The 64,335-nt window shown below is 37.5% G+C and overlaps 2 protein-coding genes across 3 annotated transcripts in view; one reads left to right on the plus strand and one right to left on the minus strand.

Annotated features, from left to right (window-relative positions):
• Positions 1-7,954: 7,954 nt before the first annotated feature.
• Positions 7,955-60,041, plus strand: NCOR1 (nuclear receptor corepressor 1). Of its 2 annotated transcripts, none has more exons than XM_010175813.2 (47): positions 7,955-8,138; positions 10,478-10,620; positions 12,775-12,970; positions 14,715-14,897; positions 16,752-16,865; positions 18,518-18,574; positions 19,029-19,081; positions 20,428-20,494; positions 21,478-21,650; positions 22,159-22,249; positions 22,783-22,961; positions 23,431-23,485; positions 24,286-24,387; positions 30,459-30,589; positions 31,088-31,305; positions 32,827-32,889; positions 33,545-33,684; positions 34,426-34,552; positions 35,434-35,989; positions 37,695-37,824; positions 38,123-38,318; positions 41,609-41,769; positions 42,150-42,270; positions 42,369-42,470; positions 42,980-43,077; positions 43,859-44,027; positions 44,596-44,736; positions 46,135-46,218; positions 46,724-46,980; positions 47,377-47,737; positions 48,272-48,496; positions 49,218-49,427; positions 50,097-50,246; positions 50,789-50,820; positions 50,875-50,962; positions 51,410-51,575; positions 51,846-51,982; positions 52,797-52,925; positions 53,502-53,659; positions 53,907-54,130; positions 54,562-54,694; positions 55,156-55,160; positions 55,326-55,468; positions 56,708-56,761; positions 57,893-58,114; positions 58,728-58,907; positions 59,138-60,041. In XM_010175813.2, the coding sequence occupies exons 1-47, from the start codon at positions 8,031-8,033 to the stop codon at positions 59,323-59,325; spliced, it is 7,020 nt and encodes a 2,339-aa protein (XP_010174115.1). In that variant the 5' UTR covers positions 7,955-8,030; the 3' UTR covers positions 59,326-60,041. The 2 variants fall into 2 exon arrangements, with proteins under 2 accessions (XP_010174115.1, XP_010174113.1); XM_010175811.2 differs by having other exon boundaries at positions 35,482-35,989; positions 51,846-52,342.
• A 3,262-nt stretch (positions 60,042-63,303) lies between these two features.
• Positions 63,304-64,335, minus strand: part of TTC19 (tetratricopeptide repeat domain 19) — a gene marked incomplete at its 5' end in the record, with an annotated part of 3,038 nt that continues 2,006 nt past the window's right edge. Inside the window, 2 exons of the mRNA XM_010175814.1 lie at positions 63,304-63,437; positions 63,907-64,073. Coding sequence (XP_010174116.1) covers positions 63,304-63,437; positions 63,907-64,073 — 301 coding nt within the window. The remainder of the gene's footprint in view (positions 63,438-63,906; positions 64,074-64,335) is intronic.

A 64,335-nucleotide genomic window follows, 5' to 3' on the forward strand; every position in this document is an offset into this window, starting at 1 on the left:
TAAAATAGAATTTCCTGGAGAAGAGTATCTTGTCAGCTGAATTCGATCGACCCCATTTTGGTAGAGCACAAATTCTATTTGTATTTGTAGTTACCTAGCAGGAGAGAGAGAAAACTGTTATTTAAAGATGAAGTATAACAATCTGATCCTGAGATTTGGCAGCAGTTTGGTTGTAAATTGCATATGCAACTATGCAACCAATATTAACCTTTTGGAACGGCAAAAAAAAAGAAAAGAGTACTCCATTTTAATACCTATTTAATATTTAATGTTCCAAAAGCTATTACTTAAGTACTTCAAGCAGTTGGTAGTCTCTTAATGGAAAATCTTTTTCTATTAAAGTTTGAAGTATAAAATCCTGGTTTAATTTTTAGCTATCTTGATGCAGATGGAAAATTCGTGCTAGTATAGAGTAAATGTGACATCTTGAATTGACTGCTGTAATGCTTCTTGACTTCTATCACTTCTGTAATTGGCTAAATTAAAGTATACCATGCTTCCATGTCATGTAGAATATGAGTCAGACACTGTATAGCATAATTGTGAGTTAATGCTTTGGGCATTCAGAAATAAGACAATATTGTATGCTAGTGGAAATTTCAGGGTGTGAGAAAGGTCAGATTCAGATGTTTGAGCTTTTCTTAGCATCTTTTTTCAAATAACCCCATTGCTGTATTTATGACTTGATTCATATGACATTAATAATTCATGGAGAGAATGTTGCAAGTAAAACACAGCCTTATAGATGTTAATTTTTTTTACTGTGTTTCTAGCAGGGATAGAAATAGCAATTTTTACGTCAATAACCTTCTGAGTAGAGGGAGTGCAACTACGTGAGATTAAAGTTCTCAGGAATGTATGGTGTATTTAAAATGTCTGTCACAGAAGAAGAAAAGGCATTTGCACATGGGGAATTGTCATGGAAAAATCAGCACTTAGTTGTTCTCAATTTGGAGAAAATATGTTCATTGTTTCTATTCATTCTAATAGCATAATGCCCATATGCTTTCACTATGAGGTTCTGAGTATTCTGCAACATAAAACTGAGTGGAAAAGGATTAAAGAAGCTGTGGAAGGGGTCTCGAGCTTTGAGGATGATGTCTGTGTTCTGCAGAAACGGGAAGCACAATATTCTGCAGCGTGTTGAAATAACTGGTACTTAAGATGTCTCATTTCAGCCTTGACCTATTCACATTTTTTGCTGGTAGCATATGAAGAATCTTTTGTCTTCTGGGGGGTATGCCTAACAGATTTTCATACTTAGAAGCACACCTGTAAGCTGGGTTATTGGAGCTGGAATACGCTTCCTTCCATTCTCGTTTAATTTAACAAAATTATCTTGAATCTGCTCAGGCATCAACTTTCTAGTAGGTTCTTGAATGGAAACCCTGTATCTTTTAGGATTGTCCTGTCTAATGATCCTGTAGGTAATTTTCTCACTTGCCATCCTATTCCGCAGCACTTTGCAGAACTTGAAGGTTTAACATCGATCAGCTTGAACCCAAACTTCTTTTCTTTATCACTGAATTTTTTCATTGTTGTTTTTCTGAGTGACTGTCATATGACTATGCTGATAATTGGACATTAAGGCAGTGGCTGAAGGACTAATAACTTCTTTTGAAGGGTCTAGTGCTTTTTTAGTTAAAACTTCTAGACTGCCAAGTCAGTCCTAGCTTGTAAGAGTACCGTTAATGTTCTGAACGTTGGAGTTTTAGATGGTAAGTGGTACTTAGCCTTTTACTGTGTCTGTTAGTCTGAATAAGTAACTTTTTATATGGAGGTTGGACCCATTAAGCTATTTTTAGAAATCTATCAGAAATGTACATGTTAGTTGTGTATGGAATATCCTCAGGATCCCAATTTATTGTTTTGACTTGAGTGTTTGAACAGACTTATGATTATCTGACAAAATAAAAATATTACTAGGAAGATTTGTTTTGCAAATCTAGTGATATGCTTGGAGGGTTTTACACACGTGAATCTCAACTTGTATTTTTGTGTTATTCTATGTGATTTGGAGCATTGTGTCTTGAAGACACTGGTCTGTAATTTATGAAATCTAGTTATTGTGGTTTAATAGGTTGGTCCTTAAATATGGTCTGGTTTGGGTTGTTTTTTTTTTTTTTTGCATGAGATTGTTTCATTACTTTTTTATACATTGGATTCACAGAAAGAATTATTCACAAGTATTGTTATCATGCTTTGGATAAAGCCTTTCTAACCAATACTGGAACAGTCTCTTCACTCTTCATTTTCTCACCAGAGTAAACCTTGAATAAATATCCCAGAATTAATGTTGTGATTCATTGCAGATCCCCTGCGTAAGGCAGAGCCTTCCTTGTTCTACCACAGGTTACTTACATCAGAGCTTCATTTACTAAGGCTGCTGATTTAAAAACAAAGTCCCCCAACTCGGTTTAAGCCTTATATGACTGTAATCTAATTCTTTGCACTCTTTATATCACACTTAGTTTGCTTAAAAACAAGATGAGGCAAATTCCCAAAAGGATGTTAAATTTAATTAGCAAATGTTGGTTAAGTACTTAAAGATGGCATGAAAATTACACTAAATACAAAAAATGTTAGCTTGTTTCATGTATGTGAAGAAAAATTGAGTCTCCCCATGGGACTGGTCTTTTATCTGCGAAGGTGAATGTAGGAGTAGGAGGCAGGGAATCCCCAGCACCCGGGCTGTGGCTCCACAAACAGCGAGGAGGTGACCCCGCTCTCCTTCTGGCCTCTTGACCCCTTCCCTTCTGCTGCTGTAAACATTTGTGTGGCCATGTGTTGAATGGTTTTGGGGAACTGGCCTGCTAAAAATAGTCAGTTTTTAACCTGCTGTTTTTCCTGAGTGAAGAGCTGCTTTTCTCAGGCAGTGCTAGCTTTTGCCTGCTTCAAGTGCTGCAAGACTCGAGTCTTATTTCTGATTCAGTCATTGACTATTTCCTGGGTAGTCTTTGATAGATTTCTTAACCTTTCAGTGACTCATTTTCCCATGTGTATACCGAGGATAGTGTGTACTTCTGCTTCTTTCTGAAGCATTTTGAGATCTGGAGATCAAGAGAGATTGTTCAAATTAGTATTGCCTCACAGACCCAAATCTGAAATTACGCTATGACTGTCGCTATTACAATATCCGGTTCTAAATTATTTGTAATTTACTCAAAATCCTCTGCATATGACAAATGTAAGTGTGAACAGTAGCTTTTAAGGGGAAGTCTGAATCGGATCTGGTCAGTAGTTTGAGCTGGCCAAAGAGAAAAATGTCATCATACCTTTAGAAATAAACATTGTTAAATCATTTCCTCCTCTGAGAAGCTCAAATTAACACAGGGCTGAGTATCTCTTCACAGTTCCTGAAACTGTTACTCTTGTCACTGCTTTTTCTCAGCTATGGATCTTCAGATTTAACAGTTTCTTTTTTGATTCTTTGCTCCTACTTCTGTAATTTTTTTTATTTTAATATTATCCATTTGACACTACTGGGTTTCCCCATCCCTTATATATTTTACCATAGAATCTGGGAATGTCAGGGAAGTGGGACACTGTAGCAGGATGAATTGGGTTCTGAAGGACAAAACAAGAAATGTTTCTTTCTGCCCCTTCTAATTGTCGGTATTCAGCGAGGCAGACAAGTTGCCAGCCTGAGTGGCAGCTGTATGGAAGTATTGGAGACCTAACTTTATCTTTGTGAGATGTTTAAGGCAGAATTCCAAAGTCTGTAACAGTTCTTGTAAATGTTTATATGAGAAGCCTCTGAAATTTGCAAAATAACATGAAAAGGTATGAAAATACTTGTCTGCAGAATTGAATCGTGTTGTCATAGACTGAGCAGAGTTGGAAGCAGTTTTCTTATATCGCAATTTGTCAAGGGTGCTGAAAATGAAGATGAGCAGCCTCTGTTCTGGCAGAGAAGAGGGAACCAGGGGAAGGATTGGAGAGGCAGAGAGAGTTAACAGCGAGGAGCTTTGCAGGAGGGTTCTGATTGGATTTGAGTGGAGCAAGATGAAGTTTGTCGTGACTAACGGAAGGATGCAGCAGTGAGGAAAGCCCGGATGAGATTGTTTACAGTCTGCACACACAGTTACCATTTTATGCAGAAAGACTGCTGTATTTAAACATAATCTCAATGTATGGAACTTGGAGAGGTTACAGCATGAAGCTGGCATTGCCCTCACTGACCAAGAAATAGATTGATGAGGAATAATCTGTGTTCACTGGATAAATGTGAGCAGATGCTGAAGAGAGGCAGATGTTTTCAGGTCATAAGGTTGCCTGCAGAGAGATAAGAGTTGAAGTCAAGTTGTTACATCCACAATTGCAGAATTAAGGTAGTAAGACAGGGAGAAATGAACAGAGTATTGGTGGTAATTCTATAGACAAATATTGGCAAAAACCCCTCCTTCCCCCACCCCCAGTGTGGCAGAGAGTAGAAACAAGCCCACGCTGTAGGAGATAAGGTGGGGTCCGCAGGGCATGTAGAGAGGTCACGTTAGGAGAGCGGGCAGGTACATATAGATGTCTGTAACAAGCAAAGGAGGCTCAGAGGGAGGGAATATTGTACTTCAGTGTCATTTTACATGTTGTTGTACTACAGCATTGATTTTTTCTTGAAAGAAATGTGATCCTACGCAGAATCCCCATCCTTTAGTTCCCTCCCCGCCTCGTAATTGCCAATATGTAACCATGTATTTTTCTCTACTGTTACCGCCCTTATCTCTTCCTGCTGTTGTGTCAGTTCCCTCAGGGAGGAAGGAGAATGCACCCCCACCATTGATAACTTCATTTGTTTCTTTTCATCCTCACCTCACTTCCCATCTCTCTTATTGACTACAATTATAACCTCTGATGTTGTTTCTTTTACCTTCCTCTGTTGGCAGCTTTTCTTTATTTTGCTTTTTAAAAATTTTTATTGTGGTACTACAAGGATGATTATATTTGCAGTTCTCAGTAGGAAGGTTGTTAGACTGAATGTTTTCATAGGTATTATGTAAAACTTGTAGGTTGTGTGATATGGGATTTGAGTTAACATTGTTGGATGGATGAAGGATGCTCAGGCTTGTGCGCTGTGACCCCCTCCTGCCCCTCATCTTGCCACGTCTAGTGCAGAATCTGGACAGACAGTCAGGACCTCTCGTTGCTGTTGGTTGTGAAAGATTCTTATATCAATGAAGATTTCGAGACCGACAGTCTAATGCAAACCTAACAATCTGTAAACTAAAGTTCTTGTGAATGGAGAAATAGCCTTTGTGGCATCGTACACAGTGAGCATGGATTGAACTTTCAGCACCTGGGTTAATGATCAGCTCGTGGGTTTGACTGAATATTGAGAAAGTAAGGAGAGGATGTAACTTGACAGAGAGAAACTAGAGAGGACCTTGAATCGTGCAGTAATGGGCCTGTATTCGGATGGGATTTTTCAAACGATTGCTCCCTGATCTCCTCTGCATCCCCAGATTCTTCAGATCTTCCTGACTGTGGTCAGTGTGCCAGGGAAGAGAGTAGTAACAGGAAGAGTATTTATTGGTACTTTCCCAGAATCCGGGGTGCATTTCTGTCCCCCTGTGCCTCAGAAAGGGTGTCACAGAACTAGAGAAGGTTTGGAAGTGGTTGATAAGGAACAGTCAAGTAGACTAGGATTCCTCAGCATGAAAAAGATATGGCTGAAGCAGTATTATGGAAGTCTGAAGAATCTCCTTTGCTAACAGGGGAAAAAAAAGAATAGGAAATAGAAGTTTGGAATCGCTGAGCTGAAAGGAGTGTCTCTGGGAGCTGCTGGAAGGCTGAGAGTTTGTTGGGAAGGTACTGGTGTGTGCTCCCTAAATGACTGCTACTGGCCATTGTCAGCCACAGCATATTGGGCTAAAGGAGCTTTAGTCAGATCCAGTGTCACCATCTTTATTCCTTACTAAAGTTTTTAAAATGTAGCAGACATACATATATATAAAATCCAGGTCAGCATCTTCCACGTGTTTATGAAGACTGCATATGAAGCTGGTGAGGTAGCACAAGTTGGGGCATCAGCAATTCATCCAACTAAGATTTGTACTTTTGTAACCTTAAATTGTTTGAGCATCCTTATACCATGGAGCCAGTGGTTCCTGTAATAACAAATGTTCACCAGCCTGTGATAGGAGTAATTGTCACATTAGTAAATGTTTGATTGAGCTGATGGTGAACCAAATGCCATAGTTTTACATGGGCTTCAACAAAGCTGAGAAAGAAAAATAAGGGGTTTTTTATGTAGCTTGGGTTTAGGAATACATTTGAGTACTGTAGCTTGAGAATCACGATGTATATTACTAAAATTATTTGCTTTCTGCCACTGTTTCTTGAATAAATGGAGTACATATGACTCAGACCTGTTAGACTATCACATTGTTGGTGAAGATGTTCTCTAATGAATGGAGTATGAATGATGAAGCATAATAAATGTTAATGGCGAATAATTCTGTGTTAGAACTTGTCACTTGGATGTGAATTATAGGTACTATAATAGATATATAGTTACTATAGAGCACACAACTAGTGATCCATAGCATTGCTTCCACAGTGAAACTGTAGTGATTTTCATATCTGAAAATCAGGTTTAAGAGGTAAAGTTTAATTTGCCTCATTATTCTGGTAGTCCAACATGTAAAGCTTTCTTTATTTCATGGAGAGGTGGGGTAAAAAACCCCAACCAGAACAGGAACGATAAAATATGTCAGAGAAACTTCAAGTTCTACTTGTCTAGCTTGCTGTGTCTGATCCTTTCCTGAGCTGATTTTTGTCTATTGACTATTAATGGCAAATGTAGTTCATAAGTGTAACTTTACATGTGATGTTTGTGGAAGGCTGCAGGTTAATAGGCTCTGAAATGAAGCCATCTAGGCAGCGATCAACAGTTATTTTCATTGAAGGTCTGATGTGTCTGCTAGGCTTTGGACCAGAAGTTGAGAATTTGCTACAGGTCTGATACGTAGGCTCCAAGGATTACATCTTCTGAGCTATTAGAGAGAAATACCTGATGTTAAAAAATAGGTATGTCCTGCTCTTTTGGTTAGAGCCATAATTTACCTGCTCAAAGCACTGATGGGCACAGTGTTCGATCAATCTCTTCTGATCTTCAGCAACTGGAGCTATACACAGCTTCATGGATGCTTGGACTTTGTTAGTGAACTTGTCTGGATTTTTTCAGCATTTAAAATCTTCCCCAACTCAGTATGCATTTCAGAGTTCACTGTTAATCTGTAGCTGGAGAATACAATAGAGGCAAAGTAGTCATCAAATGTCAACTAAGCAGGATTGTTTTAAGGCTTCATAGTATATTCATTTTCTGGCATTCCATATGAGACAAACTATGCTGTCAATTGAAACGGTGCTGCTGTTTTTTGTTGTTTTTTTGTTGGTTTTTTTCCCTTTGTGACTGCCTGTTTTTGTAACTACTTTTGTCAAGCTGCTGTTAGGTGGTAATAGTATTTTAGGGTCTGACTAATACACTGTGGTTTAATGAACTGTAGGTGGCATCGAGTAAAGCAGTCACTAAGACTACCTGAATCTGAAAGTAAGAAACAATTCATAGAATCCAAAACCTCTGTAGAAGAAATGAAAGTTAACTTCACATTGTGCTGAAGAAACTTACTGTAAATAAAGAGTTCGTCTATAGACTATTTTAACCTCTTTAAGATCTAAGTGACCTGCTTTTCTTCTAAAATCCCCCTAATTCAACTGCTAACTGGTAAAATGATGTATTCCAACAATATAATCCTCAAATCTTTGTGTAGACAATGCTGACATATCTCATTTTGAGCCCATTTAAGACCCGTTAACATATTTCAGACTAGAGTAACCTATTAAATAAAAACATCAGGAAAAAGCTTTTACTGGTAATGGTTGTTTTGCTTAGGTGACTATGGCTGTAATGTATTGTGAGTACATCTGGTACTTCAGTGCTTATCAGTGATCTTTTTTCCTTTAGGCGGTTTCCTAGAAACATGATTGCTTGCTGGTCTTGATCTCACAGCTTTGTGAAGACTTCTTCTCTGATAATGTCAAGTTCAGGCTACCCTCCTAACCAAGGAGCATTCAGCACAGAACAGAGTCGTTATCCTACTCACTCTGTCCAGTACACCTTCCCCAGCACCCGACACCAGCAGGTAAGGAAACATGAGGGTTACAAATTTAGCAAGAGGATAATTTGGGTGTTTGTTGTGCCAAGTGGGATTCCCACCCCCCCCAACCACTGTAATACAAGTATTTGACATTTGAAAACAGTGCAGTTGCAGACCAATATGTCGAGTTAAAACTGACTGGGGAAATCTGTATAACAATGTTGTTTGTGCCTGTGGAGTCTGGCTCTTGCCTTAAAGCTGATGGATCTACTTATTCAAGTGTTTTGTGTCTTTGAATGAGGGTCTGACTCTGGTATAACTTCTGGGAAGTATAATCTGTAGCCATGTACTGCTCCTTGGTTCCTTCTGAAGTATCATCTTGAAAGGATATAATTATCTGTTGAATTATACCTTCCTGCAATGCTGTAACTGAAATTATTAAAACCCCTTTTATGGTTTTTTTTAAACATGCAGACTACCATGTACTGCAATTTTGGCTTTTTAAAGTTTTTACTTTTTTGTTTTTCTTTTTTTTTTACCCTGTCTTTCTTTTTACTTAGACTAGTATTGAAAAATGTTCTATAAAACTGTGAAGGTATCCTAAATAAAATGATAGAGCTTGTCAGTATTTCCTATTATTTAACAATAAATCTACTCAAACTGGCAAAACACTTCTTTAGATATTCACCTGTCTTAAAGACTGAACACTGAGAATCTACTTTTTTTAATGTTGAAAAATCAAATATAAAGGAATACGTGAAGAGGCAAAGGAAGTGTTTTGCCTGCTGAGGAGAACATCTGCCTGTGTTGCTTAGGTAAATAGTTGTGGGGTGGTTTGATTTGTTTTCCCCTCTTGTTTTTTTTTTCTGAGGGAAAAAAAAAAGAAAAACCTGCATTTTGCTACTTCAGGATTACAAAAGTATCTGATTTTTTACTTGTTTTTTTGACAGAAGAATAAGTTTTATAATTCTGTATCTTTATCATGGGGAATTAATGTAACTTACAATGGTTTTATCATTGGAGTTTGAATAAATTGACTAGGGATTGTGTTAATAAACTTTTGTTGTAGAGTTTTGCTTTAATTTATTAATGTTTAGTCATCATACTAAATTTGGCCAACGAAGTGTGTCTGGGTCTGTACGTGTTGATAGCAGTAATTTTCCAGGAATATGCAAATAACCTGTCTACAGTTAGTATAGGTTTAATATGAATGCAGTGTTCTGGGGTAACAAATCCTTTGAGAGTCTGGGCTCTTGGGGCATTTGTGGGTACTAAATTTTTATGGGGAATTAATCTCCTATTAGGCCCAGGAGCATAAGACATGAACCCATAGTCATCTTTCCTCCTTCTGTGTAAGCATTGTTGGGCTAGATTATCTATAAACTAAAAGTAATTGTTGACAAAATCTGTGTGCAAGGTGGAGAACGTGAATCTGAAATGTAAAAACTTGTGTTACACTCTGATTTTTTTTCTGAAGCAGCTGTACCAGTGCTTTCAGGTAGCTGTGTTCTGCTAGCCAGAGTTGGGGTAATGGATTTCTGAGAATCTCCTACTTGGCCATTTCTGCCAACCATTTATTCTGCCATCCCGTGCTCTGTATGGCGTGGGAGGCTGTGGAGGACTAGCTGTTGGCTTGAGAAAAAGCTCAGGTTTCCCTTGTTTTAATGAAATTCTCCTCCTGCTATGGATACTTTAGATGTTTTGTTCTACTTACATGTTTGCAAAAGGAAATTCAAGAATTTGAGCTTTTTGGCTTGCTCCATATTTATTTTTAGATAATTTGTAAATGCTAAATCTTACGGGTAACGACCTATTACGTGTCTCGTAGAGCGTCTCTTTGGTTAATACCAGCTGCATATAACTTTTAAAAGCAAGTGATTGAAGACCCATGTATACAAATGAATTGTCTTGTACCTCACTGTGATTATAAATTATATCAATCAGAAGATGCACCTTGTCTGACTCTTAGTCCTGATTCGTAATGTCTGGTATCAAAATGTCTTGAGGTGATAACAGAAGGTATTGCCTCGGGGTTGCTGAAGTATATTCTCAGTTTACCACTTTGGAGTTGGATGTGCAAAATAGATAAGATTTTTTGTTTGGTTGGGTTTTTTTAAAGGATATTCTGCTGCTGCGGACTCATTTGTGTTTTGTTAGAAGTTGTTAATAAGCTAGGTGGAATTCTTAGCAGAAATATTTAGTCTCTTTAAAGTTGACTTAAAACTTATAACTGCCATTTACAAACTTTAATTTATGAGCTGGAATAAGGCTTTGGTCTTGGTCTGTATTTAATAACTTTGGAATGATCATTCCATGACACCAAACACTCTTGTTCCTGCCTTCTATACCTGTTCTTGTTCACATCAGAAGTGTATTTCATTTAGGAATTTGCAGTTCCCGATTATCGTTCGTCTCACCTGGAAGTCAGTCAGGCAACCCAGCTCTTGCAACAGCAGCAGCAGCAACAGCAGCAGCAGCTTCGGCGCAGGCCTTCCTTGCTTTCTGAATTCCACCCAGGCTCTGACAGGTGAGGATGCTCGTTTTGAAGTATGTGAACAGGAATCTTCTATGAGTCTGTGCTTTCTATAGAGTTAGTTTTAACTTTTGAATAGAAAAAATGAGTTTCACAGTTTTTGCCTAAGAGCTTTATTAATCGGTGCTCTGTCGTTGTAACAGTGTCAGTCTCCTGCGTTTGCGTGTTGTAGCTGTCGTGTAATTCCTCACTCCCTTTGGCTTAACTAATATATTTGTTTCACAGACAGGAAGCAGTAGTCTGCTTCGCTTTTCCCCATACCTCTCCTAACAACGCTGTCAGTAAACTTCTGAGAATCCAAACACATATTGCAAATTTTAGTGCTCTTTAGGCTAAAAGTGTGTAAAGCTTGTAACTCTGGATAATTTAGTCCTGCTGAGTAGAAGCAACAAGTGCAAGAATTGTTGAGGTGTGAGTGTTACCTCTGATATTTCTTAGCTTAGGCTTGGTTATTCAACAGGCAGTATCTGTGTGGCTGGGCGACAGAGCTAGTTGGGTATTTGTCATAATTTTAAAACACTGAAATGTGTCACAAAATGGACTTATAGTCACAGAGGACTAAATCACAGTGTATGCTACTTCTGGCAAGATGCTTGACAGCTTCATATAATTTGTTCTGAGTACCCTTTTATCAGTCTCCTATAGCATTCCTGTCTCTGTAAGTAGATGCAACTGGTCTGGGTCCAGTGGGTTAACCGAGGGCGAGTATAGTGGACAACTACGGTGACTCGTATGTTGTAATTTAGTTAGAGTGGTAATATCTTACTTCTCAGTAAAATAAGTTACTTCACGGTGGATATTGATGAATGTTCAAATCTACCTTAATATTACTGTAAGGCTGATAGGTTCAGGAAAGTTTTCAGACTGCATTAAGCATTCATTTGACTGTATTCTTGAAGAATATTGGATATACTTTAAAAAACAAATTTAGAAATTAAAAACCCACTGCTGGTCAGAATAAGATTAACTGGGTTATAGTAAATTAGCAAGAATATGCTTCTGTTTAGGGGAGGGGTTACTACATGATTTATGCACCTCAGTTCTTCAGCATATTAGGTGTACAATTGTAAGCAAGTTTTATTGGTTGTCACAAACTTTTTTCCTTCCCCCCCCACCAGACTCTTAGTAAGAGCAACTTTATATGCTGGATTACTGCTAGCAATTTATTTTGCTTGGAGCTGAGCTATCTGGTTCTGAACAGTACCAGTGATGAATGTTACGTAAATACTGATCTAGCTTAAAATCTCATTAGAATATTCCCCAAAATAACTTGATGGTAGTGAAATCTGGGGCTTGCGTGTTGCCTTCATCTTATGTCACCAAAATGTTAGTAAGGCTTTGTTTTAGTGCTGAGTTCTCAAAACTTCAGTTTATAGCAGGAGTAAATTCCCCCCTCACACTGTAAATCTGTTAAAGCTTATTCAGTAGTTCTGGCAAAATACAGGAAACTGCTGTCATCTCCTCAATGCCACTTCATAGGAAGACGTTGAAGCAGATGAGGTTCTTTTGTGGACATCATGTGCATTGTACTGTAAAGAAGCTAGTGATACTGTTCTTCTGCATTTTTCTGAGAAGGAGGAGTTTTTAATGACTCGTGAATTGAATCAATGACTGCTTCTGTCAGATAGTAACGTTTTAGTAGAGATCAAGTTCCAAATAGACTCATGGCTCATCTCAAACATTCTGTGTATATTTAAAATTATTTGACTGCAAAAATGAAATAATGGAGCTGTTGTGGCCATCTGTGTTCAGTGGAATATATAGTACTATATTTATCTCATGGATTTTTTTGTTTGTTTGTAATTTGAATCAGAACTTTGATTTGAACAATATCATTGTAGCAGTGGTAAGTTCCTTTAAGGGTTTGCAATGATAGGCATACATTTAAACAATGTCTTTTAAGATTCAAGTTAATATTCTCTTTTTCAATGGATTTTAACTGTTGTATTTTTGAAGGTCATACTTAAAAAGGTCATAGGTTGTTGTTTTTTTGAAGGTCGTACTCTCTCACACGTTTGTCTGCCTTACTGTTTAGAAGGAGCTTCACTAAATTGCATTCCTATATATTTGAAAAGGGTTAAGGAACACCCAGTAGTTTCCTTGTCTGGAAAATGTGTATTTTAATAGTTTATCTCTTCTATATATTAGGCCTCAGGAAAGGAGAACTGGATATGAACAGCAATTTCATCCAGGTCCATCTCAGACAGATCATGATTCACTGGAATCTAAGCGACCACGTCTTGAACAAGTCTCTGATTCCCATTTTCAGCGTGTCAGTGCAGCTACTGTCTTGCCTTTAGTACATCCTCTGCAGGAAGGTCTGAGATCTGCAGATATTAAGAAGGTAAAGACATTTTCTATTATGATGCTGAAGGTGTAACTTCCTATGTTGTGGTGAGTTGTTTTTTTTTATTGTTAGGTAATTTATTTGTTTAGGTTCATTCTTTAATCTCAGCAATTTAATTACACCTTATCACATACTGTGGTCATGACTCAGTGTTACTTTTTTATAAGAAGATAAATCTGCTTCAAACATAGTAAAGAGACTGGAGTTCTGAGTTGCCGCTACACTCTGAAGTCATTAAAACCTTGGTTGCAAAAAGTATAGTGCATGAAGTATTTCAACTTTTCAATTGAAAGCTGCTGGCAAATGCACGCGAGTCTGTTTTTTTCTGTAATGAATATTTGTACTGAATGGTCAAATTATTCCCCTCCGCCCCCTCTCCTTTTTAAGCATTTGAAATGAATCTGCTTATTTGCATAACACTAATTATACTTGTCACTGTCTCATTTTGGATAAATCTAGGGCAATCTGGTTTGGTGTGGATGTTTTCTATTGTAGATACTGCATATTGGTTAGAGCAATTTGTATAGAGCAGGCACATGTCTCTTAAATGAGTATTGAATACCTTCTCTCACGCGTGCACACGAGCACACAGACACACACCAGAAAGGTGGTGGGTGTATAATGGGTGTGACAGATTCTGAAGGTGAGCACTCAAGTTTCTAAACTCAGATCATTTAAAGAAAAATTTCACTACATGGTTCAAAAGCTAATAGGCACCAGATTTTTTAGAAGTTGGTTACTTGCCTTCTCTCTACTATTCCTTTTATCATGTGAATAAACTGACAATGAAGTAAAGTAAAATGATGATAGCATGTGATCTCTTCATTACTTGCTGTGTTGTGTGGCAAAGATAAGATCAAAAGAGATTGGAGAAAGTGAGCTAAGGCATGCAATGTTAACATGCTTGCATGGAACTGAATTTTTATCTAGATGCTACATGTAGAAATCTACTGTCTCAATTTAGAAATACAGCCTAGTATTATCTTGAGGAGAAGTGGCATTCAGACACATCATCTTCCAGTCAGATTGACTCGAATGCGTGATGGATAACTGAACTAGCATTTGCCAGCTAGATAGTCATGGGGCATGATGGTCTGGGGACATAAACAAAGACAAGGTACAACAGTGCTGATGTTAGAACATAAAGCATGTTGAAATAAGTTACTTGAAAACAAACAAACAAAAAAGGACAAAATTATCAAAACCAAATGAATAGACCTGTCCTCTCAAGTCATAATTTCTCTTAAGTCACATTATGTTCAAGAGAACTTAACATCTATAACCACAACTAACTCCAGATGTACTTTATCAGGCTGATCATGGGTATCTTCAAGAATATTCTCATCAACATATGTGCAGAGTGTTGAGGATTGGCTCGCAAGTAACCCTTCCTTTAAACGTAAAAGATACTGTTTACATTTATGAAGATACATTTTTTTTTTTTTTTAGAAGGGAGATGTTTTGATCTTACTTTGGTTTCAAGGTAAATATTGAAATGTGCTGTTATTTTTAAAGGTGGACTTTAAATTACAGTATCATAAATTAATTAGCAGTTAATTCTAATATATTTAGAGCATTAATAAACTGAAATATTTAACTTGGCTCCTCACCAGAAATACAGATAACTCTTTAATTCATGCAAGCTAGTTTGGCTACTGAACACTCATTCACATGTTATCAATATGACTGATTTATCTCAATCTCCCCCCCCCGCCCCCCCCACCTTCTCTCCCCATGACAGGACCCGGCTTTTGGAGGAAAGCATGAGGGACCATCTTCTCCAATTTCTGGTCAGCCTTGTGGGGAGGACCAAAATGCTTCACCTTCAAAGCTGTCAAAGGAAGAATTGATACAGAGCATGGACCGCGTAGATCGCGAAATTGCGAAAGTTGAACAGCAAATCCTTAAACTGAAGAAAAAGCAAGTAAGCATAGCAGACACTACTCTTGTTATCTGCCAGTGAAAAAGGTGTGGAAACACTTCATTTATTGTTGTTGGTGGTGAATTTTTTGGTTACATGAACCAAATGAATACAATTTTGCTAGAACATTTAAATAGATGTAGTTTTAAACGTTTCTTAAAGTAGGAGAAGGCTTCATAGGAACACTAACAGTAGATGGCTTTATATTTTAAACTTTTGTTAGATGACTAGTGAAACAAAGGCACTGTGACTGTAATTTCAGCTTTAAAGATGACTGCTGAGTGAGGGGAGGCTATCATCTTTCTTCTTTCACAGTCTGTGCAAGGGGAGAATCCTTTGCATGCATCTCCAAAACCAGAGCTTGTACAAAAGTCCCCGGATCATCTGCTTTCACAAGGGCAAGAGATCCAAACATCTGGAGCTAAGGTCAGCCTTGGGGGAAAGTATAGTAGGAGGAGTGTGAGTAAACAGAGAGAGCAGAGAAATAAAGGAGGAAATATCACTTTTTTTAGTACAGTCCTGGCTGTGCTTCGCATCAGAGAAGTGCACTTCAGCCACTGGAAGCAAAGGAAATGTTTGCTGGCAGTAGTTGTGTTCTCAGTAGCTGATGTGGCCAACTAAACCCACTCTTCAATGCAGGCATCTGTTATTCCTTTTATGACTTCTACAGATCCAGATAGAAGCAGTGCCAGCTTTGGGGGTTTTTTTAATGGGAACTCTGTAGGAAATGAGAGTTATACTGTAGGGTTTGTTAACTTCTAGGTCCAGGATAATAAATGGACAGCTCTCTAGAGTGATATGTTTTTATGGTCTGGAATAATTTAACTATGTCTGAATTTCAAGGACCTATAAAGTGACCTTCAGCAGAAAAACAGAAAAGGATGTCACTAAGTACCTGGCTGTGTGTTAAAGATGTTTATCTTTTTGTTTGTTAGTTCACTTTTCCACCAAATCAGCAAATAACTGTGTGCATATCATCTATGAAGGTTCATTTGTGCACATTTATAATACGATTTGACTTTAAAAAAAAATGACAAAGTTGCTGTTGCCTGCAATAATTGAGCCTGTTTATTATGCAATTCTGCAAAAATTTTAGATTTTGAATTCTTACACGGCAATGCAGGACATTGTAGCCAGTGTTGTAAGACACTGTGGATCCTTAGTGTCAGAAGTTCTTTGTAGTACGTTTGTGGCAGGCATGGATGAAAGATATTTACAGTTAAAAAATGAAGATGCCACGGATTTGGATTTATTAGATGTGAAAGCAAATCCCAGCAGTGTAGTAGCTCAGAAAATATTACGGGGTTTTTTGCTTGTTTGGTGTTGTAACGATCTTGGAACTTCAATATTTGTGGAGTGGTTTATTTCTGCTGTGAAGTACATTTAGAATGGTGTTCTCTGTAGATTGTTAGAAGGACTTTTGTACCTTTTTTAAAAAAAAATCAGTAGTAATAATGACACTTGAATATTTACAATGTAGAAAGGCAGCTCTGTGGATTACTTCCTCTGTGAGAAGGCAGATTTGGTGTAACTGTTCTCCCAAGTTAGTATTTTTGTTTAAAGTTAAATAGTGATAAATTACAATGTGACAGTGGCTTTAAACATCAAGCTGAAACAAGTCTGATTCAATGCAGGTAAGTCTTGTAAACAGGTAATTTGGTTTACCAATAGCACAAAAAATAGTCTTGTTATTGTCCCTTTTGGCTTTAAAACCATTTCATTCATTCTCTGTCAGTTAAGAGGAGAAATAACAGGCAGTGCTAACTGTTGATCAAATGCATATTTTATCTCTGGTGACTAATTACTGGTAAGGGTAACATGGTTCGGATGGCTGATTTTCTTTCTTTCGTCTCTTAGCAACAACTTGAAGAAGAAGCTGCTAAGCCTCCAGAACCAGAGAGGCCTGTCTCCCCTCCTCCAGTGGAACAGAAACACCGCAGTATTGTCCAAATTATTTACGATGAAAATCGGGTAAGCGTGCTTTTCAGTCGACTGAGTGTAGCTGTGAATCTGACCCCATGTACTAAAATTAATTTTGTCTTCATTTACTTCCATGGGGCAATTTTTGTTTCTCCTGTTTTATTGATTTACCCACCCCTGTTTTAATATTCATTTACTTCTTTAAATGAAAGACACTTACATGACATTTTTATTCTTGATCACAGAATCCTTCTTCTATCTTGTAAGCAGTGCAGGGAAAAATCTCAGCCCTAGACCCTTGTGTTGAGATGGATAGATAAGGTCTATATAGACACACACACACACACATATATATATATAGATGTTTGTGTGTAGATAGATAGAAAAAAATGTTTCAGAAATTTATCTTGAATTCTCTTTTCCTCACGTAAATACTGACAAGCTTGGCTGAAGACCCAACATTTAAATTAACTGAAGGTGGAAAAACTGCATATGTTGTAAGATTCTATGCCTTCTTTTTCAACTCTGACTTCTGGCACTTAAAATTTGGATAAAGGAACAGATACAAAGTAGTATATAGGTGAATTGTGAGCTTGTGTTGCATAAGTGGTGAGAGAAGTACAGGAGCTTAGTAATATCACCAGCAGTAGCAAAATGTTTCCTGCCTTTTTTTTTTTCCTGGTAGTTTGAGATTAGGGAGTTGGATATCTGGTGATTTTGAAAGTATTATGATCTTTTGTGAGAATGGTATATGTTTGTTTAGTTTCCCAATTTTATTTTGTAGTTTAGAGGAACAACTAGCTTCTATTACAATAGACTATTTCTGAAAATTTGAGATGGTAAAAAACTGAACACAATACCAGATTTTGTACAATAGAACTGTGTCCCAAGTGTTTTAAGCAGCCTGTTCTCCCCTTCTCCTAGTTGTCTGTGAAATTTGATGAATTTACTTCATACAGGACATTAGGGCAATTATTATGTTATAAAAACTGTTGTAACCAGTGTACAAAGATATCTTCTGGTTACAAGCCAGTTTTACTGTTTTATATCTCTTTCACACTATAATGTAATTAAAAATTAATAAAATTATACAATCACCATACAAGACTTGCTCAAGCTCAGTTGCGTGTTGGGGAGTAAGCAAAACTATGTGAATTTGAAGACATCTTAGCAGGCTGCTCTGCAGCTCTCTGGTAACTCTGGTTACAGGTGGGTTTTACAACAGAATTTTGAACTTGCTCTTGCATTCCCTGTGTTCTGTAAGTGCCAGGAGATGGGGAAACCCATTTTTATGTTGCCTGAGATGGAGTAACACGTATCAATGTATAGTCACCTCTTAGCTACTTCTGTCTGTGTAGCTCTTCATATAGTATTCTGTATACAAGAGAAATTACCAAGCTTTCTTCCTCTTAATAATTATTTACCATATTATTTATTAAATGCATGTTCTTTTTGAACTGCAGAGGTCAGGTTCTGCTTTTATGCTCTATCAGCTTCCACCCATTGAGGTGAGGATAGTAACTGCACAATTCAGGTAGAGGTTTCTTGATGTGCTGAGTCAACATTGCAGAAGTAGGTTAAGAAGGATATAGTGTGATCACACAGGGGTTTAGCAGCCAGCGTAAGTGAAAGAGTCCAGACACACTTTTGACACTGACTTCAGATTATTTACTTAGACTATATAAAAAAAACCTTATTTGCAGAAAAAAGCAGAAGAAGCTCACAAGATTTTTGAAGGTCTTGGTCCAAAAGTTGAACTGGTAAGTTGTAGTTTTTTGGGTTTTAGTTTTTGTTATATTTTGTTCTGTTTTCTGTGTTCATGTCTGTAATTCTGTTGTGATAAACAGATGTAGTTCTGTGTTTAGGTATAAAAGAAGTGTGTGCTTAAATACACTGGTGAATTTGATCTTGAATGAACTGATTGGCCACATAAGTGTAATTTTTTTAAAATAGATTTGCATCTATTTGAGAGAACAGTTTGAAATATGAAAAAAATTAAATGCTGTTAATTACATAAGTAGTTACAATGATCTAATTTTAACTAATGAAACCTGTGCTTTGTATCGAGTATCTTGCAGTCCTTTCAGATTGCTGCATCTCAGATTGAGTGCAATTTGGGCAGAATATTAAAATACTGTTAAATATATTGCATATACTTTTAGAATTACATGCATTGAAAAGTACTAAGTGTACCTCTCTAATCCAAAATTGTAGCCACTTTACAACCAACCATCAGACACAAAGGTCTACCATGAAAACATCAAAACGTAAGTGCTTTGATATCTTGCTATTGTGGCATTTAAGGAATCTAGACTTAAATATTCACTCAAATTTTTGATTGCTGTGATTTCTAAATAGGATATGTGTACTTTAACCATATTTAAAAGCTTCCAGACTATGTAATTTTCTGATTTCTTTGTTGTAGAACAGTGCTGCAAGAAGTTAGTTATATGTACTGAAGGCAAAGAGTAACAGTAACTTTTTGTCATAACTTTAAGATAAAAATAAATCATAAAACTTATATTTTAAGTTGGCAACGCTTGTATTCTTCAAAGCCTGAAATACCAGATTTGACCTAGATATGCCTAGTCAACTTTTCCTGTTCAAATAAGTGTTTCAAAGGTTATCACTGTCAATAAATGATAGGAGGAGTCCTGATTTTGTTGTTGTTGTTGTTATTATCTATTTATTTATTGACTTAACCATGTACTCAATTTCTGTCATGGGCTGCAAGCAGAGTTGTTGCATGCTACGCTTACTTGTTATTTAGGGCAACCCAAATTCAGTGATTTGAAGTAAACTGCTTGTCTTCTGGAAGAAACATGGATTTTGAGGAAAATTAATTTTGTTCCTTTTTTAATATTGAACTTGTTTCTCAAATTTGTATGTGCTAGTTTTTTTTAGTTCACTGGAGCAAATACTGTTTATAAATATAAATAAAATTTTAATATATTCATTTTTAAGTGTGTTTAAGCTTATTTGTACACAAATTCAAATGTCCATTAAGTTGCATCTGATTACTTTGCATGTCTCAGTTCTGCAAAGATGATGACTTATTTCTCTGCAGAAAGTCATTTATAATGTAGAACAAAATCCTACTTCTTATGTGGCTATGTCAAACCAATATTGATTTCACTCTGTAGCAATGTTATAAAACCCCAAAATAGTGATCATTCTACTGCAACAGAAATCAGCTTATTTTCAATAAATATATTGCTACTAGACTTTGGTAAAAATAATTGCAGAATTGTAACTGCCATAAAAGTGCATATTTCTTACAAATCCTCTTAGAGGAAATCCTGCTCTGTTGTAACTATGAAGACCAAGACCTTTTCGTGGCTTCTCTAGGACAGTAACTGGGAAGAAAATATGTCTCACTTTGCAACTTAAATACTGGTCATTTGGAGACAAACTTTACTGCTGTAGCATGATTATCCTGGCTCCAATTTGTTGAAGAACATTACTGTCTTTGTAAGATTGATTTATTCATTATCCAATTTCATAAGAATGATCTGGCATCTAGAATCCATATGGGCTTTGTTGAGTAGTTTTGAAGTGCTTGATTCTTATATCATTCACTTTTTAATTTTTTTTTTCCAATTTTGTTTTCCAGAAACCAGGTGATGAGGAAAAAGCTAATACTATTCTTTAAAAGAAGAAATCATGCAAGAAAACAACGGGTAATACTACCATGTTTTTGTTATAAGAGCACATGGTTGGTTTTCTGTCTGAATCCTTGACTTGCATTCCCAAATGTGCAATGAAAATCCAATTGATTAGAAAAAATAAGATCTTAAGCTAAAATTCTGTTGATTTATTGGAAAATAAACTGCAGGTTTATAACTATGGTTTGTTGATTATTTGACTGAAAACCATCTCAACTACAATAAGGATAAAGCTTTTTTTCTTTCCTTTTCTTAAAGAGTTTGAATGGAAGAGACCCGGTGATAATTTAACTATCATGCCTGGCCTCTCTCTGAATTTCTTCTCTTGTATAGTAGCTGTAGTATCTGAAAGAAAACAGAGCAGATCTCCAATTTGAGAAGTCTGCCAGCATTTTAATTAAACTTGTGAATGTTGGATACCAGGATTAACTGACGTATTGCATTCTCTTGCACACTGCTGTAGCAAGTGGAGTACAAAGTTAAAAGGCTGTTTTCAGTGGTGTCTGAAAGATCATTTTTATTATTAAGAATAGCAAAATATTATAAATCAAATTGGAAGATTCCACCATGAAAATGGAATGAATTGGTTTTTTCTTATGGTCCTCCTTACGTAAGGGCAACTCCCTACATGTTGATGATAACGTATTGCAGTTATTTCAGTTGCATTCTGTTAATTAAAATTTTTAAATTAAATAAATAAATAAACTAATTCCATTAATTAAAGGCCTGCTACCAGAAGATGTGAGATTCCTGCAAGGCAGTAATAACAGTTACCAAATAGCATTGTGATGTGTAAAGCAAAGGAACAGTGCGTAATATTAAAAATCTACATTTTTATATCCATTTCCTCACCTTTTCTCTGCTGAAAATTGGGTATCTATCATCTTCACAATGGAAAGCCACTAGAGCAGGAAAAATATGTAGCCCATCCATGTTATGGGTACTGATCACTTAGTGTATTTGTGTTTAATTCAAGATTTACTTTTGGAATTTAACAGGAACAGAAAATCTGTCAGCGTTATGATCAGCTGATGGAGGCATGGGAGAAAAAAGTTGACAGGATAGAAAATAATCCACGCAGGAAAGCTAAGGAGAGCAAAACAAGAGAGTACTATGAAAAACAATTTCCAGAAATCCGGAAGCAAAGAGAACAGCAAGAACGATTCCAAAGGTATTACCATGGATTTGAAATATTCCTATAAAATATCTCTTAGGACTTAAGTTTTAAAATTATTTATAATAAAATTGGTTCAGCTTAATGGTTACATTTTATCTTGATCACTTTAGTCTTTAAAAAAGAGTATTAGTGTATCATACAGTATAAAATAAAACGTTCTTTCATTTGTTCACTGTGTTTCGTGGCATTGAGCTCCAGTTTCACTTCACATCCTAAGGATCTTCATGACTGTCCTTGTATATCCACTGTCTTACATCTCACCCTTTCCTGTCCTTCTCTATAAGCTTTGTCAGCAGCCTTACCAGTTTGGTGTCCTCTTGGGCTGTTTTAGTGATGTTCAAATTGTTCCTGACATTACTTAAGAAAGAACAGTCCTAACTAATTAATTTGGGACACTGGTAACTATTATAAAGAATTTTGAAGGTTGTCATTGTGTACAAAATCTGAAAATACAGCTATTTTTCACTTTATCTTTACTACTTCTGTTTTCCCCTAATTCTAGAGTTGGTCAAAGAGGGGCTGGACTTTCAGCAACTATTGCTAGAAGTGAACATGAGATTTCTGAAATCATTGATGGACTTTCTGAGCAGGAGGTGAGGCTGTTGTCTGTACTTTGCTATAGAAGCACAGTAACTGACTCAATATATGAAAGATCTTTTTCAAGAGAGTTTGTTTTTTTGATATGAGAAACCTTCTGGGGCTTGTTTGAGAGAGTCTGTGTGAAGTCTGTCTTGAAACAGGTTTTACAAATACTTTCTTTTAGGGGTTATGCTTCCTAATTGTATCTGTCCTGGATTTTTCTCATGTGTCTCTGTGTTCATCGCAGGCTTGCTACAACCTAGTATTTTTACAGCTCTAACAAACATGAAAACTCTTGCTTTCTAAAACCCTGCAACATTTTAGGTTTTCATCATTTGTGACACTGTTTCATTTAACTGACTGTGTAAATGTTCATTGGGATAGTGACAGCTTCTGGAAGAGTTAAGAAGTGGACAAAAAGAAGGTTTAAATTAACTGTGAATGTATACTGTGGTGGAGCTTTCAAGAGTTGTGTAATTCAAGAACTGTAAACATTAGTAGCAACTTTTTTGTATTCTTTACTTTTTCTTTTATTCTTTGCCTGTAGAATAATGAAAAACAAATGCGTCAGCTCTCTGTCATTCCTCCCATGATGTTTGATGCAGAACAAAGACGAGTGAAGTTTATTAATATGAATGGTCTGATGGAGGATCCCATGAAAGTTTATAAAGACAGACAGTTCATGAATGTCTGGACCGACCATGAGAAAGAGATTTTTAAGGAAAAGTAATGGGCTTTCTTATCTTTTATTTTTATTACATTTCAAATGAGAGTTAAATATCTAACCCCACAGTAAACATCAGTTAAATCAGGAATGCTGAAGCTTCTGTGCAATATTTGATAATGTTCTTAGCTGGATGAATGAAACATTGCAAAAGTTTTAGACTTCACTTATTTTTCAACTTAGTATGCTCACATACATTTAGTCTTTAGATAAGAAATTATGTCAAAAGTACTTTAGTTCTGTGATAATATTAAAATGAGGAGAGTAGGTATATGATCTCATGATATCAGCTACTAGCTAATTTTAAGTGCTTAGTTCTAAATTTGCAACATTTGAAAAATGAGCCTTTTAGACTAATTTCAGTTGTGTAAATCAAAGGCTTGCTGGTGGATCAGATTGTTTGGAAGACTGCTTTGCTTATTTGATCATGAATTATGTTGTTAAACTTAAGTAATTTCTGATTTATGAAAGGTTTGTCCAACATCCCAAGAACTTTGGTCTAATTGCTTCCTACCTGGAACGAAAGGTAAGACCTTTTTTAATATAAGTAGAGCCTAGGGTGGGATCCCTAACTTTCCAAATGTAAGTCGTTTATCCCAGCATCATTTTATCTTCCTGGAATAAATTGTAAGTCCAAAAGAAGTTACTACTTTGACAGGATTTTGTAATACTTGATCAGTAACACAGTCAGTGCATGCAAACATCTGACAGAGGTCAGTGAAATGACACTATTGACAACAATAAAAGAAAATGACACTTCGTGTAGTTTTGATCTCATTCTCTTTTTGAAGCAGGTAAGCTTCTTTAACTGTCTCACTGTTTAGATAAGGACATAATTGGCTCTGCTGAGCCACTGTGCTAACTCTGAGGAATTTTGCCATCACCTTTCAAATCAGTGGCATCCTGCTGCTAGCTGGATTAGTCTTTAGAACTGATTTTAGTCTTTAGAACTGATTTTGCAGAACTGATGTAAGAAGTAATGGAGAATTAGGATTTGTTAAGACTTACAGACTCTTGAATACATCCAGATATTATGAAAAATACAAGCTTTCAAACTTTCCAGTTGTCTAATATAGATTAAATTGTGCAGACTGAAGTAGCTGAGGGATATTATAAATACATGAGACTTGTGTTTATCAGTATAATTTTATGCATAGTTGTATTGTTATATTTGTGTGTGAATTCCCTTCCCTGCTGAGCAAACAAATCTGAGTTTTATTTTAGTCTAGGGGCTGCAAAGTTTAAGTGTTGAGAGAAGTTAAATACTACAACCATATTTTTAAGAGGAGTATAATCTAATTTTTTTTTTTTGCTTTTTCACTTTAGAATGTTCCCGACTGTGTATTATATTATTATTTGACCAAGAAAAATGAAAACTATAAAGCCCTTGTGCGAAGGAATTATGGTAAACGCAGGGGAAGAAACCAGGTATCTTAAATTTATTGATCACTTGGATATTGTTATTTTAATGTTTAATATTTACAGCTGTCTTACTGTCTGATATAGCAAGTATATTATATGCATGGCAGGGTGGGGAAAGGGAAAATAATTTTTTTTTTTCCTTTACTGCATTTTTACCCATTTAAAATTTAAGTGATCCTGACCTCAAGAGTGTTCTTGGTTAGTTTGTTTTTAATTCTATGGAATATCTTCTTCCTTTGTACATTTGTGGGTTTGGTTTTTTTTTTAATATGAAAAGTCATTTTATTTGAAGACTCTGCCATAGACATTGAAGTAAAATCCAGCATTAAATCCTATGTTGGAGCTAACAGAAATTAGGTTTAGCATGTGGCTTGCAATGGGAAATATATAATCACTCCATAATGTCAATGTTTGTCAAAAAGCAGAAATTAATAATGATCTTTATTTGGTGGTCAGGCTCAAAGTCAAACTGGAACTTCATAGCAAGAAGAAAGAGACCAACTTAATGCATGCAAATAAAACATTCTGCTGATTCAGGAGGAATTATTTTGGAAGCCTTTGGAGGGGAAAAGAACAGCATATTATATACAGAAAGCATATAAATGTTTGCTAGACTACCAGGGTTAATGTGGATATTGGAAAACAAAAAAAAAAAGAAGAAACTTTGGACTCTTTTTTTCTTTTTTTCTTTTTTTTCTTTAAAAGAAAGCAGGAGGAGTGCTGTATAGTCACTGAACATGTGCCCTGCTCTTCCAATTCTGTTTTCCCCTTGCATCTATTGGGTTTTTAGGAAGTACTGAAAATAGAATGAAAGACACGTCAGTGGTGAGGTGAGGCAAGGAGGTCACGTATGAAATAAAGTACATGAACAGAGAGTGCTGGATATAACAACAAAGCCTGCAGTTATTTTGAGTTTGTGTCCTTAAAATGAATTTAACAGCTGGAAACCAGTATAGATACGATGCGCTGAAGAAATACCCAGTGCTTTGTTGGAACTGAATCTTGATGGGGGTGGGTCCTCTCAGATTCAGGTTTTTAGGAATCCACAGACCTTAAAATGTGCAACTTGTGGGTTGTTTGATTTAGTCATATCTCAGCAGTGATACTAAAGAGGAAGTTGTTGAGACTTTGAGGTATTGTGACTGCACAAATCTGTATTGAACTGCAAAACAGCAAATTAAGTAAAAATTACACTGCAGGATATGTGAATCCTGTTTTCAAATAAGTTTTGAGTGTCCCAGTAAATGTTTGTTGTTTTATATATATATATATGAAAGAAAATTGCTGCAAACAGCTTCAGCTGATAAGTTGATCCTGTTCACTAGAACCAGTCATCATGTTGTGCTTCTATGGTGCTGTCGTACTTAAACCTTTTAAATTATGGTCTGGTGTTCTAAGAGAAGAGATCATATCACGGAAGACTTACTTGTCTGTACCCTACAAAATATGGATTGCTTGGATAAGTTCATTTTCATTATGCACAGGATTTAGTTAGAGCTTCTACTCTTGACTAATTGTGAACTGCTGCGATGGGAAAAAGTACTGGAAATAACCTGCATTTTACCAGAACTTCTGTTAAGTTCTTGTAATAGGAAGAGTGTATTGTTGTGTGACTGGTTCTGGTGAAAGATTCTGATTAAAGTGTGAATGTATGGCAATATAAAGAAGTACTTGGTTTTGGAATTTTAGCAGAGTTGCAGGTCTTTAATTACTAGTTGTTGATCCACATTAAGTACTACAGCAGATCAGTAAAATTTGGGCAACGTTTGGCAATTAACATGTGCTCTGTGGTAAGGCTGCAGATAAATGTCAGACTTCAGCGATCTCAAGAATATTGAGGTATACTTGCAAACTTAAGGAGATACTTTAAACATTCTAAATGGGAAATTTAACAGTTTCTGGAAGTTTAAATTCAGAAGTTTTGTAGTTAGTGTGGTCAGTAACACTGTAGTACCAAAAATCCTATTTGTATTTCTTAATTTTGTTAATGATTAATTAGCAACATCTGTAACAGCTAGTAAAAAAAGAACTTGAGAGCGTTGAACTGCCTTGCTTGCCAGAATTTTTATCTTAGAGTTGCAGAATGCAGTTCACCCCCCTTCTCCCTCCCGCTCCCCAGCTTTTGTTTGAAGCCGATATTTTTCATATCTCCGAGTAGCAACCTGAAACTTCCTTGCTGATTGGCAAACATGAGCTGTGTAAGATTTGTGGTGTGCTCCAAGATGTACTTATGCCAATAACAGGTGCTTCAGCTTGAACTCTTAATAGTTCATATATTTTTGTTAATTAGAAGGCAAGCAAGTGAGATATTGCAGTGAGGTGGTGTTCATCGTGGTAATGATGCTGAAATCCGTCAGAGAATGTAGTGAGTACAATTTGACTCCAGTCTCAGTGTGGGGGCTTTTTCTTTAGAGAATCTGAATGCTAGATGAAGGCATGTCAAGTTAAGAGATGTGAGGCTTATGGAATTCTATTACGTTTTTGTCCTCAAATAGGTGTAGAAAGGCTTTTTTATAAAATGCTACCTAAACTTTTCCAGAAAGCTTAGAGACGCAACTAAATAAGAGTGTCTTAAACCAAATGTGACTTTTAAAATTAAGACCAAGTTTTTAACATGGTGTTAGAAGAAAGCCTGGCTGCAAGATGCTTTTGCATCGATTGTAGAGAATTCCTTGAATAACATTGAAAGGAGGTTCTCTCCCAGTAAAGTTTCTCATTGAAATTAGGTAGTGAAGCAGGAGTCAGTAAGGGGTGTGTTTCTGTGGTCCGGCTGCCTGGTCAGCAGAAACGCGTGTCTGTGGATGGAGCCCTGTGCCTCTGCAGCAGGTGGGACAGTCCAGTGATCTGACTAGACAGAAATTTGCTCTATGTCTGTGACGGCCAATCAAGCTGAGCTCGGTGAGGATTACCTCGGGTGAACCTGGTGGGATTAAAAGGTTGTATGTGAGACGGGTAAGTCTGCTGCAGGCAGCTGAAGTGGCAGAATGACACAATTTCCTGGAATAAACACGTTGCTGGGTCAGGCAGCCTCTGCTAAAGAGCTGGGTGATGTCGGTGCTGGTGTGGTTTTTGTCCTTTTGAATCGTACCCTGAGTTAAAGCCCGTCCCCTTGCCTGGATAGTAAAAGTTTTAATCAAGAGATGAACGTGCAGGTACGTCGCTGACCGAGGCTTCAACTGTTTTAAGGTTTGTGTTTAACCTGCACTTGACCTATTGATTATGCATGTTAAATAAATTCACTGTGAAATAGAGAACCCTGTTATTTACAAAGTGTGATGTTAAATTAGCCAAGCAAAAAGAACAGAGGATTTTCAGTAACTGTTTTGTAAATAGATTATATGTAAAATACAGATTTTATTTTTTCTTTTTTCTTCTGAAAATGCAATTTTTAACTTCTTGCTCTTGAGGCCAATCTATCTAGCACAATGACAATAATTTATCTTAGCATGTCTCTGACATCTTGCTTGAAGGAAGTTTTTGCATAACCAAGTAATGCCAGCATCTTAAACGCTAATAATTTGCAGCAAGATGATAGTGGGTAATGTTAGGGGTTTCTGCTCCAGTTCACATTAATAAAATATCAAAAACAAGTCCTTTTTGTGACTGTTTCAAGCTAAATTTTGTTAGTGAAACAGTGACACCTGCTGCTACATTTCTAGGAAGGTTGCTTTCTCTGTGAAAGAGAAAAGCCTGTTTTGTGGAATTCTTCAGCTGACTGTAAGGTCTGAGTTAATGAAGTCCTACGACAGCAATCTGGTAGTTCTCTGTCCTTGTCTTTCCATGAGTCGACAAGTGTACTTTGGGTATTTGTTTAAAAGGTAGCTTTTTATAAATATTACATTTATTTTGCTTTTTGAAGTTGACTTGCAGAGTCTAATGCCCAGGGAGGAACAAGTCAGTTCTGCACACTCCAAATTTGAGTGGAGAGCATCTGGGTATTGCAGATCTTCTGAATGGGTGACAGTTGACCAAGGTGGTTTGTTTAACCCATTCAAGCACCTTCAGTGTAAATTCCTGTGAGTAGTTCCCTTAGTGTGGCCACATCCTACTCCCCACCCTCTCTTACATTCTGTAGTTTCTTATGAAAATATATTTAAGGCAGAATTTAAACTGTAATCATGCATTTTAAATAAACATGTATTTTCGGAGAGGAGGAAGAGAGCTTTTTCTTCTTCCTCCCTCTCCTCTTGCCTTTAATTGGAGTCCTGCCCACTATCACCTTCCCTGCAGCCTCAGGCTTTCTTTTCTCATTCTTCTTGTGTGGTGCCCAGTCCAGAAGGTTTGGGTTTTTCTGTGGTTCTCAGAAGATCACCTTGTTACAGACGCTACTCAGCGCCAACAGGCAATGTGGATTAAGCTCTAGATGCTTGATGTGGGTTGCTGGCTTTTGAGGTCCATCAGGAGAATTAATTAATTTACCATTTGCTTCATGTAAGGGTTCTGGGAATTTGGGGAGTGGGTTACATGGTTTATTTAGTGGCAGCCAACTTCTGCTTGGTGTTTTAGCCTGGAGTGGAAGGAGTTTGCAGGCGAGCAATGGATGTACAAATGCAGCAGTGTTGGAAAGTGAGATGTTTTGGTCATGTGCAGATTAATTATTGTAGATGGCAAAAAGCAACATTTAGGCTCCTAAATATATTTAGGGAAAGTAACAACACTAACACTTAAGGAAATCTTTGCTGTAGCCACATTTGATAGATCTTCCCTAATACTGTTGTTTGGTTGGTTTTTTTTTCCCCTGTGTGAGCAGTGTCATTTTTCTGATGCTTTCTTAAAACATCACAGGATATTTGGCTTGTCTAATGTTAGGCCACCTCTAACAGCAGAGTCAGGGAATGCCAAGGCTATTTTGTGGGTGATAAGGAATAGCAAAAGCAATGCCACAAATTTTCCTTACATTTTTTAATAATTTTTAAATTATTTTTTTTTTATTTTTATTTTTTTAACTCTGTGTGATCACATTCAGTAACAGAAATTTCTTCCATTATACATTCTCTTTGAAGTAGATTGTATCTTCTGGAAATTTTAATTTTATTTCATTTTAAATTTATGTGCTTTCTCAAATGAGGTACTCTTGCACATGGTTGTCATCTGGATTGCTTTGAAAGATAAAGAGCTAGAGTCCTGTAACAGGGAATGCAGAAATAGTATTTTGTGCTCTTTTCCTTAGAATAATAATGGGGAATGGTAATTACTTTGTCATTTGTCAGTGCTTAATGTGCTTGTAAAACTACCATCTCAATAAGGACTATAGTTTTTTAAAAAGTAAATTCTAGGCTATAATTTTCGTTCTGCAAATTCACTGGAAATGTAAGTCTGAAATCCCTGACCCTTTTTTTTTTAACACTTATATTTCATAATTACTAACAACAGTTTTGAGAAGATGACTTAGAGTTGGTCATAATTTTCATGCTACAAGGTCTTCTGCTTCCAAGTTGTGAGCTATCATGTTTCACTATTTTAAAATGGACAATGTTAAAAATAACATTTGAGAGGAGCAACACCATTACGATGCAAGATGTTGGTCAGACCTGTCTAAGCACTTTTAAAACGTAGCTGGTCATTTTTAGTGTGGCTTACAACAGCACATGTATTGGTTGACACATGTACATTATCACTACTACAAAAGAAGCCTGTACCTCCATGGAATTTATAAAACAAAATCCTGTATCTGAAGGAGGCAGCTGACCAGAGCAAACCTAAGAGAAAATAAATTGAAAAGTACTGAGGATATACAGGTAATATATAGAAACTGCACATCCTGTGGCAAAGGGGACTTCTTGTCCTGGTTTTGTGATAGTGAAACTATCACACTTCTGAAGACTGGGAGATAATGCCTGGAACATCCCATTCATTATGATTTCAGGGTGCAGATAGGTGTTAAGAGTTTTTGGCAGAAGCATTTTACTGTTAAGTTGACCTCTGTGCAGTGACTGTAACAACATGTTATTAAGTGGGAGGCAAGGCAGCATCAGTGTTTGTGCTGCTCTTGGGTATGAGTTGCTGTACCTTTGTGTGATTATAATATGTTATAATAAATTAAGTTATTATAATATGTAAATTCCATTTCATTTCAGCAACAAATTGCTCGTCCTTCTCAAGAAGAAAAGGTAGAAGAGAAAGTAGAAGAGGAAAAAGCAGAAAAAGCAGAGAAAAAAGAGGAGGAAAAGAAAGATGAGGAGGAAAAGGATGAGAAGGAGGAGTCTAAGTAAGTATATGTACTGAAAATGCACTAATTCACCCCAGACTGCAGTTTTTTGCAAAGATTTGCATTACCCTGACAGTGACATCTGGACAGAAAACTGTTCCTATTTAGGTTAGGTTTTGTGCATTTAACAATTTTTTGGAGATATGAATTTCTCTGTCTTGCTGAACTAATCATAATCAGACTGTTGGAAAAAGCCATGGGATTATTTTTTTGCACATGTAATAATTTTCATATCTTGTTGGTTTAGGGTTTTTTCTGTGTTTTATCACAGTGTTTGTATTTTCTTTGAAGTTGAAAATATTGTGTATATATATTATTCTCTAGCAATCTAAATTATGGGCAGTAAGTGAATTGTGTTTCACTAAAGGTGCCTTTTGGGTTTGTGGAGTTTTGTTTGTGGTTTTTTTTGTTTGTCTGTTTATTTTACGCTGGTATTCAGGAATATCTGTCAATAATGGCTATCTGAATATGACTGAATTGTATTTTAACTACTCCCAGAGAGAATACCAAAGAAAAGGACAAAACTGAAGTTGCACCAGAGGAAACAGAGGAAAGGGAGCAGGCCACTCCTAGGGGCCGAAAAACTGCCAATAGTCAAGGTCGTCGTAAGGGCAGAATCACCAGATCGATGACAAATGAAGCTGCACAAGCAAATGCTGCTGCAGCTGCAGCCACTGAAGAACCACCACCGCCTCTTCCACCCCCACCAGAACCTTGTGAGTAGCATTTATAGGACACTTGGGGACCCATCTGGTTGTCAGGCTCTTCACTGACATAAGGCTGTTTTCTGTGTGTGCAGTGCACTTTTTTTTTTCTATTTAGTATTACTTCTTTATTCTTAGACCTGCTTATAATGTTGTGGCTGTGTGGTGCTGTTAAACTTCACGAGTGTAACTTCATGAATAGTGTATGTGTAATCAGATGACTGTTAGAACCACGTGGGGAAAAGAAAAGGCAGTTCAGCCTTTCTGTGGTAACGACGTTTTCTCTCTTTGCAGGGTTCATGATGGATCTGTAGTGATCCAAATGCCTCTGACGCAGATTGACTTACAGGCTATAGCTCACAGAGGTTATTGTTAAATAAGTAGGTCTGATATTTGAGTAGTTTAGGGAGTTTTATAATCTGAAATAGACCCTAGCAAGCTGCTGCTGTTGTTGTTTCTGCATTAGATGGCAAGAGACTTCTTTAAAATAAAATGTTACTCTCTTGGCATGTGTGGTTAATAGACTACACTATCTCTAACTGCATTTCTGAAAAGGCTAGCATAATGTGTGGTGGTGCAGAAATACTAGCAAACAGAATACCTTCTGGCTAGTAAATAATTATCCAGGATGGTGAGGCAGGGGTTTTTTGTTGTTGTTGGTTTTTGTTTTTTTTTTTTCTTGCAGTGCTTTGCTGTGGCAAAGTTTGTTGCTCCAAGCTCTTCACTCTTCAACTGGGTAGTTGCAGGCAGCTGCTATTACAGAATTTGTTAACAACTCTTTTGTTGCTCAGATATTCTGCATAGCCTAAAGAACAGAGTAGGTGGGCAAATTAGTTCTCATTTAACTGTAAACATCAGAGATGGTGATAGACATTCTTGCTCAATTGGGATTTTTTTTGTCAGCAGATAGACTAAGGCAATAGTGGTTTTTGCTTTTGTTTTTTGTAAAACCATTTTTGCAGGGTTTTCTGGAAAAAACAAAATAGCTTTTCAGTGGATCAGATACTTTTAGAGTGTGCTACTTTTATTAATTGTTAAAGAGAGTTGTTGAAGGGTCCCTGTTGCATGCTGTGCGTAGTGGCAGATTTTAGGAAAAGGAAATGGAGGCTGTTGCAGCCTAATACCATTAACTGAAAAATAACCTTCAGTCCTTTCCACAGCAGTCAGTGAAATAAGATGGAACTAGCTTAAAGCATGGTGGATCTCTGCTTGTGGTAGTTGGTGGTAATTATTGACAGTTTAAACAAAATGTTATTGATAAATACAACTAAGTTACAAGTCTTTCTTGACAGATAATTAATCAGAGTTTTGTAGGCAGGGTAGTTTTGAACAGTTTGCTTTGCTGAGATTGTGGTGGTTCCTACGATGTCTCTAGCTTGGTTTAATAGAGATTGATACTGACAAGAGCAGCTTTCCCAAGTGACTTCAACAAGCCTTAATGTAAATAGCTTAGTTGATTATGGGATGCATGATTGGTGCCATAATAGTGAATCGTGGTCTTTTCTCTGTTAAGTGTCTTTATTTTTCTTTCAGCTTCTACAGAGCCTGTGGAGACATCTCGCTGGACAGAAGAAGAAATGGAAGTTGCTAAGAAAGGTAAACTTTGTAAAGTTTTTTACTGACTTCTGAATACTTGTATTTACAAAGCTATGATAATTTACTGAACTACTGAGTATAAGTGCTGTGATTTTTTTGCAACACTGTGCTGAAGGAATTAAAAAAAAAAAAAAGGCAAACATATTCAATAGGCAAAACCATTTTTGAGAGTCATGTTGACTGCTTTTTTCATATGGGCTACTTTGAACTGTGTGATGTTGTACTTAGTCCAGAGAAATCTGAAACAGATAAAGGTGTGTATGTCATATGTAAATTTTCAAAGTAAGGTGCTTCAAAGTTACAAAAATTCCTTTTGTATAAGACATTCTTTTCGTAGAAAAGCTAATGTAACATGTCCATTCATGTGTCAGATTCTGTTACCTGTAAATTTTATGCATAAAATCAATATTTTAGCAGAAGTGTTACATATTGGCAGCAGCAAAGAGTTAAGTTTGAAAGCTTCATAAGCAGACATTCATGTTGACAGCTTTTTTTTGCTCTGTAAGTAGTTATCAAATACATTGTCATAGCGAGTTCTCCTAAGGACAGCAGTACTTCTGTATCTTACCTTCCCATAAGCATGGTTCCATTTATTTGGGTTTGGATAGCTGAATTTTTTATCATAGTAAATATTGGTTCTTATATGTTTGAACAGGCCTAGTGGAACATGGACGAAACTGGGCAGCAATTGCCAAAATGGTTGGGACAAAGAGTGAAGCTCAATGTAAGAACTTCTACTTCAATTATAAAAGGAGACACAATCTGGACAGCCTTCTCCAACAGCACAAACAGAAGGTAAGTGCAGTGGGCATTGAATATTTTGCAGAGGAAAACTTGGAGTCTTTCTGAAGTCATTCATCATGCTTCACTTAGACTGTTTTGCAATCACTGTTTGTTTCCTTTTCTACTTGTTTTTGTTGTGACATAAATCTCCTAGAAGAGGTGGTTGATGCTCACTGACCTGTGATACTAATCACTTCTTGTTTTAAAATGCAATAGAAAATTTACTGTCTATTAGATAGAACACTCAAGCCTGAAGAATTCCTTAGTGCTCTGAAAACCACGTTTCCCCTCAGGGGACCAGCAACTATAGAAGTTCAGGTCATCGCTGCAGAACAGTTACCTTGAAACTCAATAAGCACTAACCTTAACAAAAGGGAGCAAGAGAATTGGTAGAAGACCAGGAACTGAAATTTTGGGGGCATCTAAAGTAGAATCCTGAGTGTTGGAATCTTGCAAACTGCAGTGTTAACCTACTGTTCTCTCACTGAAGTGAAGAACATCAGTGTCTGTGTTTGCTGCAGTAGTTCTGTTGTCCCCCAAACATATCTTGAGACAGTGTTCCCAAGCTCATTTTTGGTCAGGAGCAGCAAAAGCTGGCCTGAAGTTGAAAAAGTGTGCCCTTGTGAATGAATCTGTGCTAAATAGAGATTCTCTGTCTTTCATTTCAACCTCAGACTGATAAATGAGTATGCATGTGAAAGGAAATAATACTTGCAAATTTTCAGTATAATCTAAATATCATGTCTTCATCAGTCTTCACGAAGGCCCCGTGAGGAGCGAGATGTATCACAGTGTGAGAGTGTAGCTTCTACTGTGTCAGCTCAGGAGGATGAAGATATTGAAGCATCTAATGAAGAAGAGAATCCAGAGGACAGTGAAGGTAACTTTTCTGGGGAGGAAGCCTGTGTGTGCACAAAAAGGGACCTATGTTTCATGTCAGTTATATGTTCAGAAAGCTATGTTTCCACTTCCTAATGTCGTGCTCAAATACTGTGTTTCAGTTGGATTTTAGCATCTGGAATTCACTGGAGGGGGAAAAGCATTTTTAGTATTGAGCAGGCTTAAGATGTTGCCATAGTTTTTCATGAATGTTTTTATTTATCTAAAGGTATTTATAGTATTAGGGAGTTCATGAACTAGGCTAAAATGAGGAGGAAGTTTCCTTACAGCAAAACTCAATACCCTTGGGCATCCAGCTGTCAATGCTGTTTACACCTTTCACAGAGCAAAAATGACATTTTCAAGAGAACAATGGTGATTCAGAAAAGAAGTAAACTAGAATTGTTAACTTGCAGCAAGAGTTGCAAATCAACATGTCTATAAAATGCGACTGATTTTCATGTAAAATCAGTGTTTTGCCATTTCTGGCAGTGATGCCTCTAAAACATGTTAATTGAAATCATGAAAACTGCGCCTTAGGTTCTGTGAATGTTGACTCCAGTCTTGTAGTAAAGCTGCATCATATATGGAAGTGCCAAGTCTCTGACATGTGCACAAGAGTTTACTTGGCTGACTCCCTCTAAGATCCGAGATAGCTAAGTAGTCTTATTTCTATAATTCCAGTCTCCCTCCTTAACCTGTATCTGGTAATTTTTGGTTACTCTCCCTCTGTGAGTTTATTCTTCAGGGCAATTGTCTTGTTGTGTTTTGGGACAGCAGACATATATTTGATTATTCTAAAGAAGCAGTTCATCAAAGCCTAGTTAGATTTCATTAATGTTGAACCTTTATGACAAAGCTTTCCCCCCCCCACCCCCCCAGGTGCTGAAAATAGTTCTGATACAGAAAGTGCTCCATCTCCAACTCCAGCAGAGCCTGCTAAACCAAGTGAAGAAGCTCCATCTGAGAGTACTGCTTCGAAAGCTACCACTGAGGCAGCAACAGAACAAGAATCTACCATTAAACCTGCAACCAGCACATCTCCCTCCTTAACAGCCCAAAGTGTATCAACAGCTGAAAGTCAGCACCCTGAGCCCCAGGTTAAGGAAGAAATAACTAATGAGGCAGAAGAGCCTATGGAGGTTGACAGTAGAAGCCATCCAGTTGAAGCTAAGCCTGTGATTACTCTTCCAGTGCATACCAAAGTAGAGCCTGTAGAGACTGAAATGAGGTTACCAGAGAATATTCAAGTGAAAATAGAGAGTGATACCAAAGAGAGAGATATGGAGAAACCCAAGGAAAAGTCAGAACCAGAGGAAATGGACTATACTCTGTCACAACAAATTAATGCAGCAAGACAAGAATCCCATTCAGATAATGATTCAAGTGCCACCTGTAGTGCTGATGAGGAAGTTGATGGAGAACCTGACAGACAAGGGTGAGTTTAATTGTTTAGTGTTCAAATATTGCCATCTTTAAGAGGTTGTTTAAAAAGCAGTTTTACTTAACAGTGATCCAAAACCTGTTGATCAGTTGTTACATTTTTGTAATGAGTTTCTACGAGGGAAAGAATTTCTCAAGACTCTTTGCTGTAAGTGCAACAGAGAGAAATGTTGATTTTTTAATTATTTTATATATATATATATATTTTCTTTAATGAAAAGCCAAAGTAAGGGCCTTCTAAGGCAGGGAAAGGCAAAATTCCATCATGATAAACTGATTAGGTAGGTCCCATCTATCCACTAAGAAATTCAATGGTGATCATGTAACTGGTTCTGTACTGGAGTTCTTTGCTTTGATTTGGTTTTGTTTGTTGCCTTTACAAAATTCTTACGAACAAATCTACACATTCAGAAGTAGATTTGGAATATTTTTTTTTATAGTGTGATTGATTCCTGTGGGATTGTACATGGGCTCTCCATTCCCTTTAGTGAAAAACGGAATGTAGAACCAAAAATTGAGTTGTTTTAATTGATTCTTGCTCTCACAAATTCAGTTTAGTAGAATGTATCCAAAACTCCTTGAATTTGCCAGGGAAAACAGCCTGGATGTATCTTTTAGTAGGAGAGAAAACTTGCTTTAAAAAAAAAAAATTCTGGGAGCATAAAATGTTGGTATTTTAGTTACCTTTTAACTTTTCATGTCTATTTGCTTGTATAACTTCTAGAGTCCTGTACCCAATTGCTGTCATGAGCCATGTTATATCAATCAGTAGAAGTGAATCTCTTGAAGGCTATTAATAATAGAGTAGTGGAAGTATTTCTCACTCTTACCAGTCAGTGTTCATAAATTAACAGGCAAGTGTCCTGAGGAATGGATGACCTCTTTCTCCAAAGTGTACGATGTCTTCGTGCAAACTTCTTAGTTCCTGGGAACTTGGCCCTAAACACTGGGGATAACCCACATGAGTTTATAGGGTTTTAAATGGACAACGCCGCATGTCTTTGGAACCATTTGTCTTTTGGAGGGTGGCTGACAGCACTGATGATGTTTGAAGTCTTTTTAGGGTTCTGTTGGTGCAATTCCTATGTAACCATAGCGTAACATGGGAGCTACTGCCCCCTCCCTCTCAGTGCTCTTAATATACACACAGTACCAAGGATAGATATTAAATGTCAAAAGTATCCAGTATCCTTGTTCTGCATGTAGCCTTTGGAAGAGTGCACTTGATGGTGTTTCTGCACTCTCTTGCCTCTTCAGACAATGTCTTTCTACTTCACAAATATAAGTGAAAGTAGTCTACGTATATTACTGTTTATTTATTTCCTGTGGACTAAAAATATCTAGTACTTCCCTTCCCTTCCCCTCCCCCCCCCCCCCAAGCTTTCTTTATAAAGAAGATTGCATTCCTACAGTACTGTGCATATAGAAACTACATACATAAATTTCTGGTACTGGAGATTCTGAACACTTATTTTGATATTTCTGTGTATTATAAAAATACAGAAGCACGTTGTGTATTCTACCAGATGTGCTGTGGGACAAAACACCACGTGATTCTGATCTTTCAGCTCTTTGTCCAGTGTCTTATATGTGTTGGTTTTTTGAAGCTGAGTGGCATACTCTTGCCAGTAAATTTTTAAAGATGTTTAATCTTGGTCTTTTTAGTGACATTTTTCCCTTCCTTCTGTCTCTCTTTCCAGTATCTTCAGCAGGGAGTCAAAGCCCTCACTGTTAAATCCCACTGGGTCAATACTGGTATCATCCACGATAAAGCAAGGGCAGATGGACCTGCAACAGCTTCACCACCGAGCTGCTGTCATACCACCTATGGTATGGGGTGCTTTAAGTGATATTTGAAGGAGTATCTGTTGGCCCTAGAACCAGTCACAACACTAGAGCAGCAAAAAATCATGAAGCAAATGAAGAAATGTATCATTTGCTTTGTTATCATACTTTTGAGGGGGAAAGTAAGTTAAGTACAGATACACAAGTAATAGCTTAAAAACAGGTGTGGACTATTTGAAACACTCAGACTGCAGCTGCTGCAGTGGAGGCATCGAGCAAGATAGTTGCCCTAGGAAGTACCTGTGTTAATGTACCTGGTGTTAATACCTTCCCCTCCTCGTAGGTTTCCTGCAGTCCCTGCACTGTTCCTGTTGGAACACCAGTGAGTGGTTATGCGCTGTATCAACGGCACATTAAAGCAATGCACGAGTCAGCGCTGCTGGAGGAGCAACGCCAGAGGCAAGAGCAGCTGGATCTGGAGTATCGAAGTGCTGTAAGCCCTTGTGGCACTTCCAAGAGCCCTAGTGTTGAGTGGGAAGGTAGGTGTTTTCACATCTGTCGTGGAAATAACCCTGATTTTGTGTCCATGTGTTACACTGCTGCCTCATTTAAGAATGAAAGTTTAGTGTACAATAATTAACTATTGCTTTTTGGTGGCACTTGATTGAAGAAACCTGTCTACTATAGAGATCCTGCTGCAGTTACACTGTTGGAGAACTATCTCGTAGCCCCTTTAGATAAGGCAGAAAATCTGGCTCCATTTGGGTGAAATCCAAAAATGAGTTGTTCTGGCAGAGAGAGACTCAAAAAGATGAGGTGTGCAAGTGAGAGGACCCCGATAACTGTGTGTTCAGGGGGAACCCCTTTCAGAAGCTTAAGGTGAAACTGGAGAGAATTGCTAACGAGTATGAGCACAATTAAAAGGAAGGTTTTACTGCATTGGAGTACGTACGTGGGCCTTGAGCCCTGAAGTAGGGCACAAAAGTTTCTTAGAACTGTCATACTCTGGCCTCTCTGTCTGCAGAAGGGCTGTGTGAAAGGTTCAGTCCTTTGGGAATATGATGGTTGGTTGCTTTTGTATATATAGAGGATACTAATATATATTAATGTATATATATAGTGTGTGTATATATATATATACTAATAACCACTATATATTGGCTATATTTTCATTCTTTGAACAGAAATTATTTTAATTCTGTCGACAGCTTGCAAATTACGAACAGTTTAGCAGAAGATTTGCCTTTTTTGTGTGCAAAAAAAGCAGATCATATTGGAGGCCCAGTTCTGTACTCAGTGTGTAACTTTTACCTCAACTTTCTTTATTAGAAAAGTTATAGGTCCACAAACTTTACATTGTAACAAGGAAATAAACCAAGTGAGATTAATGTGCTGAATGTTACAATGTTAGAGATCTCAAAGCTGTATAATTCTGCGTTTTTGGATTTTGTATTCTTGTCTGTTGTTTCTGTTGTCTCTACAGTATTAGCAACATAAACTATCATGTTCTTTGAAACCCAAATATTCTGTATTTAATGTGCATAACAATTTTAAATTATCTTCTGAAAATGCTTCACTTTAATTACTTTTACCTAAGTAAAATGAAAGAAACATAACCAATTTTTTGCCTGTTAGTGTAGTGAGAAGGGAAGTTGCCTCTTTAGGTGGTGAGTCTGGGATTGCTTAAAAATACCATTTAACTGAAATGGTACGTGAATAACTCTTGGCATTTACAGTATGATACTATGAAGTGTGGGAAAGTTCTGAGGTGAAGTCTCTGCCAGCAAAAATTAAGGTGGTTATTGAGGGAGACAGGGAGGGAGGGATAACACGGTCAATGTAAATAGGTTCTACAAGCCTGGACATCTTAATCTGAAAACTAGAAGAGGCTGAGATGTCATCAGATAGTTAAAACAGCTACTTCCTAAGATATACTGTGTGCATGGAGCTTGTCCACCCACAGCTGTGTGCAGCAGAGAGCCCACAGACTGCTTTAAACAGTGCATTGCCTACATCAGAACAATACCTGTGGTGTGGGGCATCTTGTCAGACTAAAGAGCCTGTTGTTGAATTGGCTTATAACAACCTACACAGTACTTTACCATGAAATAAAATAGTAAAGATCCTTTAGAAAGCTATTAAGAAGGTTAAAGATCTAATTTCACAGCTGCAGTAGACTTGTTCTAGCCCGTAATTTTGAATACTTAAATTGTCCTTTGCCAAGGAAAAAGAATTTGTGAAGTTCTGGTACTGGATTTTTCATTTCCTAAATGCAGTTAAAATATATTTTCCCTTTAAACACCATTGATGGGCAATATTGGTATTTGAAATTTGATTTGTAACTTCTCTGGGCAAGTAAACAAGGAAGGGAAGCTTTTTGTCTGGTGGGACTGGCATATGAGTCTGGCTGAAGTTGCATGTAAAGCTGGCCAACGCACAGGATTTGGGAAGGAATCTTCTTAAAATTAAATCTTTTTCAATAGCAGAGCTTTTACTTAAGGGACCTAAAGGAACCAGATGCTGTTTTTCACATATAAAAAGTATGAGAAAGTTTTTTTCAAAGTTTTGGATTTAAAAGTATAGGCATAGGAACATATAAAATTAAGTTGTAACTTAATACTACTTTTTAATTGAAACATTTGTACCTGATGAATACATCTGACCTTGGAGTAGGCCCTTGGTTAAAATTGTGCTGTAAACTGGACCTTTTGACTAATCTCTAATCCAGGGTTCTTTTCTTTCTGATAACTTTAACCTTTGCAGGAAAACCAGTGGCCTATATGCCCTATGTTGAGGTCAAACGAGCAATAGAACAGGAAGCCCAAGTGCAGACTACAGCAACAAGGTCAGCATCACCATACAGGCTGTCTCCAAGAGAAGTCAATAAAGCCTCTCCCCAGCCTGATATGAATGCAGCTCGCTACAGTGTCCCACCAGGTAAATATTTTGTTAGTCTTTCATTGGAAGCTGAACTTCTGTCACTTGATGTAGTGTCAAATTATTCTATAAACACTTTGTGACCTAACAGAAGAAAAAAACAGATTGTTTTCTGTCTGTGCATGTAAACAGGTGCTTGGTATTTTTCTTGCTCCAGTGAGGTTATATTTTTATTCTTTATTGCTGCATTTGCTGTGTAACATTTATTTTATTAAGTAAATAGGATGATCTAAAAAGTGTTAGAACATTAAGATGTTTTTCATCTTAATACAAGTACTGTCATGTTCATGGGTGGCCTTCCTTATGAAGATGGGAATTAAGGAAAAGAGAAAGTTGCTGTTGTCCTTGGCATTAGTTTCTCACAGTAATTGCTTAATATTATAGTCCAAATGTTTTATAAAACAATGAAATAACAGACAAATCTTAATTCTGAAACTTGGATTATTGCTTTTCCCTTCAGAGTATTATATCATGCTAAGAAAAGACAAAAATCAAGGAGGCTTAGAATATACTTGACTCAGCTGCATTCCATTTAAAGAATAATACCTTTCTTTAAAAACAGGAGAAAAACAATAAATTTGAATGTACCTTGGGCTGTTATTTTTAAAAGTTTAGTTTTCAGAGTCTGCAATTCTACAGTGCAGCTTTGAGCATTTCTTTTTGAGCTTTGATGCAAGGTTATATATTCTCTATTCAGTTTCTATGTGTAAATTCACTTGGGCATAGTGAATTTCAGAGCTGGAAATACAGCTAGATAGTTTTTGGGTATTGTGAGGCAATTCCCTACAGAAATTGTCAGATGAATTGTTCTATTTCTGTTGTTCTTGTCTCCCTAGCAACTAGTAGGGCTGAAACAGACTGTAATATTTAATGTACTTTTTTTTTCCCCAAGTTCTCCAGCCAGCACCTCACCAAGTAATAACCAATATACCTGAAGGAGTCCGCCTTCCAACAACCAGACCCACCAGACCGCCGCCACCACTCATTCCATCCTCCAAAACAAGTGTGCCATCAGAAAAACCTTCCTTCATCATGGGAGGCTCAATCTCACAAGTAAGAGAAGAATTTCTGAAAATCTGTGCTTAAATCCATTTTTTGCCCTTTCACCAGCCTTCAACATCTTGTACTTGGTTATACGTTCACAGCATTAACAGTTGAGAGCTATACATGCCAACTCTAAAAGTCCAGGAATTACATGGAACATGTTTTAGTTATTTACATTTAGTGGCACGGTTGAGGATGTCCACTTAAGGTGAACTGCTTCTCCAAACTAACAGTGTCACTAAATTCTGGGTGTTCTGCACTTTGATAATTTGCAGTGGTGTACTGTGGCATTACAAGAAAGGATCATAGTCATATTAGCGTTCTCTTTTATACATAGATGGGAATCTTTGTTTTCAGAAACAAGAATTAACATATATTTGTTGTTTCAGGGAACACCTGGCACTTACTTAACATCCCATAGTCAAGCTTCCTACACCCAAGAAACTGCAAAGCCATCAGTGGGTTCCATATCTCTTGGGCTGCCAAGGCAGCAGGAGTCAGCCAAATCTGGTAAGAAAAGAAAAGCTGACATGTGTTTTATATAGATTATTTAATAACTCATAATTAAAGAAAAAAAAACAAAACAACTTTTTTCTTTTTCTGAATAGCTTCCCTGCCCTATATCAAACAAGAAGAATTCTCTCCCAGAAGTCAGAATTCCCAACCTGAGGGACTCTTGGTCAGGGCACAACATGAAAGTGTGGTTCGAGGTAAAGTCATACAGATTAAGAAACTTTGTTAGAGCCTGAGGAAACTGAGAGAATTAACTTCTAGAGCTCAAACTGCTGAAGTGGGTTTTTTTAAGTATTATATGATTAATCTGCTCTCTGTTTTCCAAGCCACGTGTATTTGTAGCTAGCTCCTTCTGACTGCATGTCTCATTTAAAAACATTTGTTTCAAGGCATGCCAATTTCAAAATTAAGTTGTTCACTAGAGCATGTTCAGAGCAATAGATGTGAAATCCAAATACATCAAAAGAAAAGAAACTAAATACCATGGATTAATGGTTTCACATAAGACTGTAAAAGAATTTTAGTCTGTAAAAGCCTATGTTAAAAGAGGAAATAGTGCAACTGCCTCAAATACACACTGTTAAACTGAAATTTTCCCTGTATTTTAGTGTAAACTAACAGTTCTCAGTAGAGTTTTTAATTATTTCAAATAGAGTAGCTACTTCTTTTATTCTCTTATTTATCAGGTTCTCTTATTTCAAATCAGGTACCACAACGATACAGGAGGGAAGTATAACACGAGGAACTCCAACCAATAAAGTTTCTGTTGAGACCATTCCTTCTTTGAGAGGCTCCATAACTCAGGTATTTTTTCCCTCCTTACTGAGGAGACTGTAGCAAACCAGCATATTTAAACCATCACCGTGAATGTATTTGCATGTCTAAAAAAGCAAATTAATATCACAGAGTAGGAACTGCCTTGAAAAAAGAAATTTTACTACAATCAGGTGGTCAAATGCCACTATTGCTGAAGTCAGTGTTACCATGATTTCATCTTCATGTACATAAGTCTTCAAACTTTTTCAGTAGAATCAGCAGAGCCTTTGGTATATCTAACTGAAGGCTTATTAGCAACTTCCATGAAAATAGCATCACACCTGAGTTCAAATATTAAAATCAATTGTAACCAGTCTTGCACAGATGCTGTTTAAAGCCAGAAAGGTAAATTAAGCCCTTTTGTCTCATCATTTTTTAAGTGCTACTATTTTGGTTGATTTGGGATCTGTAGTTAAAGAGAGCAATAGGAACAATTTTCTTTGGAGAAGGGTAGGTTTCGTTACTTTGGGTAGAAATAAAACCTAATAGCACCATTAGGTATGTGGTATATGCTATCTTCCCCCAAAACAGTGTTCTAGGGTCGATGTTTTCTAACAAGGTAGCAAATTGCCTACAGATAATCTTACTAAAATTTAGGTTAAATGTCTAATAATAGAGGCAGAAGTTTAAGCTGTACTGCTTGATAAAGTAATAATTTTCTAGATCCAAAAAATGTTGTGCTTTGGGTTTTTTTTTTTCCTTTCACTGCTCCCCAGTGTCTTAAATAAATACATGTGTTCTGAATTATATTTATTTGATTTAAATGCAGGGTACACCAGCTCTGTCCCAGTCTGGCATAGCAGCTGATGCATTGTTGAAGGGAACTATCACCCGGCTGGCTACGGAGGACAGCAGCCCAGAGAAGTGCCGAGAGGAAGCTTCGGCCAAAGGCCATGTTATTTATGAAGGCAAAAGTGGTCACATTTTATCTTATGATAGTGAGTATTTTTGTATCCTACCTGAGCAAAGTCAAGGCTGCAGCAGGTTCTGCTTTTATAATCCATAGCTGAAGTATCTGCTTCCAAATGGGCAAGTATAAACCTCAGTTCCTGGGGTGCCATCTGGGAGAAGTATTAACCTGCATGTGTTTTTGGGGGTATAAGAATGAAAGTAATCCAGAAATTGTGCCGATGCTCTCAAGAGCCTCCTGTACTATGTATTTTAAATAGTTATACTGTTTAATTTCTGTGCCATTTATTTCCAATTTTTGAACATGGAACATGTTTATTTTGGAAGGTTAAACAAGCAAGTTTAAAATTATCTGTATTAAAATCAGAAGAAATGTAGCATTGAACTTCAATTGAAATATTGATAAATTTCGAACTGAACAAATATCTATTATATTTTGTTAAAAAATATATTTTTTAAGGTTGAGATCTAGTGTTACAATATTCTATTGAAGTTGTGTTGTTAAAGTATTAATGACCTATGGTCTCATTAAATGTAATGCTCATGGGTCCTTTTTTTGTCCACATTTCCTAACCACACTGTTGTAAATTTTGCCAGCTATTAAAAATGTTCGTGAAGGAACAAGGAGTCCAAGAACTGCTCATGAAATTGGTTTAAAGAGAAGCTATGATACAATGGAAGGAAATATAAAGCAAGGAATGTCAATGCGGGAGTCTCCAGTGTCTGCACCACTGGAAGGTAAAAACAGCTGCTTCCAAGGTGGTTTGTGTTTTATCCAAACACAAATGCCAAGTTTGGCATTGATGTAAGAGTATCTAGAATTATTTTATGGAGCAGACTAAAAGAGAAATTAGATTTAAATCTTACATTTCTAACCAAATCCATGCAATAACCACTACAATTAAAGCATGCTGGAAATACGACTGGAGTAGATACTAGTTTTCCTGTTTCTTTGCTGGGGTGTCACCATAACTGCAGGTAATTCAGTGAGCACCTACTCCTCTCCCTAGCTCTGACACATGTAGCTGACTCTCCACAGTCCCGGCAGGTTCTTGCAGAGCTCAAACATTGAGTCATACTAGCAGGGACTCCATGGACACACCCATTCAGTTAAATACTGGTCTCAGCCCTGACATAGTAACTGGGTGACACACTGGCGTGACCTTTTGCATTCCTGAAATAAATCTCTGCAATTATGCCAAGCAGAAGACTTGTGCAGCTGCTGTGTCCTGCTTCAGGGCATCCCTAGTATTATTTTGATTTAATAAACTGTAATCAAACTAAGACTGCAAAGGTCAAGTCAGGCCATTATATAACTTTTCTGTTTGTTTTTTAAAAATATAAACACAAGAAAGTGTTTCATGTCTAAACTCTGGAGCCTTACTCCTAAAATGCATGTTGTCCCATCTTTGGATAGCCCTTAAGGGCTGTTTTGTGTACATTTTCATCAGTTGGAACAGTATGAATGAGAGATTTCTAGACTGTATATAGAAATTCAGTGTTGCCTTCAAGTTGCTGATGCATTCGGCTCATCTTTGGGCTTTTTTGGTGTATGAGAAGCTACTCTGATACTTTTATGCTGTCTCTCATCACTCTGACGCCTATTCTCAAACTGTGGAAAATTGTGAGTTCTTTGGCGGTTTGATTTAGATTCCTACTGTAGGAACAGTTAAATTCACATCTCCCCAGGTGATTCAATATGAGCTGTGATTAATTTGGAGGATGCTGAACTATATTTTGGGGTGTTGTGTTCTTTTTGTTACACTTCCCATCCTGAACAAATTTTTTTACTAGGTAAGGAAACTGAAGTGGCGTGTGAGAGCAGTGACCGCTTTTAGGACAAGAGTTAAGCTTAATTATAAAAAATACCTTCTGTTTTGTAAATATGTTAAAACTTGCAACAATGTAATAGCATGAATACTTGAACTGAAAGATACTTTTTTTTTTTTTTTTAGGGCAGGATAGTGTTTATAACATGTTGATACAATGACTAGGGTACTGAAGCTGGGCCCTCTGGGCACTACCTTGGTACAGATAATATCTGTAATGTATATAAGAAGGAGGAGGGGTTTTGTTTTGGGGGCTTTTTTTTTAACACTTGTTTAATTCTCTAAATTATGTTCATTTGACTTTTAGGTTTAATATGCCGTGCACTGCCTAGGGGTAGCCCACATGCTGAACTAAAAGAGAGAACAGTGTTGTCTGGCTCTATAATGCAAGGTAAAGTATTGCAGGTTTAGAAGGTTAGAAGGCAAGCATTAATTACATCCTCAAAAATGTGAATTTCTAAACCTTAAAACTGTCATTAGCAATGGTAGCTCTGTTAAATATATATTAAACATGTTTTCAGAGCATAAATCAGCAGCTTTTAGATGTGCTGTATACAAAGCTAGAGTGTAAATGTAGCTTTTTTTTATTTTTGGGAAACTTTTTAATATGAATATTTAGTAATTAGCACTTTATTCTTTCTTTTTTTTTAATGAACGCTAACAATTCCCCAGACCACTGAAGATGTATGCTATTGCTTTTATTTCAGCATCTGAAATAACTTGGGATGCTTTCAGTAATAAATTGAATGTTTGTCAGTGTTATTTTTGTGGAAATTTTTTAGTCTTCTGAATAGCAAACCAAAATTCCAGTGTTATGATAGGTAGTTAGCTGTTTATGAGAAAAGAGACTTAATAATTATTATTAGCAGTGATGTGACTCTTTTTGTCTATAAAAGGCACACCAAGAGCAACAGCTGAAAGTTTTGAAGAAGGCTTGAAATACCCTAAACAAATTAAGAGAGAGTCACCTCCCATAAGGACATTTGAAGGAGCCATTACTAAGGGGAAACCATATGATGGAGTCACTACTATAAAAGAAATGGGTCGTTCCATCCATGAAATCCCAAGACAGGACCTATTAAGCCAGGAGAGCCGCAAGACTCCTGAAATGGTGCAGACGACCAGGCCAATCATAGAAGGCTCCATATCTCAGGTAAATAAAAAAAGCACTACTGGGCACATATAGTTGCTTACAGACTCAGTAGTGAATCAAATCAGGATTTATTAATAATGACAAATTGTGGGGACAGGGTTTGTTTTCTTTTAAGAAAGCTACTCACTAAGCTTAGAAATATTTTCTATGTCTTAGAAAAATCCTGGTATTTAACCTTTAGGGAACACACTCACAAGCAAATGTGAGAGAATTGACAAGTAGCAACCATTAAGATCCAGTTGCATTTGGTACTATTGTGATAGAAGGAATGAACTACAATGTCAGCAATGTGATTTTGGTTTTGTTGGGGGGTTTTTTTGTTTGTTTTGTTGGGGATTTTTAGCATGAATGAGCCATTAGCAGGGTAACTTTACCAGATCTTTTTCTCCTTTTCAGGGCACACCCATAAAATATGAAAGCAACTCTGGCCAGTCTGCCATCAAACACAATGTAAAATCTTTAATCACTGGACCAAGCAAGCTACCCCGTGGAATGCCTCAGCTGGAAATGGTGCCAGAAAACGTGAAGGTGGTGGAGCGAGGAAAATATGAAGATGTGAAGACCGGGGATGCAGTACGTTCCCGGCACACGTCAGTAGTCAGCTCTGGTCCCTCTGTTCTCAGGTCAACTCTTCATGAAACTCCCAAATCACAGCTGAGCCCTGGGATTTATGATGATACCAATGCTCGGAGGACACCTGTGAACTATCAGAGCCCAATGTCCAGGAGTTCACCTATGATGAATAGAGTTAGTGAGGGTATGTTATTCCTATCCAGAATAAGACAAGAAGTTTTAATAATTTAACTTTAAACTTTTAAACTGGTTTCTGTAATCCATTTTACTTTTTTTTTAAATTCTAATGGCTTCTTTCAATTTGGAGGGTGGCTAGGAGGAATTTTAGAAGGCTGTAAGCTGTTAATTGAAATAAGAAAATGAAAATCTGCCATATTGTAACATGGAGGTGGGAAGGCAATTCTGTCTCAATTTGCATTTGATTATGGATCATGTTGGAAGTGTTGCCTACAAGGGTAATGTTTTAAGAGCAGAAGCTATTCCTGAATTATAGAGGTATCTAGATGAGGAAGATAATATGGTGAACTGTAAGCAGTCTTAATTTTAGGATTTAGATTTTTCACCAGAAATGGTTTGTGATATAAAATATTCTTTGTGATTTATTGTATCAGATTGCAGGATCCTCTAGAACATTCCTTGGGAGCCAGTGTATACTTACAGCTGAATTTTCTATTGAAAAATATGCATTTTATTAATTTGGGTTTTTCATTGTTTTTAGCTGGAATATCTTCTGGGAAGTCAGCAAATCATGAAAGGAAAAACACACTGACTCCAACACAGAGGGAGAGTGTGCCAGCAAAATCTCCAGTCCCAGGGGTTGATCCTGTAGTGGCTCACAGTCCTTTTGACCCTCATCACAGAGGAGCAACTCCTGAAGTCTATAGGAGTCACCTGCCTCCTCATTTAGATCCTGCTATGCCATTTCACAGGGCTCTGGATCCTGGTAAATATGTTTGTGTTGGGATTTGGTTTTAGTTTTAGAAATATTGTATGCTTTGATGCACAGAAAAGGTACCTTTAAAAGGCAATTATCAATGCCCAGGTATAATTTATAAGAGGTTAGTGGGGTTTTTAATATCTAACCAGGAAACTTGGCAAATATTGTATAATACTGTAAATTTCTTTTAGAAGCTGCCAGATTGCTTCTGTTTTGTTAAAAAGTTCAGACAGTATTTTTAGAGAAGTATTTGTGAAAGATATTAAAAGCTTTCAGGAAAGCTATGCCAAGAAGGATGTGGAAGATGCTAGAGCATTAAAGTGCAATCAGGACCCCTCTGTTCTGGACTGATGCATTTTCACTGAGGGATTATCAGGTTATCCCCAGTGATAGTAAATACAGTAGACTTCCTTTTAACCTATCCATCAGTCTGCTTCTGTGAGGCATTTTAACTTTCAGCCCTTTACATCTTCAGAACTTCAGGATTTATATTTTTAATCAAATCTCTAATGTATATCTGCAATCTGGATTATTTATCTTTTCCTGTCCGTATGCAGTGCATAAATTCAACAAAACATCAGTATTAAAATGCTATTTTAATTCATTTGTCACTGGCTAGAGAGAATTGATAGCACTTCTCATTGAAGCTATATGAACATCTGAAACTTTCATTTGATATCACCCATACTGCTTCCTAAATCTTTTTTCCCCCCTCCTTCACTCTCAGCTGCTGCTGCTTACCTGTTCCAAAGGCAGCTCTCGCCCACCCCAGGCTACCCAAGTCAGTATCAGCTTTACGCAATGGAGAACACACGACAGACAATCCTGAACGACTACATTACCTCACAGCAGATGCAAGTCAATTTACGTCCTGATGTAACGAGGGGATTATCTCCTAGAGAGCAGACTTTAGCTCTCCCATATGCAGGAGCAAGAGGTATGCCTGTGTTTTTTCTGATTTTCTTTAAAGTGTCTTTTGGATATGTGGTGTGGTTTGGTTGATTGGGTTTTTTTGTTTTGTTGCTGCTTATAAATAAGTGTTTGTATGTAAGCATGCAAGTGTGTATGTCTAGATGTGTTTGCAAATGAGTTGTCATGCATTGAACTGGCTTTTGTGGATGTAAAGGAAAACTATGTAATCAATATTGTTAAAGGGAAGTCTGTAAGACTAATTTGTGTTCAAGAATCTAGACTGGTTTTTGTCAGCTTAAATCGATATTCAGATGCATATTTAACTCATTGTCAAACTTCAGAAAAGAGAATTCTATCACAATGAGAGCTTCTTGAAAATAAAAGCAACAGCTAAAAGGGTAAGGTTTTTGGGAAACAGGGTGATTGTTTAAAGATGTTATGTTAGAGAGTTAGTAAATGGCCTGTTGTAGGGTGGGGAAAAGTCTAAATCAGTCTGGACGTTTAACAGGAGGAGGAAGGAGCTACTGAAAGTTAAGATATCTCTCAAAAGTGTAACTCTTCAAACAAAAAACATGGAAACCTTGACAAGTTAAATGTAAGATTGATCATTACCAATGAACAGAGTATATAACATCTGGACCCTTGGTCTGTCTGTCCATGAATGGCTGTTCTTATGTGTGTCATCTCCTAACAGGAATTATTGACCTGAACAATATGGCTCCTACTATCTTAGTGCCTCATCCTGGAGGAACAAGTACACCACCCATGGAAAGAATCACGTATATCCCTGGTACCCAGCTCACGTTCCCTCCCAGGCCCTACAATCCTGCTTCTTTGTCACCAGGTAAGAGCCCTTACGATTTGGTGACATCTCTGGGCGTCTGACGTGGTGAGATAATTGACCATCTTTATTTAGCTTCCGTTAATATCACGTTTTGATGTTGTCTCAGGCAATGCTTTTTGCATGCACTCCTCACTTGGATAGCAAAGGTTTTCTTAATGCTATCCTTTATAATTCCATTAGCAGCTGAAGGAGCGCTGACAAATTCAGAATTTGCCTCATTCTGTCAGGTCTTTATTTGTAGTCATTTGATTACGATTTCACTAATCTTGTATAACATGTTCAAGGGTGGAATTTGGGTCTAGAAGCTATTTAATTTCCAACTGTATAGAAACCACTTTAGTCAAAAGCTGTTGAGCCTTCCACTGTCACTGTCTGTTAAGCTTTTGTTTTCCTAGATAAGTGGATAGTTTTGAGTGGAATGAAAACGTATTTGGGAAATTTTTGCTATAAGTGGATGGCAAAATATATTGGCCAGTGTTTACTTCAAATTATGATTGAGTATCCCTTTTTGTCACTTCATTTTTATCTTGTGGACCTTCCAGGACACCCTACACACCTGGCAGCTTCTGCAGCTGCAAATGCTGAAAGGGAACGGGAAAGGGAGAGGGAGAAGGAACGGGAAAGGGAGAGGGAACGTGAGCGAGAGCGGGAAAGAGAACGAGAGCGGGAGAGGGAGAGAATCGCTTCAGTCCCTGCTGAGCTTTATCTTCGACCAGGTGAGTGCACATTGCTACATTTGCATCAATTGTCTTCTAGACTGTAACTGCTCGTGTTCTAGAGCCACTGTTAGCAACCTGCAGCTTATTAACAGCACATTACACAGTTTGGTTTTAGTCTGCACTTAAGGCAGGTTCCTATCACCTAGCAGGTCTGGTCATAGTTGCAACTTCTGCAAGTATCAGGTTTCTTGATCTTTCTTTTGTGACAATGTAGTACCCAGGGAATGGTGTGAATCCCAGTTATCACTAGCACAACTTGCATGTCATTTTGAGCATTGTAAACAGAATGCAACCATTAAAACCCTTAATACAGTCACATCTAGAGTGGTGGAGTCAAGTGGGAAAGGATGTGGAGGAGACAGCATTGATAACATAGTTCTGCATTGTTATAAGAGTGATTTATATATATATTTTGTTTGTTCTCCTCTGCTCTATGTTCTGCAGGTACAGAGCAGCCTGGCAGACCTGGCAGTCATGGATATGTTCGGTCCCCGTCCCCTTCAGTCAGAAGCCAGGAAAACATACTTCAGCAAAGGCCTAGTATTTTTCAAGGAACCAATGGGACAAGTGTAATCACACCTTTGGATCCTGCTGCTCAGCTACGTATCATGTATGTTTTATAAGTTGCTGTTGCAGAGATATCTGTTCTAATATTTGAGCTTATTAAAACGTGCATTTAGCCTGAAGAAAATACTACAAGATGAGGATATACCATTATCTGATTGCTCTTGGATTTATCAAAAATAATCCAATGCATTTTCACCAGTCCAGTTTGGATAGAAATTAATGTCAGAAAAGCTTTCCTTTGTTGTGTGTATGATGTGGCTCTAGTTCTTTTTTTCATGTAATATAATTCAGAATATTGAATGTTTGCCAACAGGCAGCTCACCCCTGGAGCTCCCTCTATTACTCAAGGGTTGCCAGCTTCCCGTTACAATACTGCTGCTGATGCCCTTGCAGCACTAGTAGATGCTGCAGCCTCTGCTCCTCAGATGGAAGTTTCCAAAGCAAAAGAGAACAAGCACGAAGGAACCAGGATAGAAGAGAATATGGGACGCCGGTCAGCTGTGGTTACTGAACAGCAGCAGATGGAACAGAAGGCACTGGAGGTAGAAAAGAGGCCTGTCCAGTGCCCCTATACATCTGCAAATTTTTCTGGTGGCAAGTCCCAGGGACAGTCTTCATCAGTAGTCTATTCAGAGGCTGGTAAAGAGAAAGGACCTCCTCCTAAATCCAGGTACGAGGAAGAGCTGAGGACTCGAGGAAAGACCACAATTACTGCTGCTAACTTCATAGATGTGATCATCACTCGACAGATTGCTTCAGACAAGGATGCACGAGATAGGGGCTCTCAAAGTTCAGATTCTTCCAGTAGTTGTACGTATCTTAGTAACTATCTACTTCTTTGCTGCCTCTCTTAGCCTTTTAGGGAAATAATAAGATGTGAAATGATTCTGATGTTTAGTGTTAAATATTCAGCTCTGCATGGTAGAAACACTTCATAGACAAGTACAGTTTTTGCATATAGTGACTCAAGGTTCCTGCAAAATCAGAGTTGTTCGCTTATTCAGATTCAGTGCTACAACATGAAATGCAGGATAAGACAACTAACCTTATCAGAAGTCAGGAAACCTAAAATTACTTGATTTACAGTGGAACACTGTTTTGTGGAACTATTTATATCACCATGGTTATAATGAGAAAAGGACAATGTTTTGACTTTCATTTCACTGGTGTCATTTTAATGGAAGTGCTAGTGTTGCTGTGTATAGGCAACAAAAATTTGCTGTGATATTTACACTGTATTCCACAACCTTTGCTTGATATTCAGTATCCTCCCACCGATACGAAGCTCCTGGAGATGCCATTGAGGTGATTAGCCCTGCAAATTCACCTGTACCTACTCAAGAAAAGCTACAGCCTTATCCACAAGAGACACCTAAACCAAGCCAGGCAGAGAGTAAGTTCATCTGCATATTCAAATATTCTCACAACTATCTTGCTTGTGTTAACCATCTCCATGAACTTGTAATACAGTTGAAATATCTCGGGAATCTTTAAGTGACTGCTTACCACTTTCTTAACTTTTCAGAAACTTCTGTTGGAAGCATGTTGCAGTGATCTGTGGAAAAACCAGAGCAAATGTGTTGGAACTGATATTCAGCATTAAACAGTTCCTCTACGTTACAGTGTAGCTGATTTAATAAGAAATTTATTTTCAAAATACTATTTAAAATTACTGCATATTAGTGTTGATGCCCCACATTTTTTACCTACTAGTAAAGCTCAAATTGTCACAGTGCAGTTTACAGCTGAGAAATGAGCTGAAATTCACTTGCATTGTGGAATGAAGCTTTATTTATCTGTTCTAAATTATAGGGTCTGTATATAGAGGGGAAAAAAGGTGGTCATCAAAAGGATACCTAAAATCTAATGCAAAAACACCTCATCTTTTAAATTTGTAAGCACAGAACTTTCAAACCTTGAAGCTTCAGTAATGCCATCTTAACAGACTGACCTTTTCTTCTTCAACTAGATGATCCAAACAGGCAATATGAGGGGCCGATTCACCGCTACAGGACACAACAGGAACCCCCTTCACCCCAACAACCTCCACCTCCCTCTTCCCAAGCAGAAGGGATGGCACATGTGCCCAGGACCCATCGACTTATCACCCTTGCTGATCACATCTGTGTAGGTTTATTTGCATGCATCTTTTCAGATGTGAAAAGTTGTATTTTCATGATGAAAACACATTTTGGAATGTAATACCAATTCTATAATTATTAGTTTTACTTGAGGATATTATACAACAATGTGTCTGAACTTGCAATCATCTCATTTGTTGCAGTCGGTCTCATATTCATGTAGTTTATCAATATGTACACTCTGGCCAATGTCTGACCAAGATCTCTTTTCTATTTTTTTTGGCCACAATCAGCAAATTATAACACAAGACTTTGCTAGAAACCAAGCAGCTTCTCAGACCTCTTTGCAGCCTCCCACCACTACATTCCAGAATTCCACCCCTGCTCCAACGCCTGTTGCTACCCGGGCAAAGACATCGAATCGCTACAGCCCTGAGGCACAATCACAGTCTGTCCACCATCAGCGGCCAGGTGCTAGAGTGTCACCTGAAAATCTGTCTGACAAATCCAGGGGAAGGTAATGCATGTATTCAGTTTAACTGCAAATTTAATTAATGTCCAAATATGATATTTATTTAAAAAAATAGCACCGTAATCTTGATGTGGATCAGAAGTAGAGATATCTTTTGGTCTATTTTTAGGCAACATCTGTCTTGCACTGTTTTTGACAATTGCTTGGCTCTATAATGTGGCTTATAATTGTTTTCCCTTCACTTCTTACATTTAATTTCCAGTCTTTAGAGGGGTGAAGACGTTTAATTACTTAGAACTTATCAGAGTCATTATGAACAATTCAAAGTCATCTTTTTGAGATCACCAAGCCTACTAAATTATGTAACATATAACTAGACATAAGTTGTTATGTAACAACTGTAATGCAATTACATGTGTTAACTGCTAAATTACATGCATTAAGAGTACTTATCTGTCTCTGAATTATGGATGCAGACCTGGAAAATCTCCAGAGAGGAGTCATGTCTCTTCAGAGCCCTATGAGCCAATTTCGCCACCTCAGGTCCCGGTTGTACATGAGAAACAGGAAAATGTTATTTTGCTTTCCCAAAGAACTGAGCCTGCTGAAGTGTAAAATTTTAAAACCACTATTCTGGATCTTTGTGCTGCAAACAGTATCTTTATTAAAGAGCAATTTAAGCAATCTTCCTCTGGTACCACAGGCAAGTTGTTAATCACTGTTGATCCTTTTGCCACTAGCCTTCAAAACTTGCTACTTGGGAGATGCTTTGGGAAGCCTGAGTGAAAAATTGTCTGTATGTGTTCTGTCTTAAGTTTCTTGGTGCAAGCAGTGTGTTCTACGTCATATCTGATAGAAAACATAACACAACTCCTCCTGGTTGCCAGTTCTATAAAAATAAAATGGTTTTCAGGAAAGGTCCACTTCCTAGAATGTTAGAATTTCAGGGATTCTGAAACCCCTGAGATGATTTGTAAGAGCATCATCTCTACCACTCTGCAGCACAGACAAGGACATGGTCACTTTTTCTGTGAGCTGTAGAATCTTAAACGTGTGTTACTTGGATAAAGCAGAGGTTCTGGAGAGTCATTACATTTGTCTGGTCCCCAGAAAACAGGCTGAGGAAAGAGTCTTAAAGCTCATATGAATGTTGGTGGTTTCTGCCTGACTGCTTTGGGAAAGATTTAAATGTAAATCTTGAAAAATGTTCTCTCTCTTTGACATATGTTGGTCTTGGCAGGACTGACTCTCGCTCTCCAGGTAGTATGAGCTACCTGCCTTCGTTTTTCACCAAACTTGAGAACACTTCACCAATGGTCAAATCCAAGAAACAGGAGATATTTCGAAAGCTGAACTCATCTGGTGGAGGTGACTCTGACATGGGTATGCAGGACTTGCCTTTTCACTGCATTGTTCCAGCTTAAGCTTTATATGACTGCCATCCACAGATGTCCTGACCTGAATAAGTTTCAACTAACATGTGAATTAATATAAATCTATGAATATAAAAACACATGTATAATAATTTATGACCAAAGAACTGGAAGATTGATAGATTTTTCTTTTAAAATGCTGGTGTATGTAGGACTGTCACACTGAAGCTTTTTAACATCTTATTTGAGAGATGGAAATCATTCATGAAAATCATGGAAAAACATGTAACAGAGTTGTTAAAACCTGACATTATTCTAGTTAACTTTGTGTCTAGTAGTATGCTTTGTATCAACATTAACTATTACATGTTTTCCTTTTTGGAAAGGTGTCTAGAAACAATGTTTTTTGTTTTCTTGGCCGTTATGACTGTTAATAAGACATTTTAATATAGCTTCAGTAATGGATACTGACATGCAGGAATATGACACTAGAATTATACTTTTGTTTTTCTCTTAGAAACCTTAACAGAATTTTGTATCAAAATTATCAGTAACGAGAGTTTCAGCTGTTTGTGAGCTCGGTACCTAACAGAGAGTAAATGTTCTTGCATTGAGCAACGAATCAAATCTCTTTCTGGGGAAAAGGCTGTGTCAGTAAGGGCTGCAGTATTGTTTTTATTGGATCCCCATTGTGTGCAGGATAGATTTTGCTCTGTTGAAAATTTCGTGTGCATGCTTGGCATACAAGCACACTTCCCACTGCTGCCAATAATATTTTAATTTATATATTGAATTCAGTGTTATGGTTTAAAATCTTTATTCTCAAACTGGACATAATATAGGTAATGTGAGGGAGAAGGTGTTTTAGCCATTGGCATTTATTTCTTTTTAATACATACAAATACTCAGTCTGTAAGGTTCATATGTTACAATTTGTATTTAGCAAATCACATGCAGCTTTGCATTTTAAAGTACATAATTATGAAAATTCAAAAAGCCAGTCAGCTTGCTGAAGTAACATCCTTAAAAGAAGGCTAGCCATGACCATGTAAGATATTTTTACTCCGGTATGGATAATTTTCCTGAGAAAGACATGGATGCACATTCATCTTAAAAGATTGAGAAAGAACAAAGAGAACATTGAAAATAGCTCAAAGTAATTACACCTTGTGCATTAGGACTAGTGGTGATCGCTTGTAGTGATGATCAGTACTGGAAAACTCAATGAAATTATGTGTTTTAATTGCAGCAACTGCTCAGCCAGGCACTGAAATATTCAATTTGCCAGCAGTCACTACCTCAGGTAAGTTTTTCAAGAAAAGAACATATGTTTCAGAAAAAGTAAACTATATGCAGTATCTTTCACTTCTACATTTTGGGGAGTCCAGTAAATGAGGAAGATGATGAAAATTTAAAAGGTAATATCCTACATGAAAATTTGTTTTCTGTATCATAGGGAAAAGTAAAATGACCAAAGGAGGTTTCAGAAAATATTTAGATGGGAACTTAAGAAAAAATGATTTATTTCTGTGTGCTCTGCAAATCTTACACAGAGGTAGAAGTCATGAAATTGCTTAGTATCTCACTTAAATAGAATTTAAATACAGCGTAGTGCAACAAAACTTGAGCTTAGATTATCAAATGCAATTTCCTTTAGAAACTGGGGTATTTAAAATACTTACTGATTTTTTTTCCCTATGATAAATACCTAATGAAACCCACCAACTTTCTATGAGATGAGGAAATTAAATATAACTTATACTTTTGCTGTGTTAAAGAGGAAAGTGAGGCAGAGAATTGAACTGAAACATGAGTCATAAGAACTGCTAGAGCTGAATCTTGAGTTGTAGGACAGATGCACTTTATGTTATTTTGGCCAGTCACTGCCTCTTCTGGTACAGTGATTCTGTCTTTTAAATGGAGAAACTACTGATCTCCATTAATATAGATGGAAGACAAGCTTTTGGAATAAATATTTGCCACATATAATATTTCATAAGACAAACTAGTGTGGGTCGTTAATGAGAGAAATATTCTTCTGGTCTCTTCTCTTACAACTGAATAATAGCTGCAGTTTTACTTAATATGCTATCACAATCAGCATGCTCAGCCTCCTTTGCTATTTTATAAAAAAAAACAATAAAACAACCAGTAAAACTTACCCTCTTGCAAAGAGTCTGACATTCAGTGGCACTACTGACACAGCTCTTCAGTGTTTGCTGGTATGTCTAACTCGTAGCCATTGTGAGCTGCTTTGGAGCATGTAGCTTTGCATTTAAAAAAAAAAAATCTCATCTTTGTTTTTTTCCCCACCTTTTTGCCTCTTTCTCTCAAATCTTTTCCCATATCCCTTTGTAATTTCTCTGAGATACATTATTTTTTTTTTTTTGCCTCCCCTCCCACCTTTCCCTGTATGTTTTCTTTTATGTCCCAGGTGCAGTCAGTTCTAGGGGTCATTCCTTTGCAGATCCTGCCAGTAATCTGGGTCTGGAAGACATTATTAGGAAAGCATTGATGGGAAACTTTGATGACAAGAGTGAGGAGCACGGAGTTGTAATGTCACAGTCCATTGCAGTAGCACCTGGCAGTTCCAGTGCTGCAGTATCAGCAAGTAATGAGACGCGTAGGGAAGAAGCTAATCCATCACCAAATTCAGGTGAGGTATTGTAACTCCCAAATATTTCATGGTCTTAAAGGAAAAAAATAAATTAAGGGTTTGAATAAACTTGATGTCATTGAAAATCACTGTCTTTCCTCTGGAAGTGATAATAGAGGTGGTGTTTCCATTCCCTCTACTGTTCTTGGCTTTCAAAATGGTGCTGGTTGAAATGGGAAAGAGATAACAAGGCATATTAGATAGACTGCAGGAGCATTACCTGGTATTTCTTGGAGAATGACAACACCGATGGAATGGGAAAGAGATAACAAGGCATATTAGATACCTGAAGCCCCTCAGTGGTTTGATGAAAATGCATGTGTAGTACATCATCTATAAGGAACACGTGACAGTGGGAACTAGCTTGAAAACATTTCCCTTCCTAAAAATGGAAATACAGCTCCGTAGTGATAAGAATAGGGATTTTCTAGCAATAGTGTGTTAGAAGACTAGCCCATATGGCCACTAATTGTAGTAAATCAGCATTCCAGAAGGCAGCAGTGTGAAACTCCTGTTTGCTGCTATGTGATAATTTACAGAAACAAACATACAGAGGCTAAAATGCAGCAGTTTGTCATATTTTTGTAAAACCTGTCCTTTCTGTTTCCAGGAGGGGGAGTCAGCAAGCAGAAGCTAATCGGCAAGTCAAACAGCAGGAAGTCTAAGTCTCCGATTCCTGGACAGGGATATTTGGGAACTGAAAGACCTTCTTCTGTCTCATCTGTACATTCAGAAGGGGACTACCACAGACAGACTCCAGTGTGGGCCTGGGAAGACAGGCCTTCATCAACAGGTGAGAAATGGATTTCTTTCAAATTTAAGAAACCAGATGAGATTATCTGTAGAAAGGTCAGGTGTAGACATACCACCATGCTGGTATGTTGGTCAAAAGTTTACAGCAAAGGAGGATTTTCTGAAACAGATTTTCTGCTAGTTGTCCCAACCAAAACCAGACTATCTTTCAGATACACGTCCTGTAGAACAGCTCATGTTTTTGACTCGGGGAAACTCTCTTTGATTCAGGTTCAACACAATTTCCTTACAACCCGTTGACGATGAGGATGCTGAGCAGTACACCACCAACATCCATTGCGTGTGCACCACCGTCCATGAGCCAAGCAACCACTCACCAACAGAACAGGATATGGGAGCGAGAGCCTGCACCACTGCTTTCAGCACAATATGAGACTCTGTCTGACAGCGATGACTGAACTATGCAGATTTTATTTTATTTTTTTTTTTTTAATTTGCGGGTCAAAAAAAGAAATCTATTTTTGACTTGTGCCCATAGAGACTTTCCAAGAGAGCAAGGGCCACACAATGAAGAATTGATGGAGAGTCCGTTAAATGCCTTCTGCACAGGCTGTGTGTTGGAGGATCATGATCAAGAAGGTTGACTTACTAAAGATAAATATGTAAAGAGTTTTTAAAAATGTGGACTATTCCTGTTCTACATCTATTTGTAAAGAAAACCATAATGTCTTTAAATCATTCTTCTGTAAATAGAGAGTACTTTTTGCAGTGTTTTTTCCCTTGCTATAGTATCTGGTGTACTTATGTTCAAATCATTGCCTAAACTTTGGGGGTCATTTTGTAATTTTTTTTTTTTTTTAAGCATTTTCTCCAGTGTAGAGTACTCTTCATAACCCTAGCCTCCCTACCAGCCTAGCCTAACCATTACCCTAGCCTCCCAACCAGCCTAGCATCATTGCCCATTTAATGCCGTGCCACTTCTTGCAGGCATTGTGCTTTTATATAACTTTTTTTTTTCCCTAGACACACTTTTTCTCAGTGGTGTTCAAGCTCTTGTGAAAATGTTGATTTTTAAGACTGACCCCTTAATGAATTCTGTACATTAACATAGTCCGGTTCGCTGGAATAAGATGATCTATTTCTTTTGAATTTTAAATTCTGCCACATTGTAAATTTTTGGTGCAGTTCGTTTTATTTAGCAACACTGCAGAAATATTATTGCATGGGTATGTTATGGTTCATTTTTAAAAGGATTTAAAAAACAAAAAAACAAACAAAAAAAAAACCAAACCCAAACCCCACAAACAAGAAGAACAGCTTCTGGAGGCATACCTCACTGTTATGCACACTGGGAATTTTAATTGTGCCCCAAAAGCCTATCTGAGTGTTTTCTGTTTCTGCATTGTATGCAGTCAAAACAGGCTACTAAATTTTATTGTCATATTGAACTGCAGCAAATGGCTTATCTGAACAGAGGCTCTGGGTGGGTTCATAAATCCTTTAAGAAGAAAAACCTCTACATTGCAAGTTTAAATAAAACAAAATGCTTTTATAGAATAATTGAGCAACACATGAGTCAACTACTTGGCTTCTGTTACAACCAGTTTGAAATAGGTACTGTGATTTTTACCTTCCTTCAGTCTGATTTTAAAATCTTGATGTAATAATTATTTTAAAGTCTGCAGCCCCATCCCTAGCCCTATAAGCAAGCTTTTGGTGGAAGTCCTTACAAATGCTTAGCTTAACTCCTGAAGTGTGCAATACTTGTTAGAGTGAGATTTTTTTTTTTTTTAATTGTACATGGTACTAGGAGAGTCTCCTTAATCATTCATCTATCGATGCCTGCTATGATATGCCTGTAGCTCATGTATACATACATCTAGCTAGTGACATCACAGGGTGTCCTGACATCCATCTTCAAGAGCATCTTATTTTTTGCTGCACTGACCTCAGGAAGTAAATTTAATTCTTCTGGGGGAAAAGGACTGATTTACAGATAGCACTGAGCTGGGGGGTGGCATGGTCTGTCCGATTCCGAACTGCTTTTGCATCTCATTGACAGACAAGAGTCTTTGCCTTGAAGTTATTTTTCCCAGTCAAAATATTTTTCCTTTAACACTGTATTTGCGATACGTTGTATGGAAGCTATAATGTAGCTGTGTAACCTTAAGCCATGTAAGCTCTACATCTGTAGAGGACTGTAATGGTCCAGTTGAAAACAGGAAGAAGCACAGAACTGTTTATCAATAGCAAATTTACTTGGAGGGCTTTAGGGGAAAGCCTTTTTGCCCTAACTGTGGGAAACAGAAAATCCAAAGGAACTCATTTGGAAACTTGACACTGCATTGCAAACACAAACTTATTTTGCTACTTCCTTTAAACATTGCATCAAAGTAGATCAGTTGACAGTCTTAAATCTGCTTGCAGTCTTTCTTTAAGAAAGGGTTTTTCTCACCCTCCCATCCTTTACTCTTCTGACTTAAAGTAGTGAAGATTTCATCCTGTTTGTAGACCTGTTATTTTAACTTTTTTCTTCCCACAGCAGCATATACTGGAAAAGAAGTTGATCTGCCCTGTTTGTAGATTTAAATTGGAGTGGAGAGTCAAGTTCCATTCTAAAAGTCACTTGTTCTCACTTTAAGTGTAACAAATACAACATGAAAGAGGCATGTACAGACAAATGTCTTTGCTAACTGTACAGTAAATATAGCATGTTCATTGCAAAGCTTCATGTTACTGCTGCTGCAGCAGCAAGATATCCAAAGTAGGATAGTCACTTTCTCCTAAGATACAGCTTGAGTGGCATTTGCACATAAAATGTTGCTGCTTTTTTGTTTGTTATCAGAGTTCTAACTTCTCCAGTGTAAAAACCTCTCCAGATCCTAAGTTAGGGTTTACCACAATTCCAGTAATCTTCAAGTATGGAATTACATCTGACCTGTTTCAAACAGGAAGGTGTTTGTAACTCATGTTTACAAAGTGTAGTTTACCACAAATTTTTAACTGATTTCTGATCAGCACTTTCACAATGCTTTCATCTTGATATGTTTTGTGATTCTGATATGAAATCATTTAAGACTTGAAAAACCCATGCATCATAAACTCAACTTTTTTTTTTTTTCCACACAATGTCTTCAGTAGACAGTGACTTCTGGATTCAGACCAATCAATAAAGGGGATCAGTTCTCCATTTGCTTTTCCTGTGTGTCCCTCTTGTTTTGCAGCATCAAGCTATGTTCATGAGAACAGGCAAAACACTTCCCTTAGGAGGTGCTGCAGGATTCCCAGTTAACACAGCTGGAGTGTCTTAAGGTTTGCCACTTAAAAACCAGAAACCAGAACTTGAAAGAAGATTGGCTCTGAAGTGTTAGAGCCTTTCTCTTAGTACAAGCATGCATGTAACAGCCATATTCTTCCTTCCTAGCTTGCTGAGAACAAAGCTGTACATGTGACACTGAGTTGTGAGTTTTTCCAGCGTCATCTCTAGAAAACCTGCGTGCCTCTTCTTAGCTCAAAGTTAAACAGAGCTGAAGCCACTAATGCTACTGTAAGTAAACTAATAATGATGTAGTTAAGGATTGTACCAACAAGCTGAAATTCTTATAAATGAGAGGTTAAAATAACACTTGCTTAGTGACAGAATTACAGTTAGTTCTACTATCCTAGCTAAATATGGATTTGATAACTTCTGGTTTAATTCTCCTTTAGCATTATGCTTCCCTGCTGGGCAGAACTAAAAACCTCTGTTGTATAAGCAGGCTGTTCATACTGGATTCACATGCAGGCATGTACTTTACAAACATGATGGTATGTACATGCCATCTTTTCCAACAGGAAGCCTCAGCCTGTCCAAGAAGGGGGGACAGCTGTGGCACTTCCCTGTGCTCTTAACTGGGGTGAGGTAGCAGAGTGTTTTATTTCTGACAGCAGCTCTGCTTTGGTAACATAGCATCCAAGGATAGAACATGCCCTCTCAGAGGAGGGGTGAGACTAAATACTTTGAAGAAAAACACTTGGATCTTCAGGCAACCTGTCTGAAACAGACATGGAGCTACAGCTCTGTCACAGGGCAGGTAGTGTCTGGGAGATGCTCTGTTGAAGTTAACACATACTGAACTGTAGCACTGACACAAAGACAAGTGTTAGTACCAGGCTAAACATGCACTTTGCTGGCAGTCAAGACAAAAGTTAAATTACTAGCACAGTAGGTCACTAACCATGGACTACACCACAAATTAACATAGTTAAGATTCAGAAGGTTTTTATTGTTGGCTAAGCTGTTAGGCAATAGGAGCCCTTCTTGTTAAGTAGTCCTTAAAATCCTCATTGCTGCTTCCTTGGAGAACTGCAAACTGCTCCCAGGCTGCTTGTACTGACCAACCCTTGCTCCTGTCAGCCACCTCAAGGTTGGACTTACAAGTTTGTGGCCAAACTTATTATTTGGAGCCCTTTCTCCTCTTGGCCAGCTCAGCTAGTTCTTCCTGGATATGCTGAACAGAAGCATCATCTCCCTTCTGTTGTGCCTGCTTGAGAGCTTCTTTGTACACTTGTTTTGCTTGCAGAAAGTCTTCTGTAGCAGAAGGAAAAAGGGGCATGGATAGCCCATTTTCACAGTCCCTTCCTGAAGCTAATGACAAGCAAGAGACTATTGGAATTCTTCAGGAACTAGGGAGGTTCAGAAAACATCCAGCATAGGGTGCCAACTAAAAGAGCTAGGACTAAGTGCTGCTTCAGCATCAAGATCTCATTGAAACAAGTCTCAAGCCTGTCTTCTGTCATTTTGGAACCAGTTACTATACATACAGGACAAGGGAGACTAGATTCCCTGGCAACCTTCTGAGTCACATGCACCAGTTACATTTATCTTGGGCAGGATCTTTCAAAAGCTGAATTTAATTTTAACACAACACAGGTTGCCTACACAAACTGCTTAAACTAAAACTAGTAACACAAAAATAATGCTATAGTTCAATCCTACAGTGCAGGTATCTGCAGGCAGCACAAGCAGAGTGATGTAGTCTGGGCATTTATTGACCTACCTTTGTGCATCAGAATTGCTGCCAGGTTATTCAGCACCATGTGCTCCTCAGGGTGTTGAGTCTCCTTTGCCAGCTCAGCTGCTCTCTTCACGTAGGAGTATGCCTCATCATAGTGCCCCTGAGCATCCAGGACAGTTGCTAAGTCATTCATCAGGACTACAGTCTGTACCAGGACAGAAGAGGAAACCTCAGAGCAAGACTTGTGTAGAAGTTTGGGGCAACAGAAGCACCACATTCATACCCCCATCACACTAGTAAAAGTATTTCCCAGAGAAGCTTTCAGTAAGAAAGTGTCTTATATATCAGCATGCTGCACACTCATTCTTCCTGGCAGGAAAACAGAACCTAATTCAGTGCTGTGCACATCTGATGCCAGCAAAGCTGCTTGTAAGGCTGCCTCGTTCCCTGGGAGATTAGCCTTGCTTTCCC

The sequence above is a fragment of the Antrostomus carolinensis genome, unplaced genomic scaffold (genome assembly GCF_000700745.2).
Source record: "Antrostomus carolinensis isolate BGI_N321 unplaced genomic scaffold, ASM70074v2 scaffold14809, whole genome shotgun sequence".
Taxonomy (NCBI): domain Eukaryota; kingdom Metazoa; phylum Chordata; class Aves; order Caprimulgiformes; family Caprimulgidae; genus Antrostomus; species Antrostomus carolinensis.

Coding starts and splice junctions, on each gene's coding strand:
- NCOR1 (XM_010175811.2), top strand. CDS start 8,031: ATGTCAAGTTCAGGCTACCCTCCTAACCAAGGAGCATTCAGCACAGAA. Junction 41,770..42,149: donor TGGGAGGCTCAATCTCACAA/GTAAGAGAAGAA, acceptor TTGTTGTTTCAG/GGAACACCTGGCACTTACTT. Junction 52,926..53,501: donor TAAACCAAGCCAGGCAGAGA/GTAAGTTCATCT, acceptor TTCTTCAACTAG/ATGATCCAAACAGGCAATAT.